The sequence below is a fragment of the Barbus barbus genome (genome assembly GCF_936440315.1).
Source record: "Barbus barbus genome assembly, chromosome: 15".
In the NCBI taxonomy this organism is placed as follows: domain Eukaryota; kingdom Metazoa; phylum Chordata; class Actinopteri; order Cypriniformes; family Cyprinidae; genus Barbus; species Barbus barbus.
Genome location: NC_136743.1, coordinates 27,149,075 through 27,208,625, shown reverse-complemented (window position 1 = coordinate 27,208,625; position 59,551 = coordinate 27,149,075). Strand labels below are relative to the sequence as shown.

At 41.6% G+C, this 59,551-nt stretch overlaps 5 protein-coding genes and 1 pseudogene across 6 annotated transcripts; 3 read left to right on the top strand and 3 right to left on the bottom strand.

Moving 5' to 3' along the window:
* Positions 1 to 205: 205 nt before the first annotated feature.
* Positions 206 to 9,166, top strand: LOC306881647 (eukaryotic initiation factor 4A-II-like). The gene is made up of 11 exons (XM_079435827.1): positions 206 to 550; positions 1,264 to 1,321; positions 4,927 to 5,059; positions 5,190 to 5,329; positions 5,828 to 5,996; positions 6,190 to 6,299; positions 6,936 to 7,079; positions 7,383 to 7,520; positions 7,794 to 7,883; positions 8,218 to 8,297; positions 8,383 to 9,166. The coding sequence occupies exons 1-11, from the start codon at positions 522 to 524 to the stop codon at positions 8,525 to 8,527; spliced, it is 1,236 nt and encodes a 411-aa protein (XP_079291953.1). The 5' UTR covers positions 206 to 521; the 3' UTR covers positions 8,528 to 9,166.
* Positions 9,167 to 9,877: 711 nt separating this feature from the next.
* LOC306881136 (lactosylceramide 1,3-N-acetyl-beta-D-glucosaminyltransferase B-like) lies at positions 9,878 to 15,152 on the bottom strand. The gene is made up of 2 exons (XM_079435056.1): positions 14,751 to 15,152; positions 9,878 to 11,385 (listed from the first exon to the last, which is right to left on the bottom strand). The coding sequence occupies exon 2, from the start codon at positions 11,173 to 11,175 to the stop codon at positions 9,997 to 9,999; it is 1,179 nt and encodes a 392-aa protein (XP_079291182.1). The 5' UTR covers positions 11,176 to 11,385; positions 14,751 to 15,152; the 3' UTR covers positions 9,878 to 9,996.
* LOC306881598 (eukaryotic initiation factor 4A-II-like) lies at positions 14,672 to 24,461 on the top strand (annotated as a pseudogene). Its single transcript has 10 exons — positions 14,672 to 14,677; positions 15,631 to 15,762; positions 15,896 to 16,035; positions 16,521 to 16,689; positions 16,883 to 16,992; positions 17,630 to 17,773; positions 23,299 to 23,436; positions 23,706 to 23,795; positions 24,152 to 24,231; positions 24,317 to 24,461. The product of its transcript is annotated as a eukaryotic initiation factor 4A-II-like (transcript).
* Positions 24,462 to 24,795: 334 nt separating this feature from the next.
* Positions 24,796 to 43,021, bottom strand: LOC306881278 (lactosylceramide 1,3-N-acetyl-beta-D-glucosaminyltransferase B-like). The gene is made up of 3 exons (XM_079435288.1): positions 42,951 to 43,021; positions 35,198 to 36,487; positions 24,796 to 26,304 (listed from the first exon to the last, which is right to left on the bottom strand). Exons 2-3 carry the CDS (start codon positions 36,275 to 36,277, stop codon positions 26,218 to 26,220), a joined length of 1,167 nt encoding a protein of 388 aa, XP_079291414.1. The 5' UTR covers positions 36,278 to 36,487; positions 42,951 to 43,021; the 3' UTR covers positions 24,796 to 26,217.
* Positions 24,904 to 26,094, bottom strand: LOC306881597 (lactosylceramide 1,3-N-acetyl-beta-D-glucosaminyltransferase B-like; the record flags this gene model as incomplete). Its single annotated transcript, XM_079435770.1, has 1 exon — positions 24,904 to 26,094. One exon carries the CDS (start codon positions 26,092 to 26,094, stop codon positions 24,904 to 24,906), a length of 1,191 nt encoding a protein of 396 aa, XP_079291896.1.
* LOC306880912 (eukaryotic initiation factor 4A-II-like) lies at positions 29,551 to 34,627 on the top strand (the record flags this gene model as incomplete). Its single annotated transcript, XM_079434718.1, is given in 11 exon segments — positions 29,551 to 29,556; positions 30,431 to 30,563; positions 30,697 to 30,836; positions 31,323 to 31,397; positions 31,401 to 31,491; positions 31,685 to 31,794; positions 32,433 to 32,576; positions 33,480 to 33,617; positions 33,891 to 33,980; positions 34,318 to 34,397; positions 34,483 to 34,627. Coding segments are annotated over 11 exon segments (1,152 nt in total).
* Positions 43,022 to 59,551: the final 16,530 nt, after the last annotated feature.

Below are 59,551 nucleotides of genomic sequence, written 5' to 3'. Positions count from 1 at the left end.
CATTCATGTCTTTTGTTTTGTTTTTCAAGAAATTGAGGACATAGCATAACTTATGAATGAAAAAAACTTTTTTTTTTATTTTTTTTTTTTTACTTTTTTATGTTCTCTCTAAACAATGTAAAGACATGGAAAACATTTTTTTTTTCCTAAAACTTTTTTTTCTCTGGTCTCAGGAGGTTAAGACGAACTGTCACTTTAACTCAGTCCCATTTTAAGGCCAGAACTGTGGAGACCCCGTAGCGGCTCCACTACTCCCTATCATTGGTGCAATATCCTTGCGCTTCTCCATATAGTCCCATGCCAACTTCGACATAACAAAGATAAACACTGCTAAAAATGAATACGTATTTAGCTCGAATTACATCTCTTGTCGAAATCGATAACACGTCAATCGCGTGTAGCTGTTTTAGCGTTTATATAGTTTTACTCCAAATGTACAAAAAGAAGTTCCGGTTTGATAAAATCGCCAGAGATTCACAAGTTCTTCCTTTCCGAGTGAATGCCGAAGTCGCGAACGGACCATGTCTAGCGGTTCTGCTGATTACAACAGGTAAACTCTTTAAGACACGTAACCTTCATTCACTTTATGTCAAATACTGTCCGTAAACGAGTATCTTGTTGAGCTAGAGAGGCGTCGGGCTAATTATAGCGGATATACATGGCGCTTGTGATATTAAGCAGGCCGTGCCTGTTAACTGTGTATGCTTGCGTGTGGATTCTCGCGTACTCCTTGGACTAAATTGGCTATTTTAATACTACTTCTTTTTTGAAAGTGCTGTTAGTAAAGATCGAAACGATGGCTATTAACTAGGCTTCACGCCCACCCTGAAATCTAACTCGTGGCCTCCATGCTTGAGGCCTTGCATTCATACCGCGTTCATTAACGTTACCTTTAAATATTATATTTCATAAAGTTGTATTTTTAGCCATTTTTGTTTTATTGGGAGCTAGATAATTGATAAAACAATTATGGGTAAGTTAGTAGAAACCGCTTTTAGCACATCAAACGTGATGAGGTGATTCTGCTGTAAATAAGTCGGACCAAATTTGAAGCTTTAAGGAAGACCATGACCAAGTTATTTGGACTGAAAACAACCACATTATTCACTAAAGTGGTTATTTACCGCTTTGATTGTTAACGGTCGTCCACGTGGCATTTTTGGAATGTTCATTCGCTTACGCGCGCGTTTCCTGAAGGTTCGAGTTCTGTAATACTGTTTTAGAAACTTCTTGTACTAAAAGTTTACTCAATTTTTTTTCCAGCTCACGAGATCGAGACCATGGGGGGCCTGAAGGAATGGAGCCTGATGGTATCATCGAGGTTTGTATCCTAGTGAAGTCTGGAGGGGTGCTTTAGTGGTTCTAATAAATCTCTGGGGGTTTATTTTGGTCAATCCTTACGGTACCATCACATTCTGTGTGCAAAAAAAAATTGTCAGTAGAGTAAAAATGCATGAATCACAGCTCACATGTGTCACTTTTAAACCAAACAACTTTGGTGCGCACGTGTTGAACACAAGAAAAATCTGTGTGACTGCACAGATTCCTGCTAGATATTTTGACTAGCAAGAATATGTGAACACACCTATACATGTTGCCATCTGAATTATGGTAGTTTTAAGATTCCTAGTTGGAAACTGGTTAAAAATGATCCAAAATTTGAGCAAGTACATAACCAGCCAGTGTTCAAAACGATCACCTTATTTTAGCACGATTCACAACGGTTAGCTTATAATAATGTTTTCTAATTTGAGTATATATATCGAGTTTGTACGAGATATCAATATATTTTTTTTATAAGCGATAAGGTATGAAGCAATACCGTTAATATCGATATACAGTAGTTTGGTACGAGCGTAGTAGAAAAAAATATCTAGGGAGGACATAGACTGAACTGCTGCGGAGAAAGTGCATAAGACAATTTGTTTTAAACATGTGAGAAGCTTTATATGAAGGGCTTTTAAAAACTCGTAAGATATAGTAGCATATAGTTTGTTTAAAGCGGCTCGCACCTGCCCGTCACATGCTCTGACAGAAAGGATGCGTGTGAGGCTGACAAGAGATGCTACTCGCGCTGTTTAATGTGTTTGAGATGTGCTGTTTTCCTTAATGCATAACTTGCATTTCACAGGTATATACTCCACCTGTAAATGTAAAAAAAAAAAAAAGTCATGGAAATATTTCCACTGTGCTGTCAGAAGTGCATGAGCTTTTGCTTTGCGATTCTCCGCTAAACTTTACAGACTTAATTTTGAAGGATCGCCACAGAGCGCAATGAAATAGAAGCGCAATAACTCTGACTATAAATATAGCTACATTTTGCGGAAATATTTGTAGTTGGACTATAAATGTGACCCATGAAGAATTTTAAACCTACAAGTGTATGTGTATGATAGCACTAACTGTCAAGTGTAATGGGGTAATCAAAATAGCCTGGGATTATGCAAGATTTGTATTTGAAAGAAAACCAGTTCGAAGGGAGCATAGTTCGCTTTTTGGGTTAAAAGAATTTCTTAATATGAAATTCGAATGGCGTGACAATTAGATTAGACTGTACAGAAATTTAAATCTACATGTTAATACACAATATACTCATTGTCACGCAATGTTGATGTTGTTAACATTAATAATTTGAGAATAAAGTATAATAATAATTTGCATGGTTAGCTGTGATATGAGCTAACCGATCGTTAGATTTAATTAATTACCATTGCTACAACGAGATGTATTGTAATGCTTTTTTTCCTCGGTTGGTCAGAACAAATGTGGCAGACTTGTTACTTGTGCAGATGGTGTACGGTGAAAATTCTTATTTGGGTTTTATATTCCAAGACGTAGACTAGAATCTGTGATTTCTAAGTAGTATCCACACCGGTGCGTTGACTGACAGACTGACACATACTCCTCAAAACATTAGATTCATCCGCGCTGGAGCCGTGGAACACAACCCCACACATGGATGATAATTCCGCGAACAGCTGCAATTCCAGGTTTTCAAACAGAGACGGTGACAAATAGACGACTTACGGACTGCAGCTTTAAAGAAAAAAAAAACTCAAGCCCTCTGAAGACAAGTAAACAGTCAGTGATTAAATGAGAATAAGAAACTAATGCTGCAGTGACTATCATCCCCACCCCCCACAACATTTGTTGAATTTTCTTGCCTTCACAGCCATTTATGCGTATATAAATAACTATTTGTATATATAATATACAAATATAATAATATTGTATATATGTGTATATATATATATATATATATATATATATATATATATATATATATATATATATATATATATATATATATATATATATATATATATATATATATATATATATGATGTCGCCAGCTGTTTTTATGTGCAATAATATTCAAACATTTGTCTATGATGCATTTTTGCTATGCGCAATTCAGAAGCCAGATCACGCTCACGCGGAGGAGCTTCAGCACACGCAACATGAAAGTCCTGTTTAATTATGATAGAAGAGAGAACCAACTATTCAAACATCTGCTCACACTTTAGGCCTGTGGCTGTTATATTAAGCTTTATTAAGTTTATTAATATTAAGTATTTTTTTTTTTTTCGATTTTGGCTTCCAAGGATTATAGCCGCATTTCTTCTAGCACAACTCCCTTCCCTTCATAGCGGCGCGGATTCGTTCCTCCGAACCAAAACTTAACATCTGAATCAGCTCAATCAGTGATTGTTATAAAATGCCGTCTTTACTGTTGCTACATTGACATATTTGATAGTAAAACGTTGACAATCTGCACAAGTGATGCTGTTCCCAGGCTGAAATGTGTGTGCGCGCGTGTGCCTGTGCGGCGGCGTACTCCAAAACGGACAAGCACACTTTGAGCTTCGGGCGCGTCGAAATAACACACAAAAATATGCCAAAAAATACACACACAATGCGTCAAAATGGCCGGTTATGAGAGTCTTCACTTTTGTTTTAAGTGGACGAGAACAGTTGGGAGAAAATCCGATGCGTGTCAGTATATTGTCTTAAAGTGTCAGACTGGAGCTTGAGCCATCAATGTTAATCAAAGAACAAAATGCGAAGAGAAAATCGCCCACAGCTCTTAATCTGAACAATGTTGTAGCTTTAATAAACATAAATCTATCAGTACATGCAGTGAAAACTATGCAGTGCTCACTTACATTTGATTACTTTTGTAACTATTACTTACCTGAACATTAATATTAGTAGACCTTCATGGAAAAATGAAAGCACTGTTTATTTCATTTCATTTCGTTTGTGTGTTTGTTTTATTGTATTTGTCAGTTTGTTTTACTTTGTTTCTTTGTTCATGTTGTTACTGTATCTTATCTTATGTATATAAAACACTAAAAATACCTGCACACTGGTGCATTTACAAATTGGTGAAGTGCAGGCATTTTTAGTGTTTTATATACATAAGATAAGATACTGTAAGAATATGAACAAAGAAACAAAGTAAAACAAAAAGTACCGATAAGAATACCGTTAAAGTACCGGATCGATAAGCAGTATCTGTAAGAGTAGTAATACCGTTAAAACCTTAACGATACCCATCACTAGTTGGATATTCATTTAATCATCTTTAGTGAATCCTGTCCTATGATTCTTGATCTCTTCAATTAAAAAGTTGAATGCAGTGACTTCTAATTGTGAATTCAGAAGTAGGAAGTTTAAGAACATGTGAAGGCAGCAAAAGCCCTGTTTGCTCCCATTCAAAACTTGACCAATTGACATGCCCCAATATAGAGCAAAGGTGCTTATTGAAAATTACAATATTACAGTGCTTTTCATGTGTACTCATTGTTTGATGTGCTTTTGAAGGCAGCATATTACCCCGTCCCATTAGCTTACAGTAAGGATATTGTCTGTACTTGATGAGCTGAGTGTATTAAGTGAGATCTCATACGCATTATTTTACAGAGCAACTGGAACGAGATTACGGACAATTTCGATGACATGAACCTGAAGGAAACTCTCCTTCGTGGAATTTATGCTTATGGTTTTGAGAAACCCTCGGCAATCCAGCAGAGAGCTATAATCCCTTGCATAAAAGGTACAAACAAGTTCAGTTACATTTAACGTTTGCTTCACATGCTTTTTCAGTAAACAATATTATTATTATCATTTTAACCTGATAGCGTGTGTTGTGCATTAGGGTGAATTGCTCTTTTATTCCTCCATAGGATATGATGTTATCGCTCAAGCCCAGTCAGGCACTGGTAAAACGGCCACATTTGCCATTTCCATCCTGCAGCAGTTGGAGATTGAGCAGAAAGAGACTCAGGCTCTGGTCCTGGCACCAACCCGAGAGCTCGCTCAGCAGGTATGCTGTACCTGAGGTCACCATAAACTTAGTGTCTCAGACCAAGGCAGCATATTCTGGCAGTAGCCCGATTCAAGGTATTCTTTTGCTGTTCTTCCTGCTCCATCAGTCATTAAATGTGGATGTAATTTCAATTTGTATAATTTTTTTTTTGGCAGGAAGTAATTAGCTAGTGCTTCAGCCAGAATAATTTACTTGAGTACAAAAGTGTTCACTGTAAGTGGTTGGAAATTAGATTTTAGTTAATGGTTTGATTGTTGGACTGCCGGTTGATTTGTAGCAAAATGGAACTGTGGACAAAAGTGAGAGATGGTATACTGTTTTTGGGACTGTCTTGTTATGGAGATAACCTTTTCAACTGGTCATACTCGTCCGATATATGGCTTTAATAGTGCACAGTATTTCCTCAAGTACTGATCTTTGATGGTCAAAGTATTCTTTTTAAGGTTTTTTTTTTTTTTTTTTTTTCCCTTCTCTCTCTCTCTCTCTGCTCTCTAGATTCAGAAGGTTATCCTGGCCTTGGGTGACTACATGGGCGCTTCTTGCCATGCCTGCATTGGAGGCACCAACGTGCGAAACGAAATGCAAAAACTCCAGGCGGAGGCTCCACACATCGTCGTTGGCACGCCAGGCCGTGTGTTTGATATGCTGAACAGGAGATACCTGTGTAAGTAGTGAATGCAAATAAATTAGACTAAAACAGGCATGCCCAGGTGAGATGCAGTATGACATGATGGTATCATCTTTCGGGACTGACCTGTTATGGAGAAATTTACAACTTTACTGATCATACATTTGACCACCATGTTTTAACAGTTTAGTAAGGGTTTGCATTACTTTAAGTTTTCATTTTTTTACAGCCCCCAAATGGATCAAGATGTTTGTTCTTGATGAGGCCGATGAAATGCTGAGTCGTGGGTTCAAGGATCAAATCTATGAGATTTTCCAGAAGTTGAGCACAAACATCCAAGTAAGTTATGTCTTGATACCAGACTCTCAATGGAGGTGTCTTCCGCTCAAAAGAACTGTGCTAAAATGGCATATTCTAGGTTCTCCTGGTTTATGCAATAATGCTAGCAGAGTATCATGTGGAAGAAGAGCAATAGCACTGCACCGGAAATGAAACTTAGTCAGACCTCTTTCTTAATGTCCAGTGGCTTATGTTTCAAGGTCCAGAGCAACAATACATTTCCAACTGGTAGAAGTCTTGAATACCATATTGAAAATCTGACATTAAACTTTCAAAAAAATTAAAGTAAAATCAAGTTGCGCAAAACTGGAGACATTCTGTGCCGTTTCCAGTTCACTCGTCAAATTTGTGACTCTTTCAGTCAAATGTTCTCGCTTTCATTGAAAATTATTTAATGAGAACCTTGTGCATCGAGTCATGCTGAAGAACACAGCTGAGTTCGTGCAGCTCAGGTGCTGCTGTCATTAAAAGCAAGACGTGACAAATCAAGTACTTAGTCTATTTTCCTCAGTTATGCTGATAAATCTTCCCTATTACCAGTTATATTAAATGCAGAATCCTTCACTAGTGTTTTCAGAATTGACGCAGAATTGAATTGTTTTTGTTCATGCTCTTCACAGTGTCGTTTGTTGCCAGGTTGTGCTGCTTTCGGCCACCATGCCTGCTGATGTGCTGGAGGTGACCACCAAGTTCATGCGTGAACCTGTTCGCATCCTGGTGAAAAAGGAGGAGCTGACTCTGGAGGGTATTAAGCAGTTTTACATCAATGTAGAACGAGAGGTGAGGAACCGGTTGTCTCTCTTTAATATCTCATGTCCCTTCTTTTAAAAGCACCATGCTAAAATCACCAGCTCAAGGTCTTCTGGTCTTGCTCTGGTGTTCATGCTAGTACTGGTTAAATCTCAAAGAAGGAAGAGTAAAAGCACACGGTCGGAAACGAGTCTAGGACGGACCTCTTTCTTAATGTCCGGTGTCCAAGGTCTCGAGATTTTGTGCCATACATATTATGAAATCAGGATGTTGATGTAGGATGACACCTTGTGGTGATTCTCTGTTAATGCTAATTTATAACTCATCTTGTAGGAGTGGAAGTTGGACACGCTGTGTGACCTCTACGAGACCCTTACAATCACCCAGGCTGTTATCTTCTTGAACACGAGAAGAAAGGTTGACTGGCTGACTGAAAAGATGCATGCTAGAGATTTCACCGTGTCTGCTCTGGTAAGTTGATAAACATACACATGTTAATGGATGAAACATGAAAAATGTTTTAATAGTTAATGGAAGGCTAGGAATTGATCTACAAGACAGATTGCACATTATGATGTTTAATGCTGGATAAAGTATGAAATGATGGTCTACCATCTTTCGGGACTGACTTCTCATGGAGAGATTTGTTTCTAAACATAACTGATCGTACTTGTCCAGAGTTTCTAAACCAGTGTGAAGTTTGTGATGACTTGCATTGGTTAAAGCAGTCTCTCTGTTTTTCAGCATGGAGACATGGATCAGAAGGAGCGAGATATAATCATGAGAGAGTTCAGGTCTGGCTCTAGCAGAGTGCTCATAACCACAGATTTATTGGTGAGTAGGGCTTCTGTTTTTAGAATTTCTGAAAGGCTTTGGGACAAATGGCCATAAAACTAAGATATACATTAAAGTTATTTTAAGTTGTAAGAAGAACACGAAGTTGCTCATTAAATGTTCATGAATTGTGTTTCTACCTGTACGGGTAAATTGACAGATTTTGAGTGAGATTTTATTTAAATAGTTTCTAGTCCTCTGAGAACTTTTGTATACTAGTAATATCCATGAAAAAGTGAATAGCCTGAATAAAAACTTTCAGATTGATTCTGGACAAAGTAATTTTGGGTTGTGCATCTTAGCATTACTGACCCTGATGTCCCTGTATCCTCAGGCTCGTGGGATTGATGTGCAACAAGTTTCACTTGTCATCAACTATGACTTGCCAACAAATCGTGAGAACTATATCCATAGGTGAGTAAAACTTGCAGGTGTCAACACTGCATTTAACGATTCATATTTTAATGTTAATTATTTCGCTATAATTGTCATTTCTCAGGATTGGCCGTGGAGGTCGGTTTGGCAGAAAAGGTGTAGCCATTAACTTCGTTACTGAAGAAGACAAAAGGATTCTTCGAGACATTGAGACATTTTACAACACAACTGTTGAGGAGATGCCCTTGAATGTCGCCGACCTGATTTAAACTTTGGTGATTTTTAATGCAGGGGATAGCCGTTGAATGATCACTTCCCATTTGCTCTTATTTTATTGGAAGGAAAAAAAAAACTACTCCTCATTGCTGGCTGCGGATCTGACTTACGAATTCGATACGTGACGTTGACTCTCTGTGTGGACTGTTGTAGACTCCTACCATATCAGTATTTACTGGTGGTGGCATTTACAAAACATGGGTTCTTTACATGTATTCTATTTCAGTTATTTTTTCCCTAGTATGTTCAAAATGTACGTGTTGGATGTTCTTCATCGTTTAGTAATTTACTTATGGACTAAAAGATACAAGTGCTGCATTAAGTCTGCCAATTATGTTATGCTAACATATGTGTGCAGTTTAACTTGGTTCACTTCACATATTTAGTAATATAAAGGCACTTTTTAGTTTTGTGGAATGTATACTTGTATATTGTTTTATCAAGTACTTTTTGTGAAGTCCTCTTCAAAGGTGGGTCTTAAAACCTTAACTCAATGTTCCATGTAGTGTTTGGCCCATTTGACAATAAAGAGGATGATTATTCGGGCCATGAATTGTTGTCTTTTGAATTAGTTCATTCTACACAATTTGAGTAATTACTGAATGTTTTTTCTATAAATGAACGATTTAAAGCAATGAATAGAAGTAGAAGCCATTCCAAATTTATTGTTCAAAGCGGGAAGATGTACTATTTAGTCTGAAGAATGTGGATGCCACACTCTTATTCCCTTCCTTTTTATTGACTTTCTTCTCCAGCCTTTATCCAAATGAATTGAATGCTTCTGGGAAGATTTACCACTAGAGATTTGTTCTAAATTTAGGGCAGGGATTTTTGGCTGGTGGGAGTTGGTTTACTGTCACTATGCTGCTCATTTCAAGGTCTGAGCTTTGAGTCATTTCTGGTAGTTTTTCCCACTCCACCCAGTCACTTTTGCAGCCTTGGGATTTGTGTTCCATGGGGTTAAGGGGCCCAGTGATTTTTTTTTGTAGCCCGAATGGGAGTGTTGCTAACAAGTGACTTAATAGGACTGCAGATGCTGTCTGGGACATTAAACACTGGAAAAAAGATTCATAAGCTTCAGCCACAACTTATCGCAAAAAGCCAATAGAAAATGCTATTGTGTTTTTGTTGATTGAACCAGGGGTGCATAACTATGGTCACAAGTTCCACCGAGCGATGAATCTTGTTACCAACGACCATAGTTGCTTTTAGGAAACGCACCCCAGGGTGATCAGCTTTCAGGTTGGCCAACAAAAATATCACCGCAGCACTTTATTAGTAGAGGGTGTCCACATACTGTTGGCCAGGTAATGTATATGTGCAATCACTCACAGGACAATAATCAAATTTACCTTTCTTCAGAAAGTCATTTGTCACTTTTTATTTATCTGAACACACCACTGAATTCCTTACCAAACCAATCTAACACTTGTCCTGTGAAAAATAGTACTAAGTTACTTTACTAATCTGAGAGTTCTTTTGAATTTGAATAACTCGTATTCAAAAAAAAAGCTGCCTTACATGGGTAAGAGTTTGACAGAAACGGTACACATAGGAGCCTCACTTTTGCGACAGTGCAGTAGAGCCTCCAAATCAGTCCTGAAGGTATCTGACCAACTTCAGCTTCTGTTACACGCTTCCACATTTCCCAAATGTCTTTGATGTGCCCATGAGAAGTCATCATCTGGTTGTAGATACAAGGGTGATGAGGAGCTTTTCCCTCTCCTGAAAAGAACGCATGGTCCTTGGGAGCAACGTCTATCATTTTGGCGCAGATCCCGAGGAAGACGTCATCAATGTGAAAGGAAGCATTTATGGTGAGCGTAGCTTGATAGATTTTGGTAGCCACATCTCTGGAGAGGACATACCCAGATCCAGGAGTGTAATCTGGGTAAGACAACCACGGGTACAAGTCTTGGGACACGTAGTACTTGCTCTCTTGGTCTCGGACGGGAGGTGAACCGCGGTGCACCCTTCCTATCCAAAGGTCTTTGGCGTTACTGCGGCCAATCCCTTGCAAGAAGTGAATTAAGTTGGGAATGTGAACGAAGACGTCGTCGTCTGCAGACATGAGGAACTGGGCACGGTGGCAGTAGGTTTCTTTCCAGCCAAGCTGCAAAAGTAGCTTCAGAGTAAGATTGTGGAAGGTGTCCATGAAGTCCTGCTGGATGAGGTCGTGATATCTTTGGTCCTCAAACAGCAGTTTTATCTTAAGTAGTCTTCTTTGCTCTGGTTCAGGATGGAGGCCAAGAGCGAACAACACCTTTACAGTAGCACCCAGCTTCCTTTCAATGTACGTCTCGTTTCCCCAAGTAGAGCGAATGGCTTGTCTTCTCTCAAAGTTCTCCGAGGAGCTTTTCACAAAGAGCAGGAGCAGAACGTCCTTTTCACCACACTTCCCCTCGTGGTTTATTAGGTATCTGCGATTGTTGTACTTGATAGCATCTTCGGGATTGACTCTGAAGCTTGCGTTAATGAACATGAAGCTATTGAGAAGGTAGCGGTACGAGAAAGACATTACATGGGTTACAATGTTATTGTCAATCTGTTCCCAGTACGCCATGAGCATTAAGGCACTAAAGCATATTATTATTAGCCGTAGTTGGTATTTTTTAAATCTAGGCATTTTGAAAAATATCATGGCGAGTCTGAACTTTGGCTCCCGTTACAATTTGTGAGATTCTTGGCTGTTTCGTTTAGAGTCATAGCAGCCTTCAAACCATGTCCAAGTCTGGGTTCCAACATGAGACAAAAAAACAGTCTGGTACTGTGATTGTTCAACTGACATTGATGTTGAAGCCTTTGTCAAGACAAAAGACTGATGAGGTGCTTCCGCAGTGATTGTCAAAGTCTGTAAGAGAAACATACATGACAACTTCAGTGGACTTACTCTGGACAAGAATGACCAGTGAGTGAAATAACATGAGACCAGGAAATCAATCAAAAAGTAAGACGCCTGAATTATTTTTTTACATTAACGTAACCTGGCAAGTCATTTAAAAGGGATAGTTCACCCAAAAATAAAAAAATCTGTCTCATTTTTTGGTGAACTGAATTATCTTCTTACGTTCTCCCATTATAACACTCACAGACATGCCTTCTACAAGAACATCCAGATTTGTACAAATGTAATAAATTACACAAAATTAATTTGGGAAAAATAGAGAAAATACTTTTTTATTCCTTTACATACAAATCCAACACAAAGTGCAGTGTTCTTCTGCTTTCAGTGGTGTTGGATGAGTTTCATTCAAATTAAATGGTTAAGCAAGCTTGGTTGGTTATTTCTAATGTACCTCATTTCGAAACATCCTGGTTTGCATGAATCTAGTCTGTCCAACAAGATTTCATTTAAGCTAGTAAATCTTGCAAAGATATAAAAAAAATAACCTCTACACTGAAAGGCCATTCTCATGATTCACAATTCAAAACTAATTTATCCATTCTATATACAGGTGCTGGTCATAAAATTAGAATATCATGAAAAAGTTGATTTATTTCAGTGATACCATTCAAAAAGTGAAACTTGTATATTAGATTCATTCATTACACACAGACTGATATATTTCAAATGTTTATTTCCTTTAATTTTGATGATTATAACTGACAACTAATGAAAGTCCCAAATTCAGTATCTCAGAAAATTAGAATATCAATTAAGACAATGCAAAAAAAAAAAATGATTTTTAGAAATGTTGGCCAACTGAAAAGTATGAACATGAAAAGTATGAGCATGTACAGCACTCAGTATTTAGTTGGGGCTCCTTTGGCCTGGATTACTGCAGCAATGCGGCGTGGCATGGAGTCGATCAGTCTGTGGCACTGCTCAGGTGTTATGAGAGCCCATGTTGCTCTGATAGTGGCCTTCAGCTCTTCTGAATTGTTGGGTCTGGCGTATTGCATCTTCCTCTTCACAATACCCCATAGGTTTTCTATGGGGTTAAGGTCAGGCGAGTTTGCTGGGCAATCAAGAACAGGGAGACCATGGTCCTTAAACCAGGTACTGGTAGCTTTGGCAGTGTACGCAGGTGCCAAGTCCTGTTGGAAAATGAAATCTGCATCTCCATAAAGTTGGTCAGCAGCAGGAAGCATGAAGTGCTCTAAAACTTCCTGGTAGACGGCTGTGTTGACCTTGGACCTCAGAAAACACAATGGACCAACACCAGCAGATGACATGGCACCCCAAACCATCAATGACTGTGAAAACTTTACACTGGACCTCAAGCAACGTTGATTATGTGCCTCTCCTCTCTTCCTCCAGACTCTGGGACCTTGATTTCCAAAGGAAATGCAAAATTTACTTTCATCAGAGAACATAACTTTGGACCACTCAGCAGCAGGCCAGTCAAGACGCTTCTGACGCTGTCTCTTGTTCAAGAGTGGCTTGACACAAGGAATGCGACAGCTGAAACCCATGTCTTGCATACGTCTGTGCATGGTGGTTCTTGAAGCACTGACTCCAGCTGCAGTCCACTCTTTGTGAATCTCCCCCACATTTTTGAATGGATTTTGTTTCACAATCCTCTCCAGGGTGCGGTTATCCCTATTGCTTGTACACTTTTTTTTCTACCACATCTTGTCCTTCCCTTCGCCTCTCTATTAATGTGCTTGGACACAGAGCTCTGTGAACAGCCAGCCTCTTTAGCAATGACCTTTTGTGTCTTGCCCTCCTTGTGCAAGGTGTCAATGGTCGTCTTTTGGACAACTGTCAAGTCAGCAGTCTTCCCCATGATTGTGTAGCCTACAGAACTAGACTGAGAGACCATTTAAAGGCTTTTGCAGGTGTTTTGAGTTAATTAGCTGATTAGAGTGTGGCACCAGGAGTCTTCAATATTGAACATTTTCACAATATTCAAATTTTCTGAGATACTGAATTTGGGACTTTCATTAGTTGTCAGTTATAATCTTCAAAATTAAAGGAAATAAACATTTGAAATATATCAGTCTGTGTGTAATGAATGAATCTAATATACAAGTTTCACTTTTTGAATGGTATTACTGAAATAAATCAACTTTTTCATGATATTCAAATTTTATGACCAGCACCTGTGTATATATATATATATATATATATATATATATATATATATATATATATATATATATATATATATATATATATAGGACATTTTATTTTGAATGGTGAATCGTGAGCATGATCTTTCAGTTTTTTTAGAGCTTATTTAATCTACATAATCTGTTTTACACACAACTACAACTTATTTTTCTAAGAAAATGTGGGATATCCTCACATCTAAAGTACTGCAATGCAAATGCAAATTTGAAGAGAAAACAGGCCTGAGGGTCTCTGTTTTCTTTGTGGAAACCCAATGAAATCACTGAAAGACTTCAGGATACACTTGACAGGGCAACAGAGAAACAGATGTTAACCTAAAAATGGAATAGTTCTCCCAATAATATCATGATTTAGTTATCCTCATGTTGACAAGAAACATTCTTTAAAAAATATTTTGTGTTTCACTGAAGAAAGTTAGTCACGAAGGGTTGAAACAACATGAAAATAAGTAAACGATGACAAAATCATCATTTCTTTTAATGACAAATGGGAATCTGACAAATAGCACACACATTTCGTAAATGCTAAGAACAATTAACTCACTGAACGTGAATCATTTTAACATTAGGCTACATGACATAATCCAGTGTTCACAAGAATTAATTTGACTCAGGAAAAAATGAGAATGATACTCTGTCCACTCCTTTTAAAATAAAAAGTTGGTAAATCTTAGGGTTTTAAGGTAATTCAAGTGTCTGGAACATAAACGCTGAGATTTCAAAACGTAGCCACAAAAGTATCTGGACACTTATGTACTTAAAATGCATTTTATTATTATTTGCATTATATATATATATACACACACGTCAAACCAAGTAGCAACTGCAAACAATTAATTCTGGACTTTTTATCAAAACTAACTTTGCTTGCCTGAGCATCTGAATTATTATTTTTTTAAAGTGGTGTTACGGTGATTTTTTTTAGCTATTGAAGCCTGTGCTTCTCAAGTTCACACTCCAAATACGCTTTGCCTTCATTTTGAACAATAACTTTTGTTTTATAATTTCAAACTTTATTTTATTTTTCAACTTGTGCGTATTAGCCTACTTATGACTCGCAAATGTCGGTAAACTGAATGTGATAAGGACTGACAATATAAAACTAACTTCTACAGCATAAAGATCATAAGACGGTCTTACCAGGTCGATCCACAGCATGTTTGAATTAAAGCTCCGAGCTAAAGTGTCTCCGTGGTCTAAACATGAACTTTCCTCACTAAACCAGTTGGAGACATCTGTGACCAGAGCAACACTGTCTAGTTTTTTGCTCGGTGAAGAACCTTGTTCTGTAGAAGTTGTCTCGAAGTGACCCGACCACAGAGACTGAGTGCATTAATGAAGGACACTCCCGTATTTGTTTGAAGTAATGTTAAAGGAGACGCACAAAATTCTTGTTCAGTGCACAAAATATCACTGAAATATCACTTTCTGAATCAAAGAACCCAACATGAAAAAATACTATCGTAATTAATACTCCCTGGAAATAAGCAAAAACGAATGAGCAGTTGCATTAACTCAGCCTTTGTCTTAAGACCCCCCCCCTTGTCTAACAGATAGTGGGTCATACTTGTTCTTTTTTTTTCAGATTCAAATTAGACCAATTTACATTATGTATGTGAAATAATGACCAGTCTAGAAGAAAATTAAATGACTTATAAATCTACTCTAAGCATTTTATGCAACCTGCCACCGGTGTCCTATTATTCATGTTCTCTTCGAATAAAAAGTTGAATGCAGTGACTTCTAATTGTGAATTCAGAAGTAGGAAGTTTAAGAACATGTGAAGGCAGCAAAAGCCCTGTTTGCTCCCATTCAAAACTTGACCAATTGACATGCCCCAATATAGAGCAAAGGTGCTTATTGAAAATTACAATATTACAGTGCTTTTCATGTGTACTCATTGTTTGATGTGTTTTTGAAGGCAGCATATTACCCCGTCCCATTAGCTTACAGTAAGGATATTGTCTGTACTTGATGAGCTGAGTGTATTAAGTGAGATCTCATACGCATTATTTTACAGAGCAACTGGAACGAGATTACGGACAATTTCGATGACATGAACCTGAAGGAACTCTCCTTCGTGGAATTTATGCTTATGGTTTTGAGAAACCCTCGGCAATCCATCAGAGAGCTATAATCCCTTGCATAAAAGGTACAAACAAGTTCAGTTACATTTAACGTTTGCTTCACATGCTTTTTCAGTAAACAAGATTATTATTATTATCATTTTAACCTGATAGCATGTGTTGTGCATTAGGGTGAATTGCTCTTTTATTCCTCCATAGGATATGATGTTATCGCTCAAGCCCAGTCAGGCACTGGTAAAACGGCCACATTTGCCATTTCCATCCTGCAGCAGTTGGAGATTGAGCAGAAAGAGACTCAGGCTCTGGTCCTGGCACCAACCCGAGAGCTCGCTCAGCAGGTATGCTGTACCTGAGGTCACCATAAACTTAGTGTCTCAGACCAAGGCGGCATATTCTGGCAGTAGCCCGATTCAAGGTACTCTTTTGCTGTTCTTCCTGCTCCATCAGTCATTAAATATGGATGTAATTTCAATTTGTATATTTTTTTTTTTGCAGGAAGTAATTAGCTAGTGCTTCAGCCAGAATAATTTACTTGAGTACAAGAGTGTTCACTGTAAGTGGTTGGAAATTAGATTTTAGTTAATGGTTTGATTGTTGGACTGCCGGTTGATTTGTAGCAAAATGGAACTGTGGACAAAAGTGAGAGATGGTATACTGTTTTTGGGACTGTCTTGTTATGGAGATAACCTTTTCAACTGGTCATACTCGTCCGATATATGGCTTTAATAGTGCACAGTATTTCCTCAAGTACTGACCTTTGATGGTCAAAGTATTCTTTTTAAGTTTTTTTTTTTTTTCCCTTCTCTCTCTCTCTGCTCTCTAGATTCAGAAGGTTATCCTGGCCTTGGGTGACTACATGGGCGCTTCTTGCCATGCCTGCATTGGAGGCACCAACGTGTGAAACGAAATGCAAAAACTCCAGGCGGAGGCTCCACACATCGTCGTTGGCACGCCAGGCCGTGTGTTTGATATGCTGAACAGGAGATACCTGTGTAAGTAGTGAATGCAAATAAATTAGACTAAAACAGGCATGCCCAGGTGAGATGCAGTATGACATGATGGTATCATCTTTCGGGACTTACCTGTTATGGAGAAATTTACAACTTTACTGATCATACATTTGACCACCATGTTTTAACAGTTTAGTAAGGGTTTGCATTACTTTAAGTTTTCATTTTTTTACAGCCCCCAAATGGATCAAGATGTTTGTTCTTGATGAGGCCGATGAAATGCTGAGTCGTGGGTTCAAGGATCAAATCTATGAGATTTTCCAGAAGTTGAGCACAATCATCCAAGTAAGTTATGTCTTGATACCAGACTCTCAATGGAGGTGTCTTCCGCTCAAAAGAACTGTGCTAAAATTGCATATTCCAGGTTCTCCTGGTTTATGCAATAATGCTAGCAGAGTATCATGTGGAAGAAGAGCAATAGCACTGCAACGGAAATGAAACTTAGTCAGACCTCTTTCTTAATGTCCAGATGCTTATATTTCAAGGTCCAGAGCAACAATACATTTCCAACTGGTAGAAGTCTTGAATACCATATTGAAAATCTGACATTAAACTTTAAAAAAAAAAAAAAAGTAAAATCAAGTTGCGCAAAACTGGAGACATTCTGTGCCGTTTCTAGTTCACTCGTCAAATTTGTGACTCTTTCAGTCAAATGTTCTCGCTTTCATTGAAAATTATTTAATGAGAACCTTGTGCATCGAGTCATGCTGAAGAACACAGCTGAGTTCGTGCAGCTCAGGTGCTGCTGTCATTAAAAGCAAGACGTGACAAATCAAGTACTTAGTTTATTTTCCTCAGTTATGCTGATAAATCTTCCCTATTACCAGTTATATTAAATGCAGAATCCTTCACTAGTGTTTTCAGAATTGACACAGAATTGAATTGTTTTTGTTCATGCTCTAACAGTGTCGTTTGTTGCCAGGTTGTGCTTCTTTCGGCCACCATGCCTGCTGATGTGCTGGAGGTGACCACCAAGTTCATGCGTGAACCTGTTCGCATGCTGGTGAAAAAGGAGGAGCTGACTCTGGAGGGTATTAAGCAGTTCCTCTTCAGGAACTCGAGCTGCGTCAAACGACGCTTTGGGGAACGCCCACAGTGTAACCGGCTCTGAATACCAATCAAATCTGTCCAGAAATGGGAAGGGACGTCACGGGCGAGGTGACGTAATGACCAGCTGGTATAAAAGCACGTGCGGGGAAACCGGCATCAGCTTTCTGTCATTCAGCTAAGCGCTCTGTGTCTTGTGAGTCATATTTACCGTTGTCTGTCTGTGAATGATGTCTAAACGTGGTTGTAAAACCAAGTATGGAAGAGAGAGTGAGGCGCAATAGAGTGAGGCGCAATAGAGTGTGTTCCTCTGTGCAAACGCTTTTTGTGTGCGGAGGACACACACAGCCTGTGTGTGCTTTGCTTGGGAGCGAGGCATGCGGAGGCAGCCCTCGAGGGGGCTGACTGTCCGCACTGCGAGGGTTTTCCTCTGCGTGTGTTTCGCTCCCGAAAGGCTCTTTTCTCCGGAGAAGGGTCTTTCATTAGCGCTCCCCGCGGCGCTGGCCCCGCTTCCGCTGAGGCGGCGTTCGTGGGGTTCGCAACGGGATCTGGCAGAGGGATCGGAGACGAGCGAGTCTCTTTCTCCGTCCTCACCTGCCGGATCCCGCGACCGCTCCCCGAGTCCGGAAGCACACCTGGCGGTTTCTTCCCCTCGGGTAGCAGCCGCGGCGCTTCTCTTGTCTTCCTCTGAGGAGGTTGACATGGGAGGCGCCGAACGTGTCGCACCACCTCTTTCACCCCAGTATGAGGAGCTTGTGGAGGTGATCACTCGTGCTGTAGCCAAGCTCAATATTGACTGGCCTGCCGAGCGTTCGGTTGAACCGCAGAGAGGCAAACTAGAGGAACGTTTCCTGCGGTTCCAGACCTCACCTCCACACCGGAGCCTGCCGTTTTTTCCCGACCTCCACACTGAGGTGTCGAGGTCCTGGGGAAAACCCTTCTCGGTGCCTCTTCGCCCCCTCACCTGGTTATTGCGGCAGTGTGATGGGGACGAGGGAACGTGGCTACGGGGCCATGCCGCGTGTGGAGCAGACGCTTGCGAGCTATCTGTCTCCTGACGCGGCATTGTCCCTGAAGGCTCCGACCTTGCCCACCAAGCCGCTACGTACATCATCGGCGCTGGTGGGCAAGGGGTACGCGGCAGCAGGTCTGGCTGGTTCATGCCTGCACACCATGGCGGTGTTGCAGGCATACCAGGCGGACCTGCTCAAAGATCTGGACGAGGGCGAGGGAATTTCTGCGGAGGACGTTCGCGAACTACGCAGAACCGCTGATTTGTCTCTCCGTGCCACCAAGGAGACCGCCCGTGCCATTGGGCGGTCTATGGCAGCCCAGGTGGCGGCGGAGAGGCACTTGTGGTTGACCCTGTCCGACATTAAAGAACGTGACAGGGTCTTCCTCTTGGACGCCCCGCTGTCGCCTGCTGGCCTGTTTGGTGATGCTGTTGACTCGGTTGTCAGCAGACGCCAGGAGGCATGCGGCAGCGTTCCAGCGGTTTCTCCCTCGCCGCGCTCCAGTTCTCGGGGCTGCTGGGCGAGAGCAGCCCCTGCCGCGTGCTGGCTCCTCACATAGGGAGGCGCAGAAGGAGAGCGTGGCCACCCGTGCACCTCCTCATAAGCGGGGTAGAAAGAAGGGTGCGCGGCCGGGGACCTCTCAGTCTAAGCAGGATCTGAGGACCATGCTTCAGGCGAGGAGGTCTTCGGCCAAGAGGCCCTGATGGTGGTGTACCAGGGCCTATGAGGGTAGCCCCCGCTGGGGTAGAGCAACGGTTGCTGCAATACACAGCGATCGCCGCCCTCCAGCGCCCTCAGGAGATCGTTCTGCCAACCCTGCCACCTACGGTGCCTCAGGGCGCAGCGGTCTCCAGCGAGCGCGTGTTTCAGTTTCTTCCGCCCGGGACCGTAGCGGAGCTGCGGTGCTCGCCACCCCTTCGGGGGTCTCTGGAGCTATGGTGGTCTATGGTGACCTCTGATTACACCAGAGGCCAGTCTCGAGAGACTGGTTCCCTTAGTAGACTATTTCGCAGCGTGGAAACTTCTGCCAAATGTGTCTCGATGGGTCCTGCGCACTGTAGAAAGAAGCTACAGAATCCAGTTTGGTTCTCATCCGCCTCAATTTCACGGGGTGATTTCCACGTCAGTGGGCCCCGACTAGGCTCTGGTAATGGAACAGGAGGTACATACTCTCTTAAGGAAGGAGGCCATCGAGGTGGTTCCTCCTCTCTCTCGAGAGAGAGTCCGGGTTCTACAGCCGGTACTTCATAGTTCCAAAGAAGGATGGAGGGTTGCGTCTCATTTTAGATCTGAGGCATCTGAACAGCTCAGTCAGCAGACTGAAGTTCAAGATGCTCACACTCAGACAGGTCGCGTCTCAAGTCAAGTCCGAGGACTGGTTTGTCGCGATCGATCTGAAGGACGCATACTTCCACGTCTCCATTCTTCCCTCTCACAGGAGGTTCCTGAGGTTTGCTTTCGGGGGCAAAGCTTACCAGTATCGGGTGCTTCCTTTCGGCCTAGCACTCTCACTCCGCACTTTCACGAAGTGTGTGGACGCCGCGTTAGCTCCGTTGAGACTACGGGGCGTCCGCATACTCAATTACATCGACGATTGGTTGATTCTCGCTCGGTCAGGCCGGAGGGCGGTTCAGCATCGAGATGCTGTTCTCGCCCACATGAAAGTGTTGGGGTTAAGACTAAACGCCAAGAAAAGTGTTCTTTCTCCAGTACAGAGAACCACTTATCTGGGGGTGGTGTGGGAGTCGACCACGATGCAGGCACGTATGTCCCCTGCTCGGATCGAGTCGATCCTCACAGAAGTCGAGAGAGTGAGAGAAGGCCAGTCACTCACTGTAAAGCAGTTTCAGAGACTGCTGGGTCTGATGGCGGCTGCGTCCAACGTTTTACCTATTGGCCTGCTGTACATGAGACCCCTACAGTGGTGGCTCAAGACCAAGGGGTTCTCCCGAGGGGAAACCCGCTTCGCATGATCAAGGTCACGCGGCGGTGCCTACGTGCCTTGGACATGTGGAGACAACCTTGGTTCTTGTCCCAGGGCCTGGTGTTGGGAGTTCCTTGTCGCCGCGTAACGCTAGCGGCGGACGCATCCCTCACCGGTTGGGGAGTGGTCATGAGTGGCCACCCTGCCCACGGTCGGTGGAGAGGTCGTCATCTCGCCTGGCACATCAACAGGCTCGAGATGTTGGCCGTGTTTCAGGCTTTGAAACACTTTCTCCTAGACCTGAGAGGTCACCATGTGTTAGTTCGCACCGACAACACATCAGTGGTCTCCTACATCAACCACCAAGGAGGTCTGCGGTCGCGCCCCCTGTACAGGTTGGCACACCAGATCCTTGTGTGGGCCCAGGGCAAACTCCTCTCATTGAGAGCTGTTTACATCCCTGGGCATCTCAATGTGGGAGCAGACACCCTGTCGAGGCAGGGGCTGTTATCCGGGGAATGGATGCTTCACACCGAGGTGGTGGAGCAGATCTGGAGAGTATTTGGCCAGGCTCAGGTGGACCTCTTTGCTACTCAGGAGACAGCACAATGTCCCCTCTGGTACTCTCTACGTCGTCCTGCTCCCCTGGGGCTGGATGCCATGGTACAGCCATGGCCGAGGCTGTGTCTGTACGCCTTTCCCCCGATCGCTCTGCTCCCCGGAGTTCTGGAGAGAGTGCGCCGGGACGGACACCGGCTGCTATTGGTAGCCCCGTTCTGGCCGGGCTGAGTATGGTTCTCGGACCTGATTTTCCTCCTCGACGGCTCCCCTTGGGAGATTCCAGTCAGGAGGGATCTCCTCTCACAGGCAGGAGGCACCCTTGTGCACCCCTGCCCGGAGTTGTGGAAGCTGTGGGTGTGGTCCCTGAGGGGGCACAGCTGATAGCTTCCGGTCTCTCAACCGAGGTTGTGGAGACCATTCTCCAGTCCAGAGCTCCCTCTACGAGGAAACTGTACGCCCTGAAGTGGAGACTCTTCACTTCATGGTGCGGAGATTGCCAGCTCGACCCAGTTAACTGCCCAGTAGGTACAGTGCTGGAGTTCCTGCAGGCTCGATTCTCCGCAGGGTTAGCCCACTCCACCTTGAAGGTCTATGTGGCTGCAATTTCTGCTTACCACACCCCTCTTGGTGGATCGACAGTGGGCGCACAACCCCTAGTTACACGTTTCCTCCGTGGTGCACTGAGGCTAAGGCCTCCGGTACGATCCCGGGTCCCACCTTGGGACTTGGCTGTGGTACTGAACGCTCTCTGTAGGCCTCCCTTCGAGCCTATCGAGGAGATTTCAGATTGCCATCTCTCTCTGAAGACCGTGTTTCTTCTGGCGATGGCATCTCTCAAGAGAGTGGGAGACCTGCAGGCCCTTTCAGTGGCCCCTACCCATTTGGACTTTGCGCCTGGCATGGCCAAAGCTTTTCTATACCCTCGGGCAGGGTATGTCCCCAAGGTTCCTTCTGTCACACCACAGCCTGTCGTACTACAGGCCCTTAGTCCTCCTCCCTTTCGGGATCCTGACTGAAGCTAAACCGTATGTGTCCAGTGCGAGCAGTTGCTAGTGTGCTACGGTCCTCCTAAGAGGGGTCCTCCTCAGTCGGTGGATTGTGGATGCCATTCACATGGCTTATGAGTCTTCTGACCTCCCCTCGCCGATGGGAGTCAGGGCTCATTCCACTAGGAGTGTGGCGGCCTCCAAGGCCTTTCTCGCAGGTGTGCCTATTCAGGACATCTGCAACGCTGCGGGTTGGTCCACGCCTCTGACCTTCGTCAGGTTCTATGGCCTGGACATGCGAGCCACTCCAGGTTCTTCCGTTCTCTTGCCCTAGCTGTGCGCCTTTTTTGGACACACAGGGCAGGGGTGCGGAAGTCTGGAGCCGTTGGTATCTCGTTCCCCAAAGCGTCGTTTGACGCAGCTCGAGTTTCTGAAGAGGAACGTCTTAGGTTACTTGTGTAACCCTAGTTCCTCGAGGGAACGAGACGCTGCGTCACGGAGCCACACTTCCGGCCAGCGCTTGCTTCATTCTAGAAGCTGATGCCGGTTTCCCCGCACGTGCTTTTATACCAGCTGGTCATTACGTCACCTCGCCCGGGACGTCCCTTCCCATTTCTGGACAGATTTGATTGGTATTCAGAGCCGGTTACGCTGTGGGCGTTCCCCAAACCGTCGTTTGACGCAGCGTCTCGTTCCCTCGAGGAACTAGGGTTACACAAGTAACCTTAGACATTTTACATCAATGTAGAACGAGAGGTGAGGAACCGGTTGTCTCTTTTTAATATCTCATGTCCCTTCTTTTAAAAGCACCATGCTAAAATCACCAGCTCAAGGTCTTCTGGTCTTGCTCTGGTGTTCATGCTAGTACTGGTTAAATCTCAAAAGGAGGAAGAGTAAAAGCACACGGTCGGAAATGAGTCTAGGACGGACCTCTTTCTTAATGTCCGGTGTCCAAGGTCTCGAGATTTTGTGCCATACATATTATGAAATCAGGATGTTGATGTAGGATGACACCTTGTGGTGATTCTCTGTTAATGCTAATTTATAACTCATCTTGTAGGAGTGGAAGTTGGACACGCTGTGTGACCTCTACGAGACCCTTACAATCACCCAGGCTGTTATCTTCTTGAACACAAGAAGAAAGGTTGACTGGCTGACTGAGAAGATGCATGCCAGAGATTTCACCGTGTCTGCTCTGGTAAGTTGATAAACATACACATGTTAATGGATGAAACATGAAAAATGTTTTAATAGTTGATGGAAGGCTAGGAATTGATCTACAAGATTGCACATTATGATGTTTAATGCTGGATAAAGTATGAAATGATGGTCTACCATCTTTCGGGACTGTCTTCTCATGGAGAGATTTGTTTCTAAACATAACTGATCGTACTTGTCCAGAGTTTCTAAACCAGTGTGAAGTTTGTGATGACTTGCATTGGTTAAAGCAGTCTCTCTGTTTTTCAGCATGGAGACATGGATCAGAAGGAGCGAGATATAATCATGAGAGAGTTCAGGTCTGGCTCTAGCAGAGTGCTCATAACCACAGATTTATTGGTGAGTAGGGCTTCTGTTTTTAGAATTTCTGAAAGGCTTGTTGCATTCCCCCAAGCATTGGGACAAATGGCCATAAAACTATGATATACATTAAAGTTATTTTAAGTTGTAAGAAGAACACGAAGTTGCACATTAAATGTTCATGAATTGTGTTTCTACCTGTACGGGTAAATTGACAGATTTTGAGTGAGATTTTATTTAAATTGTTTCTAGTCCTCTGAGAAAACTTTTGTATACTAGCAATATCCATTTAAAAGTGAATAGCCTGAATAAAAACTTTCAGATTGATTCTGGACAAAGTCATTTTGAGTTATGCATCTTTAGCATTACTGACCCTGATGTCCCTGTATCCTCAGGCTCGTGGGATTGATGTGCAACAAGTTTCACTTGTCATCAACTATGACTTGCCCACAAATCGTGAGAACTATATCCATAGGTGAGTAAAACTTTCAGGTGTCGACACTGCATTTAACGATTCATATTTTAATGTTGATTATTTCGCTATAATTGTCATTTCTCAGGATTGGCCGTGGAGGTCGGTTTGGCAGAAAAGGTGTAGCCATTAACTTCGTTACTGAAGAAGACAAAAGGATTCTTCGAGACATTGAGACATTTTACAACACAACTGTTGAGGAGATGCCCTTGAATGTCGCCGACCTGATTTAAATTTGGTGATTTTTAATGCAGGGATAGCTGTTGAATGATCACTTCCCATTTGCTCTTATTTTAGCAAAAAGCCAATAGAAAATGCTATTGTGTTTTTGTTGATTGAACCAGGGGTGCATTTCCCAAAAGCACTGTTAGCTAACTATGGTCACAAGTTCCACCGAGCGATGAATCTTGTTACCAACGACCATAGTTGCTTTTGGCAAACGCACCCCAGGGTGATCAGCTTTCAGGTTGGCCAACAAAAATTTCACCGCAGCACTTTATTAGTAGAGGGTGTCCATATACTCTTGGCCAGGTAATGTATATGTGCAATCACTCACAGGACAATAATCAAATTTACCTTTCTTCAGAAAGTCATTTGTCACTTTTTATTTCTCCGAACACACCACTGAATTCCTTACCAATCTAACCTGCTTGTCCTGTGAAAAACAGTACTAAATTATTTTAGTAATCTGAGAGTTCTTTTGAATTTTAATAACTGTCGTATTAAAAAAAAAGCTGCCTTACATGGGTAAGAGTTTGACAGAAACGGTACACATAGGAGCCTCACTTTTGCGACAGTGCAGTAGAGCCTCCAAATCAGTCCTGAAGGTATCTGACCAACTTCAGCTTCTGTTACACGCTTCCACATTTCCCGAATGTCTCTGATGTGCCCATGAGAAGTCATCATCTGGTTGTAGATACAAGGGTGATGAGGAGCTTTTCCCTCTCCTGAAAAGAACGCATGGTCCTTGGGAGCAACGTCTATCATTTTGGCGCAGATCCCGAGGAAGACGTCATCAATGTGAAAGGAAGCATTTATGGTGAGCGCAGCTTGATAGATTTTGGTAGCCACATCTCTGGAGAGGACATACCCAGATCCAGGGGTGTAATCTGGGTAAGACAACCACGGGTACAAGTCTTGGGACACATAGTACTTGCTCTCTTGGTCTCGGACGGGAGGTGAACCGCGGTGCACCCTTCCTATCCAAAGGTCTTTGGCGTTACTGTGGCCAATCCCTTGCAAGAAGTGAATTAAGCTGGGAATGTGAACGAAGACGTCGTCGTCTGCAGACATGAGGAACTGGGCACGGTGGCAGTAGGTTTCTTTCCAGCCAAGCTGCAAAAGTAGCTTCAGAGTAAGATTGTGGAAAGTGTCCATGAAGTCCTGCTGGATGAGGTCGTGATATCTTTGGTCCTCAAACAGCAGTTTCATCTTAAGTAGTCTTCTTTGCTCTGGTTCAGGATGGAGGTCAAGAGCGAACAACACCTTTACAGTAGCACCCAGCTTCCTTTCAATGTATGTCTCGTTTCCCCAAGTAGAGCGAATGGCTTGTCTTCTCTCAAAGTTCTCCGAGGAGCTTTTCACAAAGAGCAGGAGCAGAATGTCCTTTTCACCACACTTCCCCTCGTGGTTTATTAGGTATCTGCGATTGTTGTACTTGATAGCGTCTTCGGGATTGACTCTGAAGCTTGCGTTAATGAACGTGAAGCTATTGAGAAGGTAGCGGTACGAGAAAGACATTACATGGGTTACAATGTTATTGTCAATCTGTTCCCAGTACGCCATGAGCATTAAGGCACTAAAGCATATTATTATTATTAGCCGTAGTTGGTATTTTTTAAATCTAGGCATTTTGAAAAATATCATGGCGAGTCTGAACTTTGGCTCCCGTTACAATTTGTGAGATTCTTAGCTGTTTCGTTTAGAGTCATAGCAGCCTTCAAACCATGTCCAAGTCTGGGTTCCAATATGAGACAAAAAAACAGTCTGTTACTGTGATTGTTCAGCTGACATTGATGTTGAAGCCTTTGTCAAGACAAAAGACTGATGAGGTGCTTCCGCAGTGATTGTCAAAGTCTGTAAGAGAAACATACATGACAACTTCAGTGGACTTACTCTGTACAAGAATGACCAGTGAGTGAAATAACATGAGACCAGGAAATCAATCAAAAAGTAAGACGCCTGAATTATTTTTTATTTACATTAACGTAACCTGGCAAGTCATTTAAAAGGGATAGTTCACCCAAAAATAAAAATTCTGTCTCATTTTTTGGTGAACTGAATTATCTTCTTACGTTCTCCCATTATAACACTCACAGACATGCCTTCTACAAGAACATCCAGATTTGTGCAAATGTAATAAATTATACAAAATTAATTTGGGAAAAAGAGAGAAAATACTTTTTTTATTCCTTTACATACAAATCCAACACAAAGTGCAGTGTTCTTCTGCTTTCAGTGGTGTTGGATGAGTTTCATTCAAATTAAATGGTTAAGCAAACTTGGTTGGTTATTTATAATGTACCTCATTTCGAAACGTCCTGGTTTGCATGAATCTAGTCTGTCCAACTGTCAAACAAGATTTCATTTAAGCTAGTAAATCTTGCCAAGATATACAAAAATAACCTCTACTACACTGAAAGGTCATTCTCATGATTCACAATTCAAAACTCATTTATCCATTCTATATATATATATATAGGAAATTTTATTTTGAATGGTGAATCGTGAGAATGATCTTTCAGTTTTTTAGAACTTATTTAATCTACATAATCTGTTTTACACACAACTACAACTTATTTTTCTAAGAAAATGTGGGATATCCTCACATCTAAAGTACTGCAATGCAAATGCAAATTTGAAGAGAAAACAGGCCTGAGGGTCTCTGTTTTCTTTGTGGAAACCCAATGAAATCACTGAAAGACTTCAGGATACACTTGACAGGGCAACAGAGAAACAGATGTTAACCTAAAAATGGAATAGTTCTCCCAATAATATCATGATTTAGTTATCCTCATGTTGACAAGAAACATTCTTTAAAAAATATTTTGTTATTTCACTGAAGAAAGTTAGTCACGAAGGGTTGAAACGACATGAAAATATGTAAACGATGTCAAAATCATAATTTCTTTTAATGACAAATGGGAATCTGACAAATAGCACACAAATTTCGTAAATGCTAAGAACAATTAACTCATTGAACTTGAATCATTTTAACATAACATAATATAATTAAGTTTTACCAGTATTCATTTGACTCAGGAAAAAATGAGAATGATACTCTGTCCACTCCTTTTAAAAAAAAAAGTTGGTAAACCTTAGGGTTTTAAGGTAATTCAAGTGTCTGGAACATGAACGCTGAGATTTCAAAACTTAGCCACAAAAGTATCTGGACACTTACGTACTTTAAAATGCATTTTATTATTATTTGCATATATATATACAAGTCCTTCTCAAAAAATTAGCATATTGTGATAAAGTTCATTATTTTCTGTAATGTACTGATAAACATTAGACTTTCATATATTTTAGATTCATTACAACACAACTGAAGTAGTTCAAGCCTTTTATTGTTTTAATATGGATGATTTTGGCATACAGCTCATGAAAACCCAAAATTCCTATCTCAAAAAATTAGCATATCATGAAAAGGTTCTCTAAACGAGCTATTAACCTAATCATCTGAATCAACTAATTAACTCTAAACACCTGCAAAAGATTCCTGAGGCTTTTAAAAACTCCCAGCCTGGTTCATTACTCAAAACCGCAATCATGGGTAAGACTGCCGACCTGACTGCTGTCCAGAAGGCCATCATTGACACCCTCAAGCAAGAGGGTAAGACACAGAAAGAAATTTCTGAACGAATAGGCTGTTCCCAGAGTGCTGTATCAAGGCACCTCAGTGGGAAGTCTGTGGGAAGGAAAAAGTGTGGCAGAAAACGCAGCACAACGAGAAGAGGTGACCGGACCCTGAGGAAGATTGTGGAGAAGGACCGATTCCAGACCTTGGGGGACCTGCGGAAGCAGTGGACTGAGTCTGGAGTAGAAACATCCAGAGCCACCGTGTACAGGCGTGTGCAGGAAATGGCCTACAGGTGCCGCATTCCCCAGGTCAAGCCACTTTTCAACCAGAAACAGCGGCAGAAGCGCCTGACCTGGGCTACAGAGAAGCAGCACTGGACTGTTGCTCAGTGGTCCAAAGTACTTTTTTCGGATGAAAGCAAATTTTGCATGTCATTCGGAAATCAAGGTGCCAGAGTCTGGAGGAAGACTGGGGAGAGGGAAATGCCAAAATGCCTGAAGTCCAGTGTCAAGTACCCACAGTCAGTGATGCTGGTGTTGGTCCACTGTGTTTTATCAAGGGCAGGGTCAATGCAGCTAGCTATCAGGAGATTTTGGAGCACTTTATGCTTCCATCTGCTGAAAAGCTTTATGGAGATGAAGATTTCATTTTTCAGCACGACCTGGCACCTGCTCACAGTGCCAAAACCACTGGTAAATGGTTTACTGACCATGGTATTACTGTGCTCAATTGGCCTGCCAACTCTCCTGACCTGAACCCCATAGAGAATCTGTGGGATATTGTGAAGAGAAAGTTGAGAGACGCAAGACCCAACACTCTGGATGAGCTTAAGGCCGCTATCGAAGCATCCTGGGCCTCCATAACACCTCAGCAGTGCCACAGGATGATTGCCTCCATGCCACGCCGCATTGAAGCAGTCATTTCTGCAAAAGGATTCCCGACCAAGTATTGAGTGCATAACTGAACATAATTATTTGAAGGTTGACTTTTTTTTGTATTAAAAACACTTTTCTTTTATTGGTCGGATGAAATATGCTAATTTTTTGAGATAGGAATTTTGGGTTTTCATGAGCTGTATGCCAAAATCATCAATATTAAAACAATAAAAGGCTTGAACTACTTCAGTTGTGTTGTAATGAATCTAAAATATATGAAAGTCTAATGTTTATCAGTACATTACAGAAAATAATGAACTTTATCACAATATGCTAATTTTTTGAGAAGGACCTGTATATATACACGTTAAACCAAGTAGCAACTGCAAACAAATAATGCTGGACTTTTTATCAAAACTAACTTTGCTTGCCTGAGCATCTGAATTATAATTTTTTTAAAGTGGTGTTACGGTGATTTTTTTAGCTATTTGAAGCCTGTGCTTCTCAAGTTCACACTCCAAATACGTTTTGCCTTTAACTTTTGTTTTTTAATTTCAAACTTTATTTTTCTTATTTTATTTTATTTTTTATTCAAATTAAAAGTGTGTTTTAACTTGTACATATTAGCCTACTTATGACTCTCAAATGTCGGTAAGCTGAATGTGATAAGGACTGACAATATAAAACTAACTTCTACAGCATAAAGATCATAAGACGGTCTTACCAGGTCCTTCTACCAGGTAGAAGTTGTCTCGAAGTGACCCGACCACAGAGACTGAGTGCATTTGGGTAATAAAGGACACTCCCGTATTTGTTTGAAGTAATGTTAAAGGAGACGCTCGTGGAAAAGCCTATTTGGTGACCAGATTTCTGAAATGTACCTTGTTCAGTGCACAAAATATCACTGAAATATCACTTGCTGAATCAATGAACCCCACATGAAAAAATACTATCGTAATTAATACTCCCTGGAAATAAGCAAAAGCGAACGAGCCAGGTGCATTAACTCAGCCTTTGTCTTAAGACCCCCCCCACCCTTGTCTAACAGATAGTGGGTCATACTTGTTTTTTTTTTTTTCAGATTCAAATTAGACCAATTTACATTATGTATGTGAAATAATGACCAGTCGTTTAGAAGAAAATTAAATGACTAATTTATAAATCTACTTTAAGCATTTTATGCAACCCGCCACACCGGTGTCCTATGATTCTTGTTCTCTTCAAATAAAAAGTTGAATGCAGTGACTTCTAATTGTGAATTCAGAAGTAGGAAGTTTAAGAACATGTGAAGGCAGCAAAAGCCCTGTTTGCTCCCATTCAGAACTTGACCAATTGACATGCCCCAATATAGAACAAAGGTGCTTATTGAAAATTACAATATTACAGTGCTTTTCATGTGTACTCATTGTTTGATGTGTTTTTGAAGGCAGCATATTACCCCGTCCCATTAGCTTACAGTAAGGATATTGTCTGTACTTGATGAGCTGAGTGTATTAAGTGAGATCTCATACGCATTATTTTACAGAGCAACTGGAACGAGATTACGGACAATTTCGATGACATGAACCTGAAGGAAACTCTCCTTCGTGGAATTTATGCTTATGGTTTTGAGAAACCCTCGGCAATCCAGCAGAGAGCTATAATCCCTTGCATAAAAGGTACAAACAAGTTCAGTTACATTTAACGTTTGCTTCACATGCTTTTTCAGTAAACAAGATTATTATTATTATCATTTTAACCTGATAGCGTGTGTTGTGCATTAGGGTGAATTGCTCTTTTATTCCTCCATAGGATATGATGTTATCGCTCAAGCCCAGTCAGGCACTGGTAAAACGGCCACATTTGCCATTTCCATCCTGCAGCAGTTGGAGATTGAGCAGAAAGAGACTCAGGCTCTGGTCCTGGCACCAACCCGAGAGCTCGCTCAGCAGGTATGCTGTACCTGAGGTCACCATAAACTTAGTGTCTCAGACCAAGGCAGCATATTCTGGCAGTAGCCCGATTCAAGGTATTCTTTTGCTGTTCTTCCTGCTCCATCAGTCATTAAATATGGATGTAATTTCAATTTGTATTATTTTTTTTTGGCAGGAAGTAATTAGCTAGTGCTTCAGCCAGAATAATTTACTTGAGTACAAGAGTGTTCACTGTAAGTGGTTGGAAATTAGATTTTAGTTAATGGTTTGATTGTTGGACTGCCGGTTGATTTGTAGCAAAATGGAACTGTGGACAAAAGTGAGAGATGGTATACTGTTTTTGGGACTGTCTTGTTATGGAGATAACCTTTTCAACTGGTCATACTCGTCCGATATATGGCTTTATTAGTGCACAGTATTTCCTCAAGTACTGATCTTTGATGGTCAAAGTATTCTTTTTAAGATTTTTTAGTTTTTTTCCTTCTCTCTCTCTCTGCTCTCTAGATTCAGAAGGTTATCCTGGCCTTGGGTGACTACATGGGCGCTTCTTGCCATGCCTGCATTGGAGGCACCAACGTGTGAAACGAAATGCAAAAACTCCAGGCGGAGGCTCCACACATCGTCGTTGGCACGCCAGGCCGTGTGTTTGATATGCTGAACAGGAGATACCTGTGTAAGTAGTGAATGCAAATAAATTAGACTAAAACAGGCATGCCCAGGTGAGATGCAGTATGACATGATGGTATCATCTTTCGGGACTGACCTGTTATGGAGAAATTTACAACTTTACTGATCATACATTTGACCACCATGTTTTAACAGTTTAGTAAGGGTTTGCATTACTTTAAGTTTTCATTTTTTTACAGCCCCCAAATGGATCAAGATGTTTGTTCTTGATGAGGCCGATGAAATGCTGAGTCGTGGGTTCAAGGATCAAATCTATGAGATTTTCCAGAAGTTGAGCACAAACATCCAAGTAAGTTATGTCTTGATACCAGACTCTCAATGGAGGTGTCTTCCGCTCAAAAGAACTGTGCTAAAATGGCATATTCTAGGTTCTCCTGGTTTATGCAATAATGCTAGCAGAGTATCATGTGGAAGAAGAGCAATAGCACTGCACCGGAAATGAAACTTAGTCAGACCTCTTTCTTAATGTCCAGTGGCTTATGTTTCAAGGTCCAGAGCATCAATACATTTCCAACTGGTAGAAGTCTTGAATACCATATTAAAAATCTGACATTAAACTTTCAAAAAAATTAAAAAGTAAAATCAAGTTGCGCAAAACTGGAGACATTCTGTGCCGTTTCCAGTTAACTCGTCAAATTTGTGACTCTTTCAGTCAAATGCTCTCGCTTTCATTGAAAATTATTTAATGAGAACCTTGTGCATCGAGTCATGCTGAAGAACACAGCTGAGTTCGTGCAGCTCAGGTGCTGCTGTCATTAAAAGCAAGACGTGACAAATCAAGTACTTAGTTTATTTTCCTCAGTTATGCTGATAAATCTTCCCTATTACCAGTTATATTAAATGCAGAATCCTTCACTAGTGTTTTCAGAATTGACGCAGAATTGAATTGTTTTTGTTCATGCTCTTCACAGTGTCGTTTGTTGCCAGGTTGTGCTGCTTTCGGCCACCATGCCTGCTGATGTGCTGGAGGTGACCACCAAGTTCATGCGTGAACCTGTTCGCATCCTGGTGAAAAAGGAGGAGCTGACTCTGGAGGGTATTAAGCAGTTTTACATCAATGTAGAACGAGAGGTGAGGAACCGGTTGTCTCTCTTTAATATCTCATGTCCCTTCTTTTCTTAAGGCCACAGCCATATCACCCTGCAGCCCAAGACCGGTTGCCCACTGAAGCTAAGCAGGGCTGAGCCTGGTCAGTACCTGGATGGGAGACCTCCGGTGAAAACTAGGTTGCTGTTGGAAGAGGTGTTAGTGAGGCCAGCAGGGGGTGCTCACCCTGCGGTCTGTGTGGGTCCTAACGCCCCGGTATAGTGACGGGGACACTATACTGTCAAAAAAAAGCACCGTCTTTCGGATGAGACGTTAAACCGAGGTCCTGACTCTCTGTGGTCATTAAAAATCCCATGGCACTTCTCGTAAAGAGTAGGGGTGTAACCCCGGTGTCCTGGCCAAATTCCCTCCACTGGCCCTTGTCTATCATGGCCTCCTAATAATCCCTATACACTTGATTGGCTCAATGACTCTCTCTCCTCTCCACCTGTAGCTGGTGTGTGGTGAGCGCACTGGCGCCGTTGTCCTGTGGCTGCCGTCGCATCATCCAAGTGGATGCTGCACACTGGTGGTGGTTGAGGAGAGACCCCCCCCACATGATTGTAAAGCGCTTTGGGTGTACAGCAATACACAATAAAGCGCTATATAAATGCATCATTCATTCATTCTTTTAAAAGCACCATGCTAAAATCACCAGCTCAAAGGTCTTCTGGTCTTGCTCTGGTGTTCATGCTAGTACTGGTTAAATCTCAAAAGGAGGAAGAGTAAAAGCACACGGTCGGAAATTAGTCTAGGACGGACCTCTTTCTTGTCCGTGTCCAAGGTCTCGAGATTTTGTGCCATACATATTATGAAATCAGGATGTTGATGTAGGATGACACCTTGTGGTGATTCTCTGTTAATGCTAATTTATAACTCATCTTGTAGGAGTGGAAGTTGGACACGCTGTGTGACCTCTACGAGACCCTTACAATCACCCAGGCTGTTATCTTCTTGAACACGAGAAGAAAGGTTGACTGGCTGACTGAAAAGATGCATGCTAGAGATTTCACCGTGTCTGCTCTGGTAAGTTGATAAACATACACATGTTAATGGATGAAACATGAAAAATGTTTTAATAGTTAATGGAAGGCTAGGAATTGATCTACAAGACAGATTGCACATTATGATGTTTAATGCTGGATAAAGTATGAAATGATGGTCTACCATCTTTCGGGACTGACTTCTCATGGAGAGATTTGTTTCTAAACATAACTGATCGTACTTGTCCAGAGTTTCTAAACCAGTGTGAAGTTTGTGATGACTTGCATTGGTTAAAGCAGTCTCTCTTTTTTTCAGCATGGAGACATGGATCAGAAGGAGCGAGACATAATCATGAGAGAGTTCAGGTCTGGCTCTAGCAGAGTGCTCATAACCACAGATTTATTGGTGAGTAGGGCTTCTGTTTTTAGAATTTCTGAAAGGCTTTGGGACAAATGGCCATAAAACTATGATATACATTAAAGTTATTTTAAGTTGTAAGAAGAACACGAAGTTGCTCATTAAATGTTCATGAATTGTGTTTCTACCTGTACGGGTAAATTGACAGATTTTGAGTGAGATTTTATTTAAATAGTTTCTAGTCCTCTGAGAAAACTTTTGTATACTAGTAATATCCATGAAAAAGTGAATAGCCTGAATAAAAACTTTCAGATTGATTCTGGACAAAGTCATTTTGAGTTGTGCATCTTTAGCATTACTGACCCTGATGTCCCTGTATCCTCAGGCTCGTGGGATTGATGTGCAACAAGTTTCACTTGTCATCAACTATGACTTGCCCACAAATCGTGAGAACTATATCCATAGGTGAGTAAAACTTTCAGGTGTCGACACTGCATTTAACGATTCATATTTTAATGTTGATTATTTCGCTATAATTGTCATTTCTCAGGATTGGCCGTGGAGGTCGGTTTGGCAGAAAAGGTGTAGCCATTAACTTCGTTACTGAAGAAGACAAAAGGATTCTTCGAGACATTGAGACATTTTACAACACAACTGTTGAGGAGATGCCCTTGAATGTCGCCGACCTGATTTAAATTTGGTGATTTTTAATGCAGGGATAGCTGTTGAATGATCACTTCCCATTTGCTCTTATTTTAGCAAAAAGCCAATAGAAAATGCTATTGTGTTTTTGTTGATTGAACCAGGGGTGCATTTCCCAAAAGCACTGTTAGCTAACTATGGTCACAAGTTCCACCGAGCGATGAATCTTGTTACCAACGACCATAGTTGCTTTTGGCAAACGCACCCCAGGGTGATCAGCTTTCAGGTTGGCCAACAAAAATTTCACCGCAGCACTTTATTAGTAGAGGGTGTCCACATACTCTTGGCCAGGTAATGTATATGTGCAATCACTCACAGGACAATAATCAAATTTACCTTTCTTCAGAAAGTCATTTGTCACTTTTTATTTCTCTGAACACACCACTGAATTCCTTACCAATCTAACCTGCTTGTCCTGTGAAAAACAGTACTAAATTATTTTAGTAATCTGAATTAAAATTCTTAAAATTTATTCTTTTGAATTTTAATAACTGTCGTATTCAAAAAAAAGCTGCCTTACATGGGTAAGAGTTTGACAGAAACGGTACACATAGGAGCCTCACTTTTGCGACAGTGCAGTAGAGCCTCCAAATCAGTCCTGAAGGTATCTGACCAACTTCAGCTTCTGTTACACGCTTCCACATTTCCCGAATGTCTTTGATGTGCCCATGAGAAGTCATCATCTGGTTGTAGATACAAGGGTGATTAGGAGCTTTTCCCTCTCCTGAAAAGAACGCATGGTCCTTGGGAGCAACATCTATCATTTTGGCGCAGATCCCGAGGAAGACGTCATCAATGTGAAAGGAAGCATTTATGGTGAGCGCAGCTTGATAGATTTTGGTAGCCACATCTCTGGAGAGGACATACCCAGATCCAGGGGTGTAATCTGGGTAAGACAACCACGGGTACAAGTCTTGGGACACGTAGTACTTGTTCTCTTGGTCTCGGACGGGAGGTGAACCGCGGTGCACCCTTCCTATCCAAAGGTCTTTGGCGTTACTGCGGCCAATCCCTTGCAAGAAGTGAATTAAGTTGGGAATGTGAATGAAGACGTCGTCGTCTGCAGACATGAGGAACTGGGCACGGTGGCAGTAGGTTTCTTTCCAGCCAAGCTGCAAAAGTAGCTTCAGAGTAAGATTGTGGAAGGTGTCCATGAAGTCCTGCTGGATGAGGTCGTGATATCTTTGGTCCTCAAACAGCAGTTTCATCTTAAGTAGTCTTCTTTGCTCTGGTTCAGGATGGAGGCCAAGAGCGAACAACACCTTTACAGTAGCACCCAGCTTCCTCTCAATGTACGTCTCGTTTCCCCAAGTAGAGCGAATGGCTTGTCTTCTCTCAAAGTTCTCAGAGGAGCTTTTCACAAAGAGCAGGAGCAGAATGTCCTTTTCACCACACTTCCCCTCGTGATTTATTAGGTATCTGCGATTGTTGTACTTGATAGCGTCTTCGGGATTGACTCTGAAGCTTGCGTTAATGAACGTGAAGCTATTGAGAAGGTAGCGGTACGAGAAAGACATTACATGGGTTACAATGTTATTGTCAATCTGTTCCCAGTACGCCATGAGCATTAAGGCACTAATGCATATTATTATTATTAGCCGTAGTTGGTATTTTTTAAATCTAGGCATTTTGAAAAATATCATGGCGAGTCTGAACTTTGGCTCCCGTTACAATTTGTGAGATTCTTAGCTGTTTCGTTTAGAGTCATAGCAGCCTTCAAACCATGTCCAAGTCTGGGTTCCAACATGAGACAAAAAAACAGTCTGGTACTGTGATTGTTCAGCTGACATTGATGTTGAAGCCTTTGTCAAGACAAAAGACTGATGAGGTGCTTCCGCAGTGATTGTCAAAGTCTGTAAGAGAAACATACATGACAACTTCAGTGGACTTACTCTGGACAAGAATGACCAGTGAGTGAAATAACATGAGACCAGGAAATCAATCAAAAAGTAAGACGCCTGAATTATTTTTTATTTACATTAACGTAACCTGGCAAGTAATTTAAAAGGGATAGTTCACCCAAAAATAAAAATTCTGTCTCATTTTTTGGTGAACTGAATTATCTTCTTACGTTCTCCCATTATAACACTCACAGACATGCCTTCTACAAGAACATCCAGATTTGTACAAATGTAATAAATTACACAAAATTAATTTGGGAAAAATAGAGAAAATACTTTTTTACTCCTTTACATACAAATCCAACACAAAGTGCAGTGTTCTTCTGCTTTCAGTGGTGTTGGATGAGTTTCATTCAAATTAAATGGTTAAGCAAGCTTGGTTGGTTATTTCTAATGTACCTCATTTCGAAACATCCTGGTTTGCATGAATCTAGTCTGACTGACAAATAGCACACAAATTTCGTAAATGCTAAGAACAATTAACTCATTGAACGTGAATCATTTTAACATCACATAACATAATCAAGTGTTCACCGTATTCATCTGACTCTTTAGGAAAAAATGAGAATGATACTCTGTCCACTCCTTTTAAAATAAAAAGTTGGTGAATCTTAGGGTTTTAAGGTAATTCAAGTGTCTGGAACATGAACGCTGAGATTTCAAAACTTAGCCACAAAAGTATCTGGACACTTACGTACTTAAAATGCATTTTATTATTATTTGCATATATATATATACACACACGTCAAACCAAGTAGCAACTGCAAACAAATAATGCTGGACTTTTTATCAAAACTAACTTTGCTTGCCTGAGCATCTGAATTATTATTTTTTTAAAGTGGTGTTACGGTGATTTTTTAGCTATTTGAAGCCTGTGCTTCTCAAATTCACACTCCAAATACGTTTTGCCTTTAACTTTTGTTTTTTAATTTCAAACTTTATTTTTCTTATTTTATTTTATTTTTTATTCAAATTAAAAGTGTGTTTTAACTTGTACATATTAGCCTACTTATGACTCTCAAATGTCGGTAAGCTGAATGTGATAAGGACTGACAATATAAAACTAACTTCTACAGCATAAAGATCATAAGACGGTCTTACCAGGTCCTTCTACCAGGTAGAAGTTGTCTCGAAGTGACCCGACCACAGAGACTGAGTGCATTTGGGTAATAAAGGACACTCCCGTATTTGTTTGAAGTAATGTTAAAGGAGACGCTCGTGGAAAAGCCTATTTGGTGTCCAGATTTCTGAAATGTACCTTGTTCAGTGCACAAAATATCACTGAAATATCACTTGCTGAATCAATGAACCCCACATGAAAAAATACTATCGTAATTAATACTAAATAGTGTTTTTGAACCATACTAAAGTACTTGAATTCATTTATTGTGGTAATTCTATTGCTGTGGTAAAATAACAGCTATAGTAATATAAACAAATTACTTCAGCCAATACTGTACTATGTTTTCTACAACTATAGGGTAGATAGCACACGTATGTCTGCAAGATGTCTGTTAAAGATCTCTTGATCTGGAAAGCATCTGCTGTCTACAAACGTCTGTCTTTCAGAAGTCAGTTTTACATACATTCTAAATCATAAACATCTTAAAGACATCTAATAGACGTCTGTTTGACATTTAAAAGGAAACGTCCTATAGACGTATTGCAGATGAGCAAACACCCTAAAAATACGTCTTGCAGATGTCAAATAGACGTCTCTGAGATGTACGTGTGGTATCAAAGATATATCCCTGATAGCACACGTACAGCTATGAGATGTCTATTTGATGTCTGCATTTACATCTGCAAGACGTATTATGCACACGTACATCTCCGAGACGTCTATTTGATGTCTGCATTTACATCTGCAAGACGTATTTTTTAGGGTGTTTGCTAATCTGCAATACATCTATAGGACGTTTCCTTTTAGATGTCAAATAGACGTCTATTAGATGATTAGATGTCTTTAAGATGTTTATGATTTAGAATGCATGTAAAACTGACATCTGAAAGACGTCTGCCAGACGTTTGTAGACAGCAGATGCTTTCCAGGTCAAGAGATCTTTAAAAGACATCTTGCAGACATACGTGTGCTATCTGGGTTCTCAGTAAAATGATTACACCTACAATTTTAAACATGTTTAAAAAGTTTTAAACACATCGTGTGTCACTAAAGCAAATCATGCTATCTATTGTCTTTAAATTAAACTTTAGTTTTATTCTTTAATTTCTTTCAAACTCTTTGGATGTGTTTGTGACAAACACATAATTTTTTACTTCAGAAAAGTTTATGAAATGAATGACTGAACTTTTCTCATTTGACAGACCTACGTTTCAAATGAGTTATTATTTACCCGTGGTGTTTAACAGCCAGAGGGAATACATGTCGTTTTCTAATGTTCATTAAACCTTTATTGGTGTAAATTTCTCACCTAGACCACAAAACTTGTACATTTTGAATATTTGACTCTTTTGTAAGTATCATGTCATTTGAAATGTTTTACTAAAAGATTAAAGAACCAGCGTCTGTGTTTTCAGCATGAAAGAGATGTACAAGGATGTTCCAACTATTATCGGCATTTCTTTTTGACCCTAATAAACTGGTAATGAATTTTCTATGGCAAGTGATACAATGTACAGTTCTCACACTATGTGTGTAAATAGCTGTGTGTGTAAAACATTTATGAGTATTTTTGCATGCCAACAGATTTTGTTAGGGATGTGTCGCATCTAAGAATCACAATCTTTTGTAAACCACTAGTTTTAGTCATATTATCAAGATTTCAGATGGCCGTTCACAATTTGTTTGTTGGACTGTGTATGTTTTTAGGTTCTTTGTGAGCTGTCATCATAAGGAGGAAAGGGAAACAGGAAAGGGAAGTGGTGTGTGGCCAAGTATGTTCAATAGAGATTAGTGAACATACATCCGGAGCATTGGGCTGCCAACGCTGTGGCGCCCAGGGAGCAGTTGGGGGTTCGGTGCCTTGCTCAATGGTCTCACTTCAGTCGTGGTATTGAGGGTGGAGAGAGTATTGGTTATTCACTCCCCCCAACTACAATCCTTGCTGGACCGGAGACTCGAACCCGCAACCTTTGGGTTACGAGTCCGACTCTCTAATCATTAGGCCACGACTTCCCCTAATAGGTATAAATGAAAATTAAGAAATTAAGTGTGCGAACACGTGAAGCATCAACAGTCTTGCTGTTTTACCCTTAAAACTATTACAACTGAAACAAATCAAACTATTGCACTGAAAACTGCACATTCATTTAGGTTTGAGCATGTTAAAATTTCCACAATCTTGTAAAGAGTATCGATAAATTTCATTCATAACCTTTCGTTCATTCAAGAGACAAAATCACTAAGAAAGAGAGTATAGCAAGACAAGAAAATGTTTATAATGCAGATAGAATTCAGAAAATCTGTTTAACAATAATTGTGAAAGTTTATTAAACGCAGATTTGTAAATGATATTTGTATTACTCCACTGGATTTAGTCGTCTTGCTCAGATAGCAGATTACACAATTCATATTTCGTTTGTTTGTCTGTATTTGTTTTAAGACTCCTCCGCAAGTTCATGCTAATCCTTGCATGGGAAAGAGAGCATGACGAGCACATACTTATTCATTTAAGAAAATTACTGAACATTTGACTGAACTTTTTATTATTTTGACAAACCACCATTTCAAATTATTTCCCTTGAGATCTTTATCCACAGAATCTTTTTCATCACAAGGGCATTAAACATTAAAGAATGTTATCAGTCACTATCGCCATCTTCTTTGACTCAAATAAAGCAACATCTCTGGTGTACGCAAGCATCTACAATGTGTGCATATGCTGTCATATTTGTTTGATGTAATGCAAACATATTTTGAGAACTATGATGTTCCACGCTTTTGTAAAGGTTATAGAAAGAATTCAAACATAATCTTTACATAGGAATTATCTTTACACAAAGCGAACTGACTAAAAATCATTACGAAATGCAAAAGTGTATACATCATTTGAGAAAAATTGCAATAATGCATACAGAATACAGAAATCCTCCTCTTGATCTATTGTGACTGACATTTTACTAAGTCAGATGATCAGGATTATGGATGACGCGGCTCACATTTAGTTTGTTGGACTGTCATTACTATGACTGTACCGTAGGTGAGGCCTTCCCTCTGAGAGCCATCAGCATTCAGTGTTTATAGAAAAAAATGAAAATTAAGAAAAATTTCTTTTTTAGGACAATTATCCATCTACTTGATGTGAGATCCCCATTAAGTATCGACACGAAAATTAAGGAGTGCTGTTTTACACTTAAAAAAAAAAAGTAAAAAAAAGCTACGCATTCAATAAAGTCTGATGTTGTACACAGTCTTGAAAAGGCTACAGACACAAAATATCAAGGAATTTTTTTGTGCTCCCTATGAAACTCAAGAGTCCAAGTCACTAAGAAAATTATCATATGAATACAGAAAACCATAACATTATACTATACATTCCCTTTGAAAAGTTTATAGACATAATCGTTTATACAGGAAACATGTTTGCATAACAGAAATATGTATCAGTATAACAAATACCTAATAATGAAATCCTCTCTTCTAAATATATTGTTAAAGTTTTAATGTTGATTTTGATGGCCTACCACTTGCTGATACCACTCTATACTTTTAGATGAAGACTATTCTGGTCAATCATGTCACGAGTGTTTGCAGGAAACCATTATAAGATAATAAAAGGATAGTCCTTCTACAAGAGATTATTTAAACTGAGATTGTGATGTACTGCAGAGCTGTTTCTGGTCTGTCTACAAAGCCACAAGCCCCTCGATCTTACTGTTTCTCTGTTACATGCACATATATTTCATTTAGAAACACAAAGTTGTACATTACAAGTTGTGGAAACACTATTTTCTTTGAACATAATAAACATGACTTTAATAAATAAATCACAGATGTCATGTAGTTAATTCATTGAAAGGTGCATGTTTTTGACCATTTTAGATGGTCTGCACTGGCAGACAGACACATGTTTTAGGTATTCATCTGACCAAAAGGTTTGATCCTGGGGAAACACGCACAACAGCAGCTGTGTGTTGTCATGATTGTCTTCAGAATTGATCCACTTTTATTAAAACAATGCGGCATGAAGTTACTCTATTCAACAGCACAGTCCCTTGAAATATTGTAGTATATCTTTTTTATATCTAAACATGTATTTAGCTTAAATATTAGTTGTTAAATGTTTACAAAGTTGTCATGCTTGTTGTTGAAAAGTTTTTCACTGTAGTAGGCCGACTCGGAAACCAGACCAAAACAATTAGCTTGAGACTTGTAGCGGTATGAAAATAGTTGTGTTTTTATCTTTCTATGATTTGTTTGTGTTGTTCTGAACCACGATTTCATTTTTAACATCACAATTTGTATTGTACTGTCATGTGTGATTGTAAAAGTTTTGTGTGTGTGTTTAGTTTTTTTGAAAACAGCATTGCTGTAACGTTAGCGAGCTCTTTGTGTTCTTGGTTTCTCTTTGTTCATATTTGTCAATATGTATGTGAATTTGCTTGATTAAATTAAGTATTTAACAAAATGTTTGGGTAATGTGTGTGAATATAGAATGCAGCACAAGGATCTTTGAAAATATTTTATCTTGAAATATCCATGTAGCAATCTGAATCATTTAAGATGAATAATAATTCAGTTAATGTTATACCCCTGAAAAAGGGGAGAAGATTAAGCACGTTCACTCAACGACGTTTCTCCACCGCAGACTTTATGTAATCTTTTTTTTAATAGTTAACAATAAACAACTTTTCAAAACCGCAACATTGACCTTTTCTTTACTGTACAGACATTCAATAATTTTGGACATGGCTGTTAACAATGCACGCTCTTTAGCAATTTTTCTCCTTTACAATCAATCATCCCTATTAGTAGAGTGATTTGATAAATATCTGGAAATCACTTCTTAGTCTTTTTAACCAGATACATAGATATAAACTAGCACAAACACTTCTAAACAACATGTAAATGCTCTCTTTTATGAATTATTTTATCTGAAAGTGCAGAGATGTCTCAAAAGCTAGTTGTTAATTCGATTTCCAGTTATTTTTCTCAATATAGTCACATTTCTCCAGCAAATTAAACAAACAGCATCAAATAAACAAAGTTGAGCATTAATTACCAGCATGTATATTATATGTAATGCTAATCACTGAACATGTGGCCTCTCGCCATTATGTGTGCCTCGTGCCATTAATACTCAAACTGGAGCTCAGAGCTTACACATCTCTGAACTAATTGCACTTTTAAACATGTTAATCAGAACACAATCGATATTGTAATGACATCTGCACACTCTTAAAACATCATTTACCATCAACTCACACTATATTAACAAAGAATTAAAACGAATACCTGAAAAAGGGGAGAAGATTAAGCACATTCACTCAACGATTCACACATTCTCCACCGCAGACTTTATGTGTAATGGAGAAATACCACAAGCTCTCCCTCTAGTGTTCAGCAAGGCCTAACTAATAGATTGCACACCTTATTGTGACAAACTAATTGATCACCGATTAACCAAAATTATTATTTAGATAACTTACTCACATTTTATAAACATTTTTAAACACATTCAACATATCCTGACTACAGAATACTTTCATTTTTACTGATTTATGAACTTTTCTATCTAATTATTGAAATATTATACAGGCATATATTTTTCACTCTGTCACACACTGCCCTACAAAAGTAAATGTCGTCTCAACATTATCTTTCTTTAACACGAGTTGTTCAGTCTCTTTTGTTTTTCACACAAATTTTGTAGTGCCAGAGTTCAGCATTTTAACAGTCCATATGTTGTCCTGAACTTAATAGTTCACTTACAAAGCAACAGTTTATGAAAAAGAAGAGTCCATAAGTGCCTCAAAGTGCAAAAATTGAAAGAGGCATGAAACAAAGTCCATATTTTCTTTGGATTTCAAGAGTGCAACAGCCTCTCAAGACTGCAGTCCATAAGGCAACAGTCCATAGTATCCTCAACATTTCTAAGTTCAAAGGTTGTTAAAGGAGATATTCCTCAGAAACAAAAAAGTTCATGTTCTGTTTCTCAGCATTTAAAGGTTCAAGAAATGTCCAAAGCAATATTCCTAAAACAAAACAGTCCATGAGTTCTCCAAATGTCAGACTGTAACAATGCAAAGAAACCTTTGACTTCACAGTCTCAATGCAAATTTAACAGTTCATGGCCCCTGATTAGCGGACTCCATACACAAAAGGCAAATGATAACAGTATTGCTGAACAGGGGGTAACCAGGTAGACAGTTCATGAGCAGACACATAAGGTAAACTCTGTTGTGGTGTGTGCAAGATTCCATTTAATTGTCCGACATAAGTAGGTATACCCAAAGTATCATAAGTAAGTACTCTTGGTGGGTGTCTTTCTGTCCTAGGCAGCTGGTAAGTTTGCTCCTCTTGGTCACTTTCAACAGATAGTGTAGAAGCAGGAAGATGTTCATCAGCAGGTAAGTTGACCTCTCGTTCTTGGTCACTTTCAGCAGATGGTGTGGAAGCAGGAAGATGCTCATCAGCAGGTAAGTTGATCTCTCGTACTTGGTCAGTTTCAGCAAATGACAGTGAAGCAGGAACTTGTTCCAGGACCTCGTTCGGATACTCATCTGACTCTGTGGTAGGTAGTGGTTTAAGATGTTCAGATTCAAGAACACGGTTTGGTTGAAGTACTTGTGGTGACACATAATGGAAGTCTAATTCATCTTCACTTTCCTCATTAGATTCAACATAGCTGATTTGAGGCTTTTTCAACTCTCGTTTCTGTCTGGTCTTTGAGGGCGGAGCAGTTTCAAAAGGTAAGTGGTCGCAAGGCATTAACAAGTTGCTTTTCTGGCTTTACTTCATAAATTGGAAGCTCACTACTCATCTGTCGAACCACTACATGGATGCTGTCTTCCCAGAAATTGCGAATTTTACCAGGGCCTCCCCGTGGTGTTAGGTTCTTTACAAGAACACGATCACCTGGCTGCAATGTGGTGCTCCTCACCTTTTTGTCAAAGTTCTTTTTGCTCCTGTCAGCAGATTTTCTAGCACACTCTCTTGCAATTTTATATGACTCTTCCATTCCATGTTTCCATTTCTCCACATACTCTTCCTGATTACAGGTAGGAGCTTCTGCGTTCAGTCCAAATAACACTTCGACAGGCAGTCTTGGAGACCTTCCATATAGTAGGTAAAAAGGAGAAAACCCTGTGACTTCTGAGCGGGTACAATTATAAGCATACAGCAACTTGTTCAGAGAGTCTTTCCAGTTAGATTTTTGACTTTCTGTGAGTGTTCTTAGCATTTGTAAGAGTGTCCTGTTAAAATGCTCGGCTTGACCATTGCCTTGCAGGTGATATGGGGTCGTCCTGGAACCTGTGATGCCGCAGTATTGTTGAAGCTGTTCAAACAGCTGATTCTCAAATTCTCCACCCTGATCGTGATGGATGCGGGAAGGGAAACCAAATTTCAAGGCAAAATCATTAAAGATACTGTCTGCAGCTGTTTTACCTGACTTAGTGGCATATGCTTGGGCGAATCTGGTGAAATTATCTACCACCACAAGGATGTACTCAAAACCTCCTGTGCAGCGGTCTAAATGGAGAAAGTAATTGGAAATCAGTTGAAAGGGCTGGGTCGAAACCATGTTTGTTAATGGAGTTCTTGTCTCATGACAAGGCCTTTTCTGCTTTAGGCATCTGCATGTTTTGGTGACATAATACTCAATGTCTGCCTGCATATGTGGCCAAAAGAAACGTTCACGGATGAGTGAGAGAGTACGATCTGTACCTTGGTGGCCCATTCCATCGTGAAGCTCTTTCAAGACTGTTCCTTTATATTTCTCTGGCAGGACCAACTGTGTGCGGGTGGAAGTGGTTCGGCAGAGAACACCATCCTGATTAATGGTAAGTTTTCCCCATTCACGAAACAGGCATTTAGTTTTTAGGCTGTATGTTTTGAGTTGTCTCACTTTTGGTTTTGTTCCAGACAATTTGCATTCATATACAGGACTGATATCCTGATTATTCATTTGAGCGCCTTTTATTACATGCACAGACAAAGGGGTTATTGTCGGGACCGCTGAACAGGTCTGAATAGATGAACATTTGGTTGAGACTGACCATGGGATGCTGGGTCCTTCTTGAGCTTCTACAGCTTGACTGGTTGCACCTATTATGCCTGAAGACAACTCCTCAGAGCACTCTTTCATCATAGTACCTATATCGAGGGGCAATCGGGACAGCGTATCAGCGTCAATATTTTCACGGCCTGGGCGATATCTGATTGTGAAGTGGAAATCTGCTAATTCAGCCACCCACCTGCAACCTGTAGCATTCAATTTGGCAGTTGACAGGACATATGTAAGGGGATTGTTGTCACTATATACAGTAAAAGTTGGAGCATAATACAAATAATCACGGAATTTCTCTGTGATTGACCACTTCAAAGCAAGAAATTCAAGCTTGCCTGAGTGTAGGTGTTAGTTTTTCTCAGCAGCAGATAGAGAACGGGATCCATAAGCAATCACACAAAGTTTCTCACTTTGTTTCTGGTATAATACTGCACCCAACCCTTGAGCTGACGCATCTGTATGCAGTATAAAAGGCTGTGAAAAGTCAGGGAAAGCTAATACAGGGGGCTGGAGCAAACAGTCAATTAGTTGCTCAAGAGTGCTCTGATTCAAGATTTTTATTTGTCACATACACAATTATACAGAGTATAACCAGCAGTGAAATGTAGGTCAGGTCCGCTCCAAGGACAGTGCAATTATAAAGTATACAAATATTAAGAAAAAGAAAAGTAGAAAAAATAAAATAAAAATATAAAAAATATAAACATAAATATAAATGTGCAGGTCAGTATGTTGTTGACTTAAATAGTAATAAGAGGAATGTGCAAAAAGAATGTGCAAAAAGTTGTACAGGGTATTTAAATAGCAGCAATATGAGGTAGATCGTGGGGAAGTCGTGGGGAAGTCGGAAGTCCAATATGGGGAAGTCGTGGCCTAATGGTTAGAGAGTCGGACTCGTAATCGAAAGGTTGCGGGTTCAAATCCCCGGCCGGCAGGGATTGTAGGTGGGGGGAGTGAATGTACAGCGCTCTCTCCACCCTCAATACCACGACTGAGGTGCCCTTGAGCAAGGCACCGAACCCCCAATTGCTCCCCGGGCGCCGCAGCATGCAACTGCCCACTGCTCCGGGTGTGTGTTCACGGTGTGTGTGTGTGTGTGTGTGCATTTGTTCACTACTCACTGCTGTGTGTGTGCACTTGGATGGGTTAAACACAGAGCACCAATTTCGAGTATGGGTCACCATACTTGACAATACGTCACGACTTTTTTTAGAGAAAATTTATGAATAGCTTATTGATATAGTGATATTTACATGGAGTCAAGTGATGTTATGACACAGAGTTAGAGTTTAGGAGCCTGATGGCCTGGGTGAAGAAGCTCCTCCTAAGTCTCTCAGTTTTTGCCATCAGGCTACAGAAGCGCTTGCCAGATGGTAGTAGAGTGAATAGACGGTTAGCAGGGTGATTTGAGTCCTTGATAATTTTGACAGCTCTACTTTTGCAGCGTTTGAGGTAGATGTCCTGCAGAGAGAGGAGAGCAGACCCTGAGATGCGCTTTGCTAAGCGCACAACTCTCTGTAGTGCTTTGCAGTCCTGATTGGAGCTGTTTCCATACCACACTGAGATGCACTGAGTCAATACACTTTCTATGGTCCCTGAATAGAAAGTTTTCAGGATTGCTGGTGAAACCCTGAATTTCCTCAGCTGTCGCAGATGGTACAGTCTTTGCCTGGCTTTCTTAACCTGTGTTTGGATGTGTGTAGTCCAAGTCAGGTTCTCGGAGATGTTTACACCGAGGTACTTGAAGTTACTCACCCTCTCCACAGGGGTCCCACTGATCATAAGAGGAGTGTAGGGCTGCTGCGGTCTCTTCCTAAAGTCCATGATCAGCTCTTTAGTTTTGTTCACATTCAGAGAGAGACAGTTGTCCTGGCACCATGATGTGAGTCTCTCTACCTCATCCAAGTATGCGGTCTCATCATTGTTGGAGATGAGGCCCAGAACCACAGTATCATCAGCAAATTTGACAATAGATGTGGAGCTGTGAGAGGATACGCAGTCATGCGTGTAGAGAGAGTAGAGCAGGGGGACTAAGGACACAGCCCTGCGGGGCTCCTATGTTGAGGGTGATGGAGTTTGAGGTGAACTGGCCAACTTTCACCACTTGAGGTCTGCCGGTGAGGAAGTCTTGAATCCAGTCACAGAGTGAGGAGTTCAGGCCGAGGTCTGCGAGTTTAGAAGCCAGCTTGATGGGGACTATAGTGTTGAAAGCTGAGCTATAGTCAATGAATAGCAGCCTTACATAATTCCCATTGTTGCTGTCCAAGTGTGTGAGGGAAGAGTGGAGGACGTGAGAGATGGCATCGTCAGTGGATCTATTTGGGCGATAGGCAAACTGAAGAGGGTCCAAAGTATCAGGTATGGAGGAGCAAATGTGGCTCTTAACAAGTCTCTCAAAAACCTTCATGACTATAGATGTGAGGGCAACTGGGTGATAGTCATTCAGGCAAGAGGGTTTATTGTTCTTTGGCACAGGGATAATGACAGATTTTTTGAATGAGGTGGGAACCACGGAGGTAGCAAGGGACTCATTAAAGATAGACGTGAACAAACCAGCGAGCTGATCGGCGCAGGACCTCAGAACACGGCCGGTTATCCCATCAGGTCCGGCTGCTTTCCTGACATTCCCTTTCTTTAGTGCCCTCCGAACCTCATCCTCCGACACGGTGATTACAGGATCATCACTGCTCTGCCTGCTGCTTCCTGACGCGCTGGTCAACAGTCGCGCCGCCGCCAAAGCAATCAAAGCGGCCGAAGAAGATGTTTAACTCGTCGGCCAGCAACGGATCTGCTCTCACCTCAGCGGAGGATTTGTTTCCAAAGGCACAGATGGTCCTCAGTCCCTGCCACATCCGTCGAGAGTCATTGAGCTGGAAATGAGACTCAATTCTCTCTTTGTATCGGTGCTTGGCGGCTCTTACTGCGCGTCGGAGAGCATAGCACGATGCTTTGTACTCGCTCATATTCCCGGTCAGAAGAGCCTCATTGTAAGCTGCAGTGCGTGTATTAACCGCAACACGGATTGTTCGGTCCACCCACGGTTTCTGATTGGAGAATGTCCTTACAGTTATTGTTTCTGTAGCTTGCTCGGTTAGCGTGTTTACAAAGCTCAATGCTACATCCGTGAACTCGCTGACGTCAGAAGAACTCGCCCGGAACATGTCCCAATCGACGTCATCAAGAGCCGCCTGCAGCATTGCCTCTGAGTGGGAGGACCAGCGCGTCACTACTCTCTGCACCGGAGGATCCTGAATGAGCCTTTGTTTGTATTCCGGCGTTAGGAAAATGGTGGTATGGTCCGATTTGCCAAAAGCCGGTAGTGAGCGGGCTTTATAGGCATTCTTGAACTGAGTGTAGCAATGATCCAGTGTATTTGGTCATCTGGTTGGACAGGATACATAATGTGACGAGTCGGCTGCCTCCCCACTTATTGTCATCACCACCCCGTCCCGTATTCGCCGCCCTTCACCAGGCTCCCGACGGGAGTGGGTGTGTGAGAGGAGGGGCACTGAAACAGCCAGGGCTGGCGGCGTGTGATGAGGCGCACCTGATGTGAATAGAGCCTCATCACCACCGCCGTTTAAATGCCGAGCGCGCCTCTTCTCGGGAGACCGGTCTCTTCCCCGTGCATGCACGCTGGTGTCCTAGTGGGTCCAGGAAGGGAGCGTCGAGTAGGAAGACTGCCGCACCCGTTAGATGGCTGACGGGCCAGGATGCCGGGCCGTCGAGTCCCCCAGAAGCTCCGGGGGCCCAGGAGTAGGACGTCGCAGCTGAAGGAAGCCGCCGCCACTCGCTCCCGGACCCAAGAGGGGAGCGCGTGCGGCCACCGGACTCCGCCCCTTCCCTGGACCCTTTCCTCTTGAACACTGCCCTCCTTCACAAGCCCCGCAGCATGACGAGGACACCAGATCCCTGTTTATTTTGGACACTTTTTTCCCCTTGGACACTTTATTTTATTATCTATTGTTTAATAAAAACCTCTCCGAGGCCTGACGCCACACCCCCTGTGTCTGTCGTTTGCTCCTCCCGCCACAGTGGTGGAGAATGCGGGCAGGCGGAGCCTAGACAGCGCAGTTGGGCAACATCTGATGATGTCATCCCCTCTCGCTCGCATGAAGCCGTGGAGCCCGCACGGGGACGGAGGAACGACGGGGACAGCCTCCCAGCCACCAGTGGGGTAAGTGACGTTCTGTCTATTCGTCATCATTACCCCGTGGTTGGTTGAGGCTGTCAACTAAAACCCGCTTTCTCTGTCCCGGTTCCGGCGCGGTGCGAGAGGGAGCTTTGCCCAGAGAGGAATTCCTGCCCCGCCCACTCCAACCGCTGGAGCCTGGTTGAGGAAGGTAGCACTCCTGCGTGGGCGGCGACCCTAGGACGGGGATGTCGCTTGGAGGGGGGGGGGGGGGGGGGGGTGACGAGTCGGCTGCCTCCCCCCTTATTGTCATCACCACCCCGTCCCGTATTCGCCGCCCTTCACCAGGCTCCCGACGGGAGTGGGTGTGTGAGAGAGGAGGGGCGCTGAAACAGCCAGGGCTGGCGACGTGTGATGAGGCGCACCTGATGTGAATAGAGCCTCATCACCGCCGCCGTTTAAATGCCGAGCGCGCCTCTCCTCGGGAGACCGGCCTCTTCCCCGTGCATGCACGCTGGTGTCCTCGTGGGTCCAGGAAGGGAGCGTCGAGTAGGAAGACTGCCGCACCCGTTAGATGGCCGACGGGCCAGGGTGCCGGGCCGTCGAGTCCCCCAGAAGCACGACGAGGACACCAGATCCCTGTTTATTTTGGACACCTTTTCCCCTTGGACACTTTATTTTAATATTTTTGTTTAATAAAAACCTCTCCGAGGCCTGACGCCACACCTACTGTGTCTGTCGTTTGCTCCTCCCGCCACAATGTTGATGAAAGTTCGGCATGACCTGCTTGAGATTGGCTTTGTTAATGATAAAGGCAGCGTCAGGATGTTTGTTAATGTAGCCGCTGAGCACATCGTGAAGCTTAGGCAAAGCCAAGCCGGTGTCCGCCTGTGGTGGAATGTACACAGCAGTGACAATGATCGATGAAAACTCCCGGGGCAGATAAAATGGGTGGCAAGTAATGGAAAGATGTTCCAGATGAGGCGAGCAGGAATGCGACAGAATGGAGATATTCCTGGGATCACACCATTTCTTGTTAATCGTGAAACACACTCCTCTGATGTTGTTCAGTCCAGGTAATCGGCTTACTTGATGGAACACCAGTTTTCATGCATTTTGTCTTTGATTGTCTCTGACTATTTTTCAGGTGAGCATTATCTTCTGGGGTACTTTTTAACAGGTCATACAGAGGGCTAGCTATGCGAGATAAATCTTTAATGTACTGTCTGTAGTAGCTAAGCAGACCAAGAATTCTCCTCAGCTCACCCACATTCTTTGGTTGTTTGTCTTTCAGGGATCGGACAGCTTCTGTGTCTGCGGGATCAATTTTACTTCCCTCTGCAGAGACTATTCTACCCAGGTAGTGGACTTTAGGTTTGAAAAACTCACACTTACTCGGCTTAAGTTTGATGCCATGTTGCCTAAGCCGCTGCAGCACTTTCCTTACATCTTGGACGTGGTTCTCAAAGGTCTTACTAAACACCAAGGTGTCATCGAGGTATGGAATGCAGATCTCATCTCGCAAGCCTTCTAAGCACTCTTCCATTCCAGGCTGCAGGGGCATTCATTAACCCAAAGGGAATACGCACCCATGATCCCTTGATCTAACGAAGAAAACCAGGAATTACCACCCAGGCTGTCCATAATATCTTGTACCCTTGGAATTGGTTGTCTGTCTGGGTGAGTCTTTCTGTTCAGGTCTCGATAATCTATACATAAACGGAGGCTGCCATCTTTCTTAAGCATACAATTGGAGATGCGTATGATTAGTCGGATTTTTCAATCCAGCCCTGTGCTATGAGGTCATGCAAGTATTCTTTCATCTCACGATACAGGGGCTTTGGCACAGACATGTAAGTGCGATTGACTGGCTCATCATCTTTAAGTGATATACTCAACTGCTAATTTCTGATACATCCAATGTCGTTGTCTGATTTAGAGAATGAATGGCACTCCTCTCTTAACTTTTTCTGTACTACCTGTCTCTGATGTTTACTCAGGTGGCTGGCATCGACTGGCGGGTCCCAATGATCAGTATTGGTGTGGTCATGACAGCTCTCCGCAGCTTGGATGTGACATACCCCAACAGCAGTAGGGTTTGCTGGCACCTCAAACATACTAGCAGGGAAGACATTCTTGACAAGCTGTACTGTACCAATCGGAGTCTGCCCCATCAGAGTGATATCATGATCAATGTCATTGTATACCTCAATTATGATATTTTTTGGAGCCCCTCTTGTCAGCCTTACTAAACTTTCTTTGAATTCAAGCCCATCTGCCCATCAAGGATTCACATCAGGTTCAAAAATCAGTGTGCTGTCCTCCTTAACTGGCCGCATGTATGCTCGGCATGAGACCTGTACAGTACTATGTTTGGGAACGTTAACATGCCCTCTCATGGTCTTTACTATGTATTCAGATGAGCTCTCTGCATTCACAAGTTTGATGAATGTCTGGACTTTGCTCCTCTTTAGGCTGGGGAATGCGGCTTTCACAGTTCTCTCAAGCATGTTGTCGCTCACAGTAGTTGGCTGGACTTGTTCAATGGAGTTCACATATGGAGTTCATATCCAATGTAGGGCATGTCAATACCATTGGCAGCCACAAGGTTCAATGTGTTTGGAGACTCAAGAATGTCTGAAACAGCTCTCAGTGGGACTTCTGGCAAGTATTCCTGTTTTCACAATTCACCAATGACACATACCTGAGAGCCAGTGTCCCACAGGGCTTGAATTTGATGGTCATGCAGGAAACATTCAACAAAACATTGCCTGCCAACTAGTGATGTCACAGAGGAATGCTGGTTAACTCGAGTACTGCAGGGGGCATGGACACTCATCGTCAGGTAGGAATTTGAAACTGGTCTTGGTGGGTTGATACAAGTTTACTTGTGTTCGGTCCAATGGTGAGTTTGACAGATCTTCGAACAATACAATATTTTTTTACATCGTGAACACTGCTTCATTTGCGTCTCTGTTTTTTCACAGGCTGCGCATATTTGGGACTGTTCAGTAGGTCTGGTTACTCCCTGTCCCGCAGAAGTAACCGCTCTCCATTTAAAAGGACTCTCTCTTGATGGCTTAATGCCACGGATCCTGCATCCTGCTTGGAAGTGCTCACTACTGCCACATTGAAAACAATGGATGCAACGGTCCTCTGCTCTTTGCTGCTGACAATTAAAGCACTTTCTTGCTTGGGAATGAGTAGGGGGGGGGGGGGCATAGTATTGTCAGGGTGTATACTGGGGTTGAAACTGGGTATTCACTCTCATTTGGTTGGTGCCCGGTGATGGCCAATGTTGTTGCACTTGACACTGAATGATTTTTCTTTCAGGGACTCCCTGTACAGGAACAGGACACTGTGGTGAGGCAAAAGCTGGTTGCTGCAATGATTCTCTGATGTGAGCTATTTCAGCACTGAGTGTTTTGAGTGAAGCTACATCAGTTCTCAGTTCTTTCAGTTCTGACAGCACATTGGAAGATAACTTTGGTGCACTTTCAATCGCACTGAATTTCTTATTAGTGGTTTCATCATTAGACTTAACTGCATGGACAACAGTCGTTGTGTGCTGCACATTGGTTTTCTTTTTCTTTTGTCTTTCTGCCTCATTAGCACAAGCAATGTTTAATTTCTCCAACACAACCTCATCTGTGGTTTTCGTGTCAAGAAGGAGGGGCTGCATATCTACTTTAATGCTGTCATTTTGGAGACCGGCGAGTACCGTATGTAAGAACATGCTTTGAACCAATGCTGGATCATACTTGAGGCCTGATTCTGCTTCTTGGGACGCAAACAAAATTTTCTGGTGCAGGTCAAGAACACGCATGAGGAAATTCTGTGGTGTCTCTTTGTTACCTTGGCATTCAGAGGTAAGTTGCTTATAAAGTTCAGTTGCACTCTTTTCTTGGAAGTGAGAGCGCAGAATTCGTCTGTGTGTAGATAAAGTCAGATTTGGCTTCCCTTCTAAATAACTTCGTAACTGTAAGCCTGGAGAGATGGCACGAATTACTGCATCCACAATCTCACACTCTTGGTAGCCTCTGCTCAGACCGTTCTCAATCTGGAGTGCCAAACATGAAAAACGTAATTTCTCTCTTTGGCCCGGGTCACTGATTTGTCCAGAAATTTTGAAATACGCCAAGGTGGGCTTGAGTGTTGGGCATTCTCTGAATGTTCGGGGAGTGCAGCAATTGGTGGTTGAGGCTGGACACTGCTTTGTTTTGTGCTCATTTCTTCCACTTGTTGATTTTCACTTAGTTGTTGTTTCATTGTTCTTTTTAGCTCCTCTAACTCCCTTTGTAATTTATCTTTTTCAGTAGTTTCACTCTGGACAGTTGTCTCATTTTCAGTGACTATATTCAACTCTATAATTTGATCTCTCAATCTTAACAGTTCAGACATGCCACCATCTTCTAGCTCAGTGATGTCTTTGAGATGTTGGAGGACGTGAGATATCAGGGACATGCGATATTTAGATACAATCTTCTCTGGCTCTGCCACATGAAGGAATTGACAAACACTTAGAAGCTTGTCTTTGGATAGGGAATTTAGCATGGTGATAACTTCAACTTGCATTTCCTCGAGCACTGTTGTCTCCATTTTGATACTAAAGTGGACCTTTTTACTAATTGGTGGCTGACTTGAGACTGACAGAACTTGTTTCACCTGATGATCTCTGTGGCCTCAGGTCTACAGTTCTTTTGTCTCTTCCTTGCCTTTACTGCAGGAACTCTTTCCACTTCACTGTTGACCTGGGTTGTTTTAGGGTGGGGGTGGGGGGTATACGACATCAGAAGCTGTCTGTCAGGTAAGTGACAATCACCCACCGAAGAGCAGACCCCAGCGGTGCCTCCAAATGTTATACCCCTGAAAAAGAAGGGGAGAAGATTAAGCACATTCACTCAACGATGTTTCTCCACAGCAGACTTTGTGTAATCTTTTTTTTAACAGTTAACAATAAACAACTTTTCAAAACAGCAACATTGGCCTTTTCTTTACTGTACAGACAATTTTGGACATGGCTGTTAACAATGTACACTCTTTAGCAATTTTTCTCCTTTACAATCAAGTCAAGTCTGCTTTATTGTCAATTCTTCCACATGTACGGCACATACATACAGAGAATTGAAATTGCGTTACTCTCAGACCCTTGGTGCATACAGTTAACATTTAAGACACTGACAGTAGACGTTCAAATACAGATAAATACAGTTTCAACATATGTACATACAACTATACAAATGATGACATTGTAGACAAATAAAGAAAGAGATAGATAAAGTGGCATAAGGTACATGGCAGATAGAGTGCAAACCAGTTAAATAAAACAAAACTGTGCAGATATATGTGTAGTGCAAGAAGAGCTTATCAGTCTGTTAAAGTGACAAGAGAACAGTCTTTTTATCAGACTATCCGAAGAGGTAGTTTGCAGTCAATGCTGGATGAGGTAGTGATCAGTCCAATGCTGCACAAGTGACAGGTGCAATCATCCCTAATTTAGAGTCATTTGATAAATATCTGTAAATCACTTCTTAGTCTTTTTAACCAGATACATAGATATAAACTAGCACAAACACTTCTAAACAACATGTAAATGCTCTCTTTTATGAATTATTTTATCTGAAAGTGCAGAGATGTCTCAAAAGCTAGTTGTTAATTCGATTTCCACAGTTACTTTTCTCAAATGAGTAACATTTCTCCAGCAAATCAAACAAACAGCATCAAATAAACAAAGTTGAGCATTAATTACCAGCATGTATATTAAATGTAATGCTAATCACTGAACATGTGGCCTCTCGCCATTATGTGTGCCTCGTGCCATTAATACTCAAACTGGAGCTCAGAGCTTACACATCTCTGAACTAATTGCACTTTTAAACATGTTAATCAAAACACAATCGATATTGTAATGACACCTGCACACTCTTAAAACATAATTTACCATCAACTCACACTATATTAACAAAGAATTAAAACGAATACCTGAAAAAGGGGAGAAGATTAAGCACATTCACTCAACGATGCTTCTCCACCGCAGACTTTATGTGTAATGGAGAAATACCACAAGCTCTCCCCCTAGTGTTCAGCAAGGCCTAACTAATAGATTGCACACCTTATTGTGCCAAACTAATTGATCACCAATTAACCAAAATTATTATTTAGATAACTTATTCGCATTTTATAAACATTTTTAAACACATTCAACATATCCTGACTACAGAATACTTTCATGTTTACTGATTTATGAACTTTTCGATCTAATTATTGAAATATTATACAGGCATATATTTTTCACTCTGTCACATTAACATTTTACAGGAGATGTGAATGTGAGTTCTTGGTTGATTTGTTAATTTTATTAAACACTGTGCATTTACCAGCAAGATACTTTTAATGCCTTGTTCGCAAGAAAAACATAAGATTGTTTAAGTGATAATAATCTCACTGAATGTATCAAAGCATCCGATGTTTATGACTGAAGGCGCCGCATCCTTGGTTGTTTCACACCTACATTCAGAATTTGGTATTTAAATAAGGTTTAGCGGCCACATAGTTAACCGGAGAAGACATTGCAGTCTCCTGTTACAATGGCTGCCGCTGTTCCAAACATCTAGAAGAATGATGTGTGCAACGCCGCCAAGAAGTTCTATTGAAATGAGAGAGGAGCTGACTTTAGCATCAAGGAAAAATCAAGGGAAGAGCCTAAGAAAGGTTCTCATTGAAGATGAAGATATTGTGAAACAAGATTTCACTGTCTTGTGATCGTGTAGGGAGATTTGTGTTTGACAAAGAGTTGCGGATTGTGAAACTCTATGTTTTGGAATCTTGCGATGAATATACACCAGAATGCTCCTACCTGCTTTTGACCGCCATAGACTGTAGGGCCGGGCTTCGGGCCAATTTTCACGTCATAGTTCAGGCGGGGGCTGGGCCTCAGGTCTGTTTTAGGCTTCTCCTTTTTTTTTTATTTTAGACATCCATCAATTAGTGATGAAAAAAATTGACGCGCTGGTGGAAACAACACGAGATTGTGCCGTAACTGTCAACTGTTCGACACCACTTCCCTTTCCTGTTTCCCTTTCCCCCTTATATACAGCTCACAAAGAGGTGTCTTCACCTAAAAACATACACAGTCCAACAAACAAATTGTGAACGGCCATCTAAAATCTTGATAATATGACTAAAACTAGTGGTATACAAAAGATTGTGATTCTTAGATGCGACACATTTTAGCACAGCTATTTACACACATAATGATGTTTTATTAACAAAGTTCGGGAGGAGCGCGTCAGATACTTAGCCTAATTAACACAGGAGGTTCGCACTCAAGTTAATTAATGCACGGCTAGAAATACAGCTGACATACCTCTATTCATTTGACAGATAATCAGCAACCCTCCACCACCCCTTCTCCACTCAAGAGGTATAGTTCTCACCACACTATGGGGGGTACTCTGGGTTCGGGCCATTCCTGAGCCCGGAGCTCTTCCCCAGGACAGCACGCCAACTACGCATTACTATACTCACCAAATACACATTACCTTACTTGTGCTAAATATATTAAGTGTGAACTCGTGAAGTATGGGGGACATTACGTAGGGTAATCCTTGTCCTTCTGGGGACATTTTTGTTTTTGTCTCCATGAGGAAACACGCTTATAAATGATACAGAATGTAGTTTTCTGAAAATCTTAAAATGCACAAATTTTTCTATAAGGGGTGTTTATGTGTAAGGTCGGTGTAGGGTGATGGAAAATACAGTTTGTACAGTACAAAAACCATTACGTGTGTGTGTGTGTTCATTGTCTAAAGCAGGGCTTATTTAAATGTTTGTTTTGTCTTATGTTATGTATTTTGATTTCTTTTAAACGATATTGTTCAGCACAATGGTCAACCATTGTTGTTTTATTGTGCTTTATAAATAAAATGAACTGAACTGGACTAAGGCATGATGCACATATATATGAGGTGGATGTTGTAAAGCCATTAACACAAGCACATAGAGGATATCCACTGTCAGAAGTAAATGGATAGGTGAGGTGGATTTGGTGGATAGTTGGTGATTTGAATAATTTTTAACTTAAGACTCCTTATAAGTTTATCTAATCAGCCTACAGATTAGGTTGTTCTGATCCTACAGAGGTGTTAGCATACACACATCGAGATGAGGTAGAAAGAACATGCCCGGACATAGCACCTTTTTCAGACGCATATAGAAAGTGTTATGTATGCCTCAATATGCTATAATAACATATATTATTCTATTTGTGTTTCAGAATACACACGAGGAAGACCGGAGATCTGACTGCACTGTTTCAACTGCTTTTATTCGGCACCCCGCAACAATAACAACCAAAGCACGGGGGTGCCCCCAAGTGGCCCTCAGGTATTGTACAACTCAAATACATTACATCTCTCCCTTCTTATTTCAGTCTACCCCGTTTTTCTTTTTTAACATAAGAACCTCAAATCCTTAAGAAATCACAGTTAAGACCCAACAATTAGTAACCCACCCTCAAGCAATATTATTGGCCATGTTCACTTCGCTACTTACTCAAACATATGTAACACTTTTAACATATACAACTGTGCATAGAACATTTACTCATTTTACAGATCAAGTCTGTTAGGTGGTTTACGGGTTCTAACGGGAAATCTTCTCACAGTTGGGGAAAACCCAGTAATTGGTTCAACAAGCTTGGTTATATGTTGATCTGGAACATTTGGTTCAGTATCATTAGTTGTTAAAGACAATTCTTGCCCCTTAACATCCAGTGTGGTTGATGTACTGTTTTCGGCTGACAATTGTTCCGTGCTTTGTGTAATTTCTGGATGGCAGTCTAACATTTGATCTGCGTGTCTTTTCCAGCTTTGTGAACTGTCCACCTGAACTGTGTACGACACTGGTCCTGACTGAGAAGAAACAGTACCAGTTTTCCACTTCTCCTCTCCCCGTCGATAATCTCTGACCAGCACTGAATCACCCACAGTGAAGTCTCTGTGTTTGGCATGGAGGGCACGGTGAGAACATTGTTCTTTTTGTGCTTGCTCCACAGTCATTTTCACACTCGGTTTCAGTAGATCCAGCCGTGTCCTTAATCTGCGATGCAAGAATAACATAGCAGGTGCTTCTTTTGTTGTGCTATGTGGTGTATTCCTGTACTGTAACAAGAAAGAGTCCAATCTCTGCTGTAATGATACTGGTTCTTTAGATGCTTTAAGTGAGTGTTTAAAAGTCTGCACGAACCGCTCAGCTAGCCCGTTGGTGGCTGGGTGAAATGGTGCAGAGCGGACGTGTTTAACACCATTTGATTTCAGAAAACATCCAAACTCCTCTGAAGTAAATTGTGGGCCATTGTCGCTAACTAGTGTTTCAAGTATACCGTAGCGACTGAATAGACCACGCAGCACTTGAATTGTCTTGGAGGAAGTTGTCGAATCCATCACATGAACCTCTGGCCATTTTGAGTGTGCGTCAACAACTACCAGAAACATTCGTCCTTCGAATGGACCCGCAAAGTTGATGTGAATTCGCTGCCAAGGAGCTTCTGGCCATGCCCAGGGATGTAGAGGTGAGAGACACGGAGATTTTTGATTTTGTTGACAGGACATGCATGTCTTTGATTTCTCTTCAATTTGTGAGTCAATATTTGGCCACCAGATGTAGCTCCGTGCTAGAGCTTTAATTTTTACT

What these genes read in the sequence shown, in the direction of transcription:
- LOC306881647 (XM_079435827.1), top strand. Translation starts at nt 522, where the DNA reads ATGTCTAGCGGTTCTGCTGATTACAACAG. An exon ending in GCTGAACAGGAGATACCTGT is followed by an intron (nt 5,997 to 6,189) that starts GTAAGTAGTGAA and finishes ATTTTTTTACAG; the next exon opens with CCCCCAAATGGATCAAGATG. An exon ending in AGTTGAGCACAAACATCCAA is followed by an intron (nt 6,300 to 6,935) that starts GTAAGTTATGTC and finishes GTTTGTTGCCAG; the next exon opens with GTTGTGCTGCTTTCGGCCAC.
- LOC306881136 (XM_079435056.1), bottom strand. Translation starts at nt 11,175, where the DNA reads ATGATATTTTTCAAAATGCCTAGATTTAAAAAATACCAACTACGGCTA.
- LOC306881278 (XM_079435288.1), bottom strand. Translation starts at nt 36,277, where the DNA reads ATGATATTTTTCAAAATGCCTAGATTTAAAAAATACCAACTACGGCTA. An exon ending in TCTACTGCACTGTCGCAAAA is followed by an intron (nt 26,305 to 35,197) that starts GTGAGGCTCCTA and finishes TTTCTCTTACAG; the next exon opens with ACTTTGACAATCACTGCGGA.